Here is a 72,089-nt window from a genome sequence, read left to right on the forward strand (position 1 = left end):
TCTCAAAAGTAGTCCCTTGTGTATTGAAAGCGATCATTAATAAGCGTGAGGCACTGTTTTGGGGTGTGCATTATGACCCTTATTAATATATGAGATGTAGAGACGTGTAACATGGTTATTGTTATAGGGGTTTTCATGAGCGTGTGTAATGGAAAGTGTATTGACGTAGTTGCATGGTGTTGATTTTTGTCTGTTTTATTATCAGTTTATTCTAAACACTAATAAAATATATGCAGATCACTCTTCAAATAAAGTAGAATCACCAATTACACCCTAAAAATTCAGGGCACCCACCTTTCGAATCCAATTCGGTTTTATCTGTAGGGGCTGACTATTTACAACAAAGCACCAGAAACTTCATTTTTTTGTACGGCAGTGGCCTTTCCCATATCACTGTCAGATGACCTAGTCCAGTGATGTGTTCAGACGGTAATGTTACGGTGTATTGAATAATATTCGCTGTTGTTGTCTGAACGTGTCTGGATTCTATATAAAGTCATTGGCGGCTGTTTGCCTTTACACTCATGATACTGCTGTTCTTTAAGTTAATGCAGTAATCGTTAACAATGAAATAAAAAGCTAAAGAAACAACAAAAAAGATAACACGCATGTTACCCTATTAAAAAATCCGGCAAAAACTTCCAGTGACATTCGGTGGAAACGGGTTAATTTCCACTAATTTTCACCAGAAACCAACGTAGTTACCAGGTTTTTGGTGGAAATGTTACCAGCCATTACTTTCATTTACCACATTTCGCTGGATATTTTATAGGAGCCACTTTCGGTTAAAATCAGGCAAAAACTTCCAGTGAGATTCGGTGGAAACGGATTAACTTCTACTCGTTTTCGCCAGAAACCAGCTTAGTTTACCAGTCTTTGGCGGAAATATTACCGGCAACCACTTTCGATTACCCGTCACTGCAATCCTAGCGGAAGCCACTCTCGTTGGCCGGACACCAAACTTTACTGGAATCCGACGTAAGGGGAACGGCTAAAGGCAAGGAAGCCAAGACGAGCAAGAGGGACTGAGTTTGTAATGGTGGCCACCAATGCACTGGCATTCTCGTGAGTGCTTGTTTTCGCTCGAGACAACGTTGCAATCCTGCAAGTGCGTGCAGCGAACTGTTTTGACGATCCGAAAAGGTGGGCAGCGATCACCGGCAACTTGCTATTTGCGACAGGCAAAAGTCTGGGCCAGAGCAGCTACGAGACCACTCGGGCGGTATTCTCGTAAGTGCAACTTTTAGTTCAGGACGACCTTTCAATCCTATATAAGTACGTGCAGCGAACCGTTTTGTCGATCCAAAAAGGTGGGTAGCTTCACCCGTTTTCATTCGAAACCACTTTGCCAATCTTTACTAGATCATATGCCGGCAAACAGATTTCGCTGGAATTTCACCGGCATCGGGTTTCCAGATTTCGCTGGAATATCACCGGAAGCCGCTTTCGTTCACCAGACGACCCGGTTTTGCTAGAAATCTTACCCGAAACGGGTAACTCGCTTCCCTGTTTACCGAACTTCACTCGAAGCCGACGTGAGGGGAGCGGGAAGCCGAGACGAGCCGTCGTCTGTTCGCGCCCTCTCTCCCTCGCATTGGGTTCGTGGGGAAAATGCAAGAGGGTCGTTTTGCTGACTTTTTGTTTTAAAGAAAACGGGTGTTTTGCTCGTCTACGAGCAACGGCCGGCCAGGGACGGACGCTCAGTCTCATCTTCTCGTTCAGTGTGAGCAACCTGTATCTTTGAAAGCAGCTGGGTGTGCAGATGAAAAGAAAATATTTTTCAGTGACCTGTTTTTTACGCCTCTTTGTCCGTCCGGCTTCAGAAGCATCCAGCGAGCGAAAAATACTGTGGCCAAGATTTCTCAACGTCTGCGGATGTTCGTTTCGCGCGTTCGTGGATTTCGCTAAGCGTGCTACTGACAGTGTGCATCTGCCCGCCTTGTGCGCCCGCGGCGACGACATCAGGGACGACATCGTGATCTGTGCCCGTGATTTCTCAACGGCGGCGGATGTTGGTTCCGCGCGTTCGTGGTTTCCGCTAAACGTGCTGCTGACAATGTGAGTGTGTGTCCGTGTGATGCACCTTCTCGGTTTTATTAGTTAAACTACCATGGGAGTTTAGGAATTTACCCAGCGGCATTGTGAGTACCTTGAAAGATATATTTTGCGACAAAGAACTCGGTTTTTCCTATTTGGTCTAATTTGTCTAATGCTGTGCCAATTGTTTCACTGGTATCGTCCCTCTTATATAAATACATGGAACCTCAGGTCTATATGAACTAACCACTTTCATTGTTACCGAATCGTCTAGCATCTGGTAAATATGTACACCTTTCCAAAAAACACTCGACCCCAGGGGCAACAGACCGTTTTCGAGCCCAGTCACTGAGTGTGAGGCTAGACTTTCACCGGCGTCCCTCCTAATCCTAACCGAGTGGACTGTGATTACAATAGGCGCAGCCTGCGTAGGTTCAGTTTCAAACGCTGCTGACGGCTAAATTCTTGTCTTTTCCCGCTATATTTTGTGGTTCATGGCACATTATTTTCCCGAGGAGATTGAGAAAGCATTGTGCCACATTAAGAAATAGAAAAAAAAAAACTAAATTGTTTTTGTTTTGTACGCGCGCCACAAGAACGAATGTGACTGGAATGTATAGTTCTAGTTATTTGTTCTTTTCTTACGATCAGTTTGGACGGCGCCGCGGGATTCGCCGCATGTGAAACGACAAAGCGCTTTGCTGTCAAAAATAAATTGCAACAGAAAAGGGCCGAAAGGCATGCATTTTTCAGGCTCACACACAACGTATTTTCCGATGGACCGGACACGGACATACAATTGAGGAAGCGGTAAGATTCGAACAATATATCGTACGTACCACACGATGCAGCGTTATCCGAAAAAGAATATATTTGAGAAAGATCGCAAATAACGCAGTCACAGTCGACGAGAGTTCCATCTTGACAATCGGACGGAATCCGAGATGACTTCGTTTTGGGGCACGTTTCGGGGAGGGCTTCCTTTTTTCACAACCGCACCAAGGCAAAGAAACAAACGCGTCTGTCCCGTTCCTCCCCCCCCCCCCCCCCCCCCGAACACGGACAACTATTATGGAGATAACTGAGGATTCTACGCGGATTATCTCTGGGAGGGGGGAGAACAATGTTCGCAAAATCGCGTCAAGGGTCGTTCGCCGTCCTTCACCTGCTTCGTTTCCCGTGAATGTCGAGCAGAAAAGCTTAAATGGCAGCCACTTATCAGCCTTATTTCTCACAATGGAAGATAACACAAAGAGGGTACACAGCACGCATAAAAAAATTAAGAGGAAACTTTCAAGAGGGGCGAGAAAACGTCGAATGCAAAACCGCAAAAACGTAGGTAGAGAACCGCGCTGAGCGGGTCTTCACAGTCCCAGAGAGTGGTAGAAAATTTTTAGCTGATAGAAGGCGCGAGAGCCGCACCAGCCGCATCAACATCAGCGACATGGCGGCGGCCTAGGAGCGTTTTTTGGAAAGGTGTATACCACCCACGATTTGCAGGCTTCTTCCTAAGTGCCTTCCGCTGACGCCCGAAAGGCAAATAAAAACACGGTGAGTTTCGGTGAATTGCAGTATTACTGGAAGTGAAAAAGTCCCATAATCCAGTAAATTTGACTTTTTACGGGTAATGCACTTTGGGTAAAAAACTGGTGAAATTCCGGTAAAAAAGTTCGGTGACATTCTGATAAGAAATCTGGTGACATTCCGGTAACTTTCGGCTTTACCGGAAGTGAAAAGAGTCCCATAATCCAGCAAAAAAAATAGTTTACCGGAAATAGAATTCTGGTAAAAAGTCTTTTTCTAATAGGGTGCATACATGCGTTTATTAACAACTGAAAGTTTAATAGGACTTCAAAGAACAAAAACAAAGAATAACCCTTCCCTGGTTGCACACGCGCCATTTAATAATCCTGCCCTCCCCCCCCCCCCCCCCCCCCCCATCCCGATTTTCATCTGAAAGCGAAAAGATGCGCGTGGCATTTGTTATGCATGATTCCTCAGTATCTGTCAAAGCAAATGAAGGGTTAGAGCCCCAAAACACCTGTTGTTGTAGACTGCTAAATGGAGAGACGTCCCGTTTGGTCCAGGTAAGCATTCCAACAGGTCATTGGCATTTAGTACACAACGTCGACAAGGAAGTGGGCCAAATATCTACATGTTTTTTCCTACATGAACAAAGCCCCATACCTTTCTTGGCAAGCGGACCTTCTTGCATGGCCGTAGCGATATGCTACGAGCGCTGAAAACAACTGGCACATAATACTGCAAAGTGAAGCTTTTAACAGTATGGGAAACACTTTAGGGGTTCGAGGGACTACGGACATTGCATATTTTTTCGAGTCACCCGACTAACTGGCTCCTTCACATTTTTTTTAGTAAATAACCATACACCTCCTTCAGCCACCGTGAATGAAGTCCTGCCTCTTTGTTTTCACATGTAAATTAAAACTTTTTTCCACGCCGTAAGTGCATGACGTGCTCAATGCGAATCCGAGGCAAGACACCTTTTTGGACTATCAGTGCGGCGGAAGGTATCACGCAGTGGCTGTGTCAGAGGAGAAGTCTTCTCCTTCCTTAGAAGAAACGACTGTTTTTGGCTGACCTGTGACCACTTTGGGTGAGCCTTCAGTGCTTCTATACAACATGGATCAGGCTCTAAAAAAAGGACGCATGTTCGCATTCAAGCCTTCTTTGAAGCCTTCTGAGTTACGGCAAATTCTACTCGTCGTCTTGGAGTGCGCCGGGATCGACGTTGCTGGAGAAAATCGAGAAACACTTGAACACCGTTGACAAGTATTCTGAGGTAGGGGCAAGTGCGCTACGAGAAGCCGTTTATCCAGCAAACCTCATGATAACAGTCGGTGAGACCATATGCAAACACCTGAGTCGAGCTATGCCGGACAACGAAGAGCTAGGCAGACCCTGCAAGAAGATCGCTGTTCCACCATTACATCCACGGGATCACGTACAAGTAAAAAAAAAAAAGCTGCATGAAACATCGTTCAAGTTGTCTGGTTTGCTTCTAACAAAGCTTACTCAATGTGCAACCTAGTAAACAGGAAACATCCAAGAAATATCTCAGAACACTGCCCACCGGTTACAGTATGTGCCATGCGCAACAAGGGTGATATACAGTCTCCCTCTCCTGCGGAAAGTGTTACATCGGGCAAACTGGCCGATCCATAAACACTAGAGCTCAAGAACATGCAGCGTCTCTGAGGGGAACGGTAGCGGTTAACTTCGTTTTCCACTGCAGAAATTGCCAGTGCAGCGCAGCTTGCGAGGACCATGCTAGCTAGACGCCGGAATCCTCAATCGCACCAGGTGCTCGAGGCGCTTGCCATTAAGGACGACGCCGAAGATGATGTCGGTTCACCGTCGATCTGTCTACACCATTCAGAGATGCGACTTCTTCTGTGTGCCCCACCCAACGTTCGAGCAGCATGTGCTGGAATGGGACAGTGCAGACGACGCGCTTTCCTCTTCAATTCCTAAAAAAAAAATTATTTCTACATATTTTTTTAACAAAGGCCTTTGCTGGAGGACGCCACAACACGACGAAGAAGTTTTCACGAAAACTCGTTCGTAGTCAGCCGTCTCGTCTCATCTCTTCTGTTTTATCTCGACGTTTCTTTCCCAAGTCAAGGCTGTTTTTTTCCAAGATTCCCTTTCAGTAACTATACTACAAAAGGACGAGCCACTTTCTGGGTATTTACGAAAAAACACATCTCAATGCTCTTTTTTGCATTTTTATATTATAATTTCCCAACTTGATGAGCTCCAGGTAATTGCGCATCCTTAGCGCTTAAGCGTGAAAGGGAGGGAGTGTGATGCTATTTTGTATCGCGGCACCTGACCTGACATCCAGGATACCCTTTAAAGCAACACAAACCTATCTTCCCTCTCATCCTGAAGCCGGGCAAGGGCATCGTTTTGGAAAAGAAACTGAGCTCTTTCAGCCCTCTTCCTATTCATGAAAAACAGTTGTTAGACGTAAATTTGATATGCTTTGAACCGTAGCAAGAAGGTGGTGAGGCCTAGGACGAGGTTCGATACTGAACTTGGATCTTTTTTTCAGCGTCTCAACACCATTCATGAGAAACTGCACGTCTCCTAAAACTGTCAAGCCGCACTTACCGGATTTCTCCTTCTGAGCTTGTTTGCGTAATCCTAATCTAACGCGTTGCCAGAAATATTTTGTAATCTGGTCCACCAGCTAACGGTGTTACCCGTGCTTCCGGTGACCTTTTATGGCTGTACCATCTCCGAGACAAGGCACATTTAGACAGTTGTGAATAAGGCGTGCCTACCTCCAGCTTTTCCACCTGAAAATCCTGCAGATATGCTTGACATGACCTTCGTAAGGGCGGAAGCCGCTGAAGAGACCTTCAGCTTCGATCGGCACCCAGTCGTTCCTAATGCATAAAGGGAGATAGCGGGCGCGATACGACAAAACGGCGATGAGCTTGACACACACGGTGTCTTGGCTGCGGTTGCTAGTAAAACCCATAACACGGCCCGGAGTATGGGAAATGAACTGTATTATGGTGGCGGTGCAGGCGAGTTGGTTCACGACTAAATCAAAATACAGCGGGAAACCACAAAGAAGACTAGAAGCGGAGGGGACGAGAGCCTACTGGACAACTGACTGGTTTTATGCTTTTCTTCAATACATTTTCAGTTTATTGAAGCTGGTTTTATGTGTTTCTTCGATAAACTTTCAGTTGTCACTCAGCACTCGCCCTATTTACTTCTTGTGCTCGTCTTTCTGTTTTTCCGCTGTTTTTCGACTTAGTCATGTACCAACTCGCCTGCTTCAACACCTTAATACGGTTAGCCTACGTTTACCACCAAGTTATTTGGTTGACTTTGATGTCATGGCCACTGCACAGCAACAGAACAAAATAACCGCGTTGCCATGACATTGGCATGGCAACGCGGTCAAGGCGTCGACACGAAATGTCTACTGAGTCTCTTGGCCAATAAGACAATTATTTTCATGACAATTTTTTCCTGCTAAGTTCCCCGTCTTTTTGCAGAGTCTCGGGTAATTTTCATAATGATTAGAAAACTCAAATACAACTTTCTTGAAGGTAAACAACCGCGTTGCCATAGCAACACCTTCGCAGCGCGGTTGTTTGCCCTATATTATACACGAAGGCGCCAACGAAATCGGTGTCAAACTAATGACATTTGGAGCCTAACACTTACTTGGGCCTGTTCAGCAAGTGTCACCCGACACGGCTCTGGGAGCGTCGTCTAGAGCGACTCGTCATCGCGCGTGCAGCTTCGTAAAGCGAGAATATCAGGCGTGGCCAGCGTACCGGGTTGAGAAAGACCGAACAAGTCCTGCTCCAGAAAGTGTTTGCTTGCCTCCGCCGTGTAGAAAATGCGCGTTCGCTCTGAAACTCCTCTTGGTGCTCCGATTGTATCCGAAACCTGCCGTGAGAGAGGGCAGATGAAGCAGACTGCAAGCACAGAGCAGACGGAGCCTAAGACTAACGTAGTCGACCAAGTGTCTACCAGGGTGCTTAGATGAGATCACGTCGGTGCGCAAGGCAGTCTGCGTCCGAGTTATTTTTTCGTTCGGGTTCTGCCCTGTTCAAACGTCCTCGCGTCAATGAGACACCCATTTAGCGAAGAAAAAATCCGCATTTTGTTTGGCCAATATTTGAGACAGCAAATTTATTTTTCAAGTTTATTTGACGTGTGATTTGCACTTGTATTGCTTCAGCCTTTAATGAAAATCTAATTGACAAATTTTTTTTTTTTTACTCTCTCGATCACTTCAAGAAATTATCGACAAAAATAACTTCGCGGAAACTCATTCCACTTTTTGTTCATTTCGTGAATATATACATATTGGCGCAAATAACTTTATAAAAGCAAACTATTCATTACTCAGTCGATAACTTTGAATTAATGACGTGAAGTGTGATTTCCTATATGTTCAGCTTACATTATTATGACTCGTTTGCTTGCTTGGTGTTACTACACCCAAATAGGTTTTAAAAAACTCAGTATACTTATTGGGCACATTTTATCTTTCCCCCCATATTAGTCACACAACTGAGTTTCTGTAAGCTTTAATGACAAAGTGATTACTTTGAGTTACTAGTGACCCCTTTAACTTTATATGGGTTCAATAGATACATATTTTTGCTCGTTTTATTACTTTGAGTTTTTATAAAAATAAGCGATATTTTGATACCAGTTACCATTATGTTCAGTCTTTTGATTTCTTTGATGTATGATATCCCCAATAGAGTTTTATTCGGTCTAAGTGACGCCATAATTACTTTGTAATTACTTTGAGATGATAATTTACTAACTATACTATTATCCCGTCGTCACATTATATTTACCTTATGAATACTTCGAGTTACTACTGATCCAATATATTTTATTTCCTTCTAATTAACATGTTTGTAACTCTTGATTTTTTGGGCTAATATTCAACCAAATTATTTTTTATTACCTGAGTTGATAATATGATAAATATATATATTTTTTATTTTCTTCTAGCCTTTATTAACTTTATAAAATTTATATCAGCATAATTTAAGTATTGCCGACTTTCTTGATAACAATACTATAAAACCCGACACTTAGGACAAAAAAAGGGGACAATACAGACACTGCTCTGTATTCTTCCTGGAGACCTGTGTCTGTATTCTCCCCTTTTTGTCCTTTTTTTTTCCTAAATATCCGGTTTTATAATGTTGAAAGTTCACCAGCTTGCTTGCATTGTCTCTGTAATTTCTCTCTTGATAACTTGAATTTATTGCACCACTGTGATGGTCTTCTTGGTTGGATGTCATAAATAAAATAGAGGTCGTTCCTAAAAGTAAGCACCGTGTTTTTAAGCCCAGGTAAATAAACCATGGATCACAGAATGCTCTAACTCCTTGAGAATGTGATGCTAGCGGTACGGATAGAACGCGAAAGTTTGAGACACAACATTACCTGGATTATGGTGCCTGGAGCGCGTCTTCGACTAGTGTGTTTAGCGTCCTCGTTTGCCCATACATCAAAAGTGGTCCCAAAGTGGCAAGAAATGACGTCACAGAAGCCGGAGTGTCATGCTGTTGCCTGTCGCGATCCTGGCGGTCGGCCGTTCAAATGCTGGCGAAAAGCACGCGCGAACGCGAGTGTCGCTGTCGTCGTGGCGTCCCAGTCGTCCCAACTTCCGGCTGCTTCAGCTTCCGTGGACTGTCACAGTGAGAGCGATCTGCAGCAGAACAGGCGTCTGCCATATACACCACAACTGCTGAGACGCCGCCAGGATCGCGATTGGCGGCAGCATTACACTTCTATGGCGTTACCAGGCGGAAATCGAGTTACCCTTTTTTAGAGACGGTAAACACACCAGTCGGCGACGCATTCCAGGCACCATACCTGGATCAAAATAAAATTGAGAAAATGAAGTGAATCTATGAGTGGGCGTCCACCTAAGCTTAACAATTGTCTAAACAAGGAATGGAACTCTAGCCGCCTTTAGCACTTATATTAGTAAAAAAATGCACTTCTAGCTATAAAATATTTAATATCCTCCTTTTTTTTGCTGAGAAGTGTTTCCACTAATTTAAACCCCAAACGCGTCCAAAATGTGATGCTCTATTTTAACGAGATTAGGCTTAGGTAAACGTCGCTTCATAGAGATCTTTCTTTTTTTTTCTCAATTAATAATTGATACAGTTAACGTCATGCCTTAAAATGTTTGTGTTCTATCCGAATCGCTAGCTTCATATTCTCACGTACTTTCAGCTTTCTGCGATGCATAGTTTATTTTCCCAGGCCCAAAAAACACAATTCTCGTTTATTGGGAACTCCCCGTACTTTGGGGGATGTGGTTTCCGTAATTAAGAAACACGAGTTTGTTCGAAACACAAAAATGACACTCTACGCGCCGAGACACTGAGAGAGAGAGAGGAAGAGACGAGAGTTGGATTTTCCTCGTACTCCTTCCAACCAGACCTCGGCTTTTTGACGTCCCCGCGCTCTCTCGGTTCCTCCTCACCCTGAATTTTTCGGTGCATTGACACAAGAAATTTACAAACAGAGCAAGCACTTGCTTGGGAAGGTTGCAAAAATAATGCGAACGCATTTCAGCGAGTGTTAAAAAAAAGTACAGCATTTAGATTTCATTCACAAAAAGATTTAAACTCCCAAGTTCACTTAAACACTTATAAGTTAATTGGTGCTGGATGCGGGAATGACAAGCTGCCGACGAGCCGCCGGCCAGCCTTCAGTACTCCAGACTTGTGGTGGAGCGGCGTCGGTGTTAAGGGCGCCGCGTTCGGGGGTACGGTGCCGCCTTGGTCTTGCGGGGTTGACAGATTGGCTCCAGCCGGAGGTCACGCCAGGTGGGAGTCCTAATAATCACAGGTCCGTCATCCAGCGGACTTTCTCCTCTAAGCCCCGCTGCCTCCGGCGTGGTTCCGCGTTCAGATCTCCTCGAATGCAGCTTTTTCACTGGCGTCGTCCTCGCACCCGCAAGCCCACGCACGAACGCGTGTGACACGTGCACATTCCATGAAGCTGAAGCCGCGTGCAACAAAAAGTCTCGTGTTCCAAAATTTTATTGATATGTGTATATAAACAAAATGGTGGAAAGGTGCATAGAGCATTCACACGCAGAAACCTTCAAGTCAATACTAAAAAAATAACACGTGTTAGCATTTCAGACAAGAATAAAGAAACTACATTTGTGCAACACTTCGCTAACGCGGCTCACTAAATTTGCGTTTGCATTTGTAGTCCCCACTGAAAAATACTTTTTACTGGAATTTTATTTCCAGTAAACTATTACTTAACTAGATCATGCGACTATTTTCACTTCCGGTAAAGCCGAAATTTACCGGAATGTTACCACATTTTTTATCGAAATGTCATCGAACTTTTTTTATAAGATGTCACCACGTTTCTTACCGGAATTGAATGTGTGTGTGTCCACACGGAAACACACACATACTGTCAGCAGCATGATTAGCGAACACCACGAACGCGCGGAACGAACATCCGCCGCCATTAAGAAATCAGGGGCACACTCACGATGTCGTCCCTGATGCCGTCGCTGAGGGTGCACCAGGCGGACACACGCACACTGTCAGTAGCACGCTTAGCGAAAACCATGAACTGGGGACACGAACATCCGCCGCCGTTGACAAATCTTAGGCACAGTTTTTTTCGCTCGCTGGATGCTTCTGAAGCCGGACGAAGAGGCTTAAGAAACAGGTCACTGAAAAATATTTTCTTTTCATCTGCACATCCAGCTGCTCGGGAAAATGCAGGTCGCTCACATGAAACGAGAAGACGAGACTGAGTGTCCGTTCCTGGCCGGCCGTTGCTCGTTGACGGACGAAGAAACCGGTTTTCTTCAAAAGAGTCTGCAAATCGACCCTCTCGCATTTTCCCCACAAACACAATACGAGGGAGAGAGGGTGCGTGGGGACTCATCCTTGGTGCGTTGTATGCTAGGCACCATAATTACACGCTAAGTCCCCGGCTCGTCTCGGCTTCCCCCTCCCCTCGTGTAGGCTTCGAGGGAAGTTCGGTAACCAGAGAAGCGAGTCACCCGTTGCGGGTATGATTTCAAGCAGAACCGGGTTGTCTGGTAAACGAGAGCAGCTGCCGGTGACATTCCAGCGAAATCTAGAAACCCGATGCCGGTGAAATTTCAGCGAAATTTGTTTGCGGGCAAACAATCTAGCAAAGACTGGTAAACTGGTTTCGGATGAAAACAGGTGAAACTGCCCACCTTTTTGAATCGTCAAAACAGTTCCTTGTGCGCACTTCTTGCAGGATTGCAACGTCGTCTCGAGCTAAAACACAGACTCACGAGAATGTCGCAGCAGTGGCGGCCACCTTTACAAACACAGTCCCCCTGCTCTTCTTGGCGTCCTTGCCTTTAGCCGTTCCCCTTGCGTCGGCTTCCAGTGAAGTTCGCTGTCCGTAAAACGAGAGTGGCTTCCGGTAGCATTCCAGCAAAGGGTAATCGAAAGTGGTTCTAGTGAAATTTCCAGCGAAAGTGGCTGCCGGTAATATTTCCACCAAAGACTGGTAAACTAAGCTGGTTTCTGGTGAAAATGAGTGGAAATTAACCCGTTTCCACCGAATGTCACTGGAAGTTTCTACCGGATTTTTCAATAGAGAAAAAAAGGTGTTCCTAAAAAAAAGTCAGCAAAACGACCCTCTCGTATTTTCCCCACGAAGCCAATGCGGGGGAGAGAGGGTGCGTGGAGACTGTGCTAGGCACCATAATTACACACCCAGTCCCCGGCTCGTCTTGGCTTCCCCCTCCCCTCGCGTCGGCTTCGAGTGAAGTTCGGTAAACAGGGAAGCGAGTCAGTCGTTTCGGGTAAGATTTCTAGCAAAACCGGGTCGTCTGGTGAACGAAAGTGGCTGCGGTGACATTCCAGCAAAATCTGGAAACCCGATGTTGATGAAATTCCAGTGAAATTCGTTTGCCCGCAAATAATCTATTAAACACTGGAAACTCGTTTCGGATGAAAACGGGTAAACTGCCCACCTTTTTGGATCCTCAAAACAGTTCGTTGCGCGCACATCTTGAGGATTGCAAAATCTTCACGAGCTAAACTCGCACTCACGAGATTGCTGCCCGAGTGGTTTCGTACCTGCTCTGGCCCAGACTTTTGTCTGTCTCAAATAGCAAGTTGCCGGTGATCGCTGTCCACCTTTTTGGATCGTCAAAACAGTTCGCTGCACGCACTTCTTGCAGGATTGCAACGTTGTCTCGAGCGAAAACAAGCACTCACGAGAATGTCGCAGCATTGGCGGCCACCTTTACAAACTCAGTACCCCTGCTCGTCTTGGCTTCCTTGCCTTCAGCCGTTCCCCTTGCGTCGGCTTCCAATGAAGTTCGGTGTCCGTAAAACGAGAGTGGCTTAACAACCAAGTTCTTTGCCGCAAAAGATATCTTTCTAGGTACTCACAATGCCGCTGGGTAAATTCATAGACGCACGGTAGTTCAACTAATAAAACCGCGCAGGTGCGCCACACGGACACACAAATGTATACTGTCAGCAGCACGTTTAGCGAAAACCACGAACGCGCGGAGCGAACATCCGCCGCCGTTGAGAAATCCCGGGCACACTCACAATGTCGTCCCTGATGCCGTCGCCGCGGGTGCACCAGGCGTCAGTAGCACGCTTGGCAGAAACCACAAATGCGCGAAACGAACATCCGCCGACGTCGAGAAATCCCGGGCACATTCATGATGTCGTCCCTGATGCCGTCGCCGCGGGTGCACCAGGCGTCAATAGCACGCTTCGCAGAAACCACGAACGCTCGAAACGAACATCCGCCGACGTTGAGAAATCTTGGGCAAAGTCTTTTTCGCTCGCCATATGCTTCTGAAGGCGGACGGTCAAAGAGGCGTAAGAAACCGGTCACTGAAGAATATATTCTTTTGATCTGCACACCCAGCTGCTGTGGAAGATGCAGGCCGCACACATGGAACGAGAAGCCAAGACTGAGCGTTCGTTCCTGGCAGGACGCGTTGCTCGTTGGCGGACAAAGAAACCGGTTTTCTTAAAAAAAATAAAGACAGCAAAGCGACCCTCTCGCATTTTCCCCACGAACCCAATGCGAGGGAGAGAGAGTGCGTGGGGACTCGTCCTTGATGCGAGACACACCCAGTCCCCGGCTCGTCTCGGCTTCCCCCTCCCCTCGCGTCGGCTATGAGTGAACAGGGAAGCGAACAGGGAAGCGAGTCGCCCGTTTCGGATAAGATTTCTAGGAAAACCGGGTCGTCTGGTATACTAAAGTGGCTGCCGGTGACATTCCAGCGAAATCTGTTTGCCGGCAAATAATCTACCAAAGACTGGTAAACTGGTTTCGGATGAAAATGGGTGAAAGTGCCCACCTTTTTGGATCGTCAAAACAGTTCACTGCCCGTACTTCTTGAGGATTGCAACGTCATCCCGAGCTAAAACTCGCACTCACGAGAATGCCGCTCGAGCGGTTTCGTACCTGCTGTGGCTCAGACGTTTGCCCGTCGCAAATATCGAGTTGCCGGTGATCGCTGCCCACCTTTTTGGATCGTCAAAAAAGTTCGCTGCACGCACTTCTTGCAGAATTGCAACGTCGTTTCGAGCTAACATACGCACTCACGAGAATACCGCTGCATTGGCGGTCGCCACTACAAACTCAGTCCCCCTGCTTGTTCTGGCTTCCTTGACTTTAGCCGTTCCCCTTGATGAGTGATGTTCGGTGTCCGGCAAACGAGTGTGGCTTCCGGTAGAATTCCAGCGGCGGGTAATCGAAAGTGGTTCTGGTGTAGCTTCCAGCGAAAGTGGCTACGCTGGTTTCTGGTGAAAATCAGTGGAAATTAACTCGTTCCCGCCGAATGTCACTGGACGTTTTTGCAGGATTTTAACCGTAAGTGTCTCCGGTAAAAGGTCCAGCGAAATCTTTTTTACTGGAAGTGGCGGCCGGTAATATTTCCACTAAAAAACTGGTAAACTACGCTGTTTTCTGGTGAAAACTAGTGGAAATGAACCCGTTTACACATAATGTCAATGGAAGTTTTTGCCGGATTTTTCAATAGGGTTCCGGTAGCATTCCAGCGACGGGTCATCGAAAGTGGTTCTGGTGGAATTTCCAGCGAAAGTGGCTGCCGGTAATAATTCCACCAAACACTGGCGAACTACGCTGGTTTCTGGTGAAAATGAGTAAATTAACCCGTTTCCTCCAAATGTCACTGGAAGTGTTTGGCGGGTTTTAACCGAAATTGGCTCCGGTAAAACGTGCAGCGAAATCTGGTAACTAAAAGTGGTGGCCGGTAATATTTCCACGAAAAATCTGGAAAACTACGCAGGTTTCTGGTTAAAATGAGTGAAACTTAATCCGTGTCCACCGAATGTCACTGGAAGATTTGCCGTATTTTTTAATAGGTAAAGCATAGCTAGGTACATTTGGAGTTCATTCAGTTCACGCACGTTGATATGTGCTCCCCGACAAAAAAAAAAAGCTAATGAGGATTAGGGATACATCAACGAACAGAAGTGGCTGAATTTTGTGAAGTGGAATAATGACTCAAGGCTTTGCTTTCTCAGCAAATGTATAGATCCTTCTTGTTACGCGGCAGTCAAGAAAAGCGGTGCTATTTTTTTATTTGCGAACTTGTGTATCCACACACTGACAACAGGTGAAGAACTGGGTAGCCTGAAGGAAGAATATATGTAAGCAAAATACTGAAGATGTTTTTTCATCAAGTTGCATGGCCAAAGAGAGAATAATATGAAGATATTATGTGTCATGTTATGCGGTGGTAAAAAGAGGAAGAAAAGGAGGCTCGAAGATTTTTTACTCAAGCTGGTGATGGATTTGGCGCTTCTCTGAAGAATCTGCATACCTCGGCCATGACCCGCATATGCAGTCAGTCGGCCGCGCACCCGAGAACGTAGATACCTTGGTCGTGACCTGGAGACGCAAGCCGATTTGACCGGGAATCCGACCGGTAGCCCTCTGCAGTGATCTCAAGGTATCCAGGCGACGACTCCTAGTACCCAGCGCCTGATATTTGATCGTAATCTGGAGCACCTCCAACGGAGCTCGAATGTACCCTGGCAGTGACCACCTGGCACTAAGCGACTGCCTCCGTCCAGCAATCATCATCGAAGTCTCAACGAACACATGTGACGGATATCACCAGGCCAAGCGCTTAATGTCCCCAGCCTTGCAAGGCACGTGAAACTTCGAAAACACTTACCTTAGATGTGTAAATATCTAGGGAATAGTGATGGTTTTCGTATACCCATTTGGCGGTATAATAAGAATTGCTTTATACTGTCAGTCGTCCGCTCTCCCACTTCACTCAGACGGTTTATCTGAACAACAACCCACGGGTGGCCACCCGAATCTGAGACAGACTTCTGATGTACGAATCTCATTGCATATATACAAAAGGCAAACCCTGTTTCTTTGTTTTTCAGGTAGATTATGTTATTCAAAACCTCTAATAAGATGAGTCAATTTCTTAAACAAATCCAAGGTTTGTTCGGTACTCTTTTACAAACCTGGACTGTTTACTCGATAATTTGTTCACTTTGGAACATAGCACCACAACGACCTGTTTCCTTAGCATTTGTAGTCTCAATTTGAATGCATGTTTGATATGTAATTACATTTGTTTGAATATCGTAGCTACAAATTGAACTTGGTTCTTTTCGTTGCAAAGTAAGAAAAAACGACGCATTGACGAATTAACACGTTTCTATTGATTACGAAAAATTATATGAAGCATACTTCAAGATGGCTGTTCAATAAATGTCATAACTCTGATACACGAAAAAGACACGCAATTTCTTCGCTAAAAATATTTCTGAAGAAAAATGCATGACCGCTCCTCGCTTTTCTACAACCCTGCTTTATTCAGGGCCGGAGTGACAAGACCAAATCGGTTGAGATCGAAGGCCCTGCAGTCGGCTTGTTGAATATTTTGCATCGCACCTTATGGGGCAGACTAAAATAGGCATCACCGATGTTCCTTGATTGTGATAGTGTTAAGCTTTGTGGGGTTCTCTTCGCTCTCCTTCCGCGTGTAGTTAAGCATGGGGCTGCCGGGACGCAAGTACACTGCAGTGTGCAGGTGGGACACTGCGGCATATTTTGCGAGCGCTTCTGGGCTCGGGAGTTTTCTATAGTCAAAATCGCCTAGTGTATCTGGCTTAACGACTATAATAGCAGGCGACATATTTTTGGGAGCTCAAGAAACTTCAGCTACAACACTCCAACCTTTCTTCCACAAAAACGAGCCCTCAGGCAACATGCAGGTGATATTATTATGATTTCGCAACCTTCAAACTGGGGTTTGGGATAGCATTCTTTACCAACTTAACCCGGATCTCACAATACGGTGCGTGGCCTCGTAAAAGGAAACGAGGTGAATGCCTGCAGTGAATAAGTGAAGCGGCACTACGCGCTTGCGCCCAACCTACGAAGATATCACTCAATTTCAAAGTCGCGCACTGACTGCAATGATTGCGTCGTAAGCTAGTAATACAATAAAACGCTTGCTCAAAGTTAGCGTCTCATGACGAATGCTAACGCAATTTCTAGGTGACCAATATTTGTGGTTTGTGCAGGCATTTTTCGTACGCGACCCCCTTACCACGCCTTGACGGTCCAAACTTGCAGAAACGCCAAATGAAAAAAGTTGGTTTCGTCCAGCGAAAACTTTAAACGTTTGGCAATTGTCTGTCTCAATCAAAGTCGCAAAGCCCTTCTGCCTTTTCCTGGCGTGAAAGTTTTTGCGATTGGCCGGGTTTAAGGAAACTAGCTTCAAGCTGTATCCATATCCGTCCAGAAGGCGGTCGATTGAAGAAGGGCTGATCGTCAGCCCGAGTCGTTTTCGTTGAATCTTGGTTTGGGCTGTTTCAGGGTGTTAATCGGATAGTCGCACAGGAACTGCGTCAATCCGACTAAAACGTCTGCATTGAAAGTTAAGTTTTAGACCTTCTATGGGTCTTTGTTTGGGAGGTTCCTGTCCGTTAGCACGGTATATGTGGCGGTTTCCTTTTGAAGTCCTGTTCAAAATGATATTTTTCTCACATAACGAAAAATGGTATTTTTTTCCCATAACGCCCTCTACGAATCATTTATTTAAATGCTTGTGCCACGGCTGGCTTATACTGAGGTCTAAGTTGGAATTTCAAAATACATTACACCTACAAAAATAAATATTTAAAATTTAATTTTGAATTTGCAGTAGTTTGAATAATTTACCGATTTCGCCTTTTCTATCCGCATCAATGCGAAAATCATGGTATCAGTTTTAAAAACACCAACAAATTATTTCTTTTTCCTTTTTGCATTCTGGAACATTGAAAGTACACCTTGTATGTTAAATGTTTCATAATTTAAAGGATAAACACCGACGGTAGCAAAGTATCCTGCCCTGCTACTGTTGGCGTTTTCAAAAAGAAATACTGACAGTAAAAAGGCAGGATGCCTTCCCTCGAATCATGGGCAAAAGGTGGAGAGGCCCCATCTTTTCAGTAAAAAGGTTTTTCGTTTTGAATCTTTTTTTGTGTTGATTTTCTGGGTATTATGAGTACCACGAAGAGGCTCTTTAGTTCATTTGTTAGGTAAAATTTTATAAAAAAAATACTGAGACTGATACAATATAGAGATCAGTTTATTCGCTGCCGTTCCATCCATTATAATGGCGACCTGAGCACTACTGCATACCTAGCAGTGCATTCCCTTCCTTAAAGAAAAAAAACTTTTTTTCGCCACATAGTAAATTTTATTGGTAAAACTAAAAAAAAAAGTGTGGTCTGTCAGAGCCATATAACTTCTCGGTAAAAAGAGCATACACGCGCAAGCTGTAGCTGTGTAAGTAGAAACACTCATTTGCATCTCAATGCAAATGAGAACTTCGTTTGTAAAGAAGCTTTCTATTGCGCAATTGTTTTACTTGTAGTTGATATTACGAATCTGTCCGCCTTTCACTGCGAGGAGGCAGAAGTATGTGACAGAGGTGTTCAGCAAGACCGTCCATGCATTGCAGCACCACTGCCACTGCTATGCCAGATGATGTCACCCAATCTCATGTCCGGCAGTGACATAAATTATGCCGAAATCGCTGGCCAAGCTCTACCTCCGCCAAACATCTGCGACTATGTAATCTTGGACATCCACATGAACAGCAACAAAGGCTACAACCGTAAGTTCTATTCCTCAACAGCGGAAGCCGTAAAGTTTGAACGAAGGCTGGGAGGGAAATTAATTAATTTTGAAGCTTCAATAATTGAGAGCTTCAGCGAAACTTTCGGAATCACTGCCGAAAATAGTCGCCGCGGCCTTTCTCCTGGTGTATCTTAGAATACCTATACTAATGTGTCAAAAACATTAGTAGCTAAAGTTGTCATGCTCTTCATTGGCTTGAACACAGGCTGCAGCGAATGTGTGGTTCAGCAAATGCTCCAACTGTACTAAGATTCATTCAATTTTTCGCATATTTATGCTAAGGAGTCACTAAATAAGATACTCGTTATAAAACATCTCTGTAACGCTTTGGGAGAGCTTTGTACGCAACCACGCCCGGGGCTGCAGTGAGCAAGGGGGTCAACAGTCGCCAATCTAGACAGCATTATATGAAGCCTCGTAATCAGAAAGTGTGCAGGAATTTCAAACTCCTCTGAGTGAGCAACCCATAGACGGCGAGGTACACCTCATTGCACCCACAGGCTGTCTTGTTAGTGTAAGCCTCTTCCGCTCTGTACAAAACTGAAGTGCATAAACTTCATATCTGCGACGCTCTCCAAAATATTATCGCTTTCATTGTTTCGTCTTTCAAAATATATTTCCAATAACACCAACACAATCAAAATTCAGCGCCACGAGCAGCGCTATCAAGTTTGGCAGCGTGAACCAATAAACTCAATAGACTGGTCTTATTGCCTGCAAAACAATTGTTTGTTTGAAAAAAAAACAGAATAAAAACTTACTTATAACATTTTTTTTTGTTAGAGATCCCAAAAATACTGGTGCTTGCATCAAACAATCCACTACACGCATATAAAAAAACTTTAGTATACAGGAATTTACTTCTATTTACAATATGGTAGCTAAAGAACCCTAAGTATGCGCATCAGCTTTGGTTATTTTTATAGTAATCAATCAATAAATCAATATTCAATTTTTTTGCCGTTACAGTGAAAGATGGTAGCTGGGTCAAAAAGCTGCAACAATTAGAGTTTGACATGGCCCGGCTCCGAAATGGCAGTTCGCGTACAGCACTGATGAATAATTCACCTAGTTTTGTTGATAATATTTTGTGGTACGCCCAATATTGTGGTAATAATATATATATATGTGAATTTATTTTATATCGCGCGGGTTAAAATAGTCATATCTCAAAATCTTTTGCAAATCATATATGCTAGGCAAAGCTTTCACTGGGAAGGTACTGACAACCGTTCTTGAGTAGTATTTTATTTCTCGAGACTTTGACTTCTAAATAACCAAACGCGGATCTTTGGATTTGCGCGATCATCACAGCTGGCGTATTTGAAAGCTTTGCGCGGCTCAAATACATATAACAAATCAAACGAATTTTTTAATTGAATTTTATGCTACATTTGGGACGATCGCCCGGGATCGCAGATTGGGGGGGGGGGGGGGAGGGGGTCGAGGCATCTACTGAGAGACGAGACGACCTGCAGGCCGGTTGTGGTGAACAACGACTGACCGAGTGCACCTGCGCTCGTTGACGTTTGATACATAGATGGATGTTAATGACTATACTCTTTGTAACGAGCCTAAATATGAAAAGACAAACATGATTACTCGCACCCTTCTAAGCCAATTGTCTCCCCCACCTATAACCAGGCAGTGTGGGATATCATAAGGATAATCTTTGGAAAGGGGGGGGGGGGGAACCAAGTGAAAACAAAAACACGCAAAAAAAAAAAACAGTCCAGCCTGTTCCCTCCGGCGAAGGAGTCGTCGACTCCCTCTGGTCACATCCTTCAACCAGCAACGACGTGAATGAGCTTCAACACACTCCCTTCAGTTCAGGAGCTTGAAGAAAAAGGAGAGAAAGGCAAGCGAGAAGAGAAAAGGCAAAGTATAAATATAAAATTGTAAAGGAGGGAACAAGATCAAAAGTACAGCTGTACAGCGTCTATTCGTGTGCTTAACCGATTTTGAGGCACATCGGCGACAGTGAAAAGAAAACGCCTAAGTACCATTAAGAGAAAGACAGAAAGGATGCATAGCTACACCAGACAACTTTACGACCACCACAGGCAGGAAACTCTTGTGAGGCTCTAGGAGTGACTCCCTGCAATAGCTCTGCACAGACCACAGAACAATATCCGGTCAGAGCTTGCAGCCATAAGGTGCTTCATACCCTAAATTCCAGAAGCTGCTGCAATTGGAAGTAAAGTGCATTTCATTTCTCTGCAAAACGGAGAGTTTAATAGCTAGCACGCATTCATTAGGTGATGATGTCAGGAATGTGCCGACTTTTCAATGCAGCACTATGTCACCAAATGGTTAACTTTGCATTATTCCAAGCTATCTCAGCTTAAAGGTAACCACGGCAGAAGCTTCAAGCCATCCTTGCGAATTCAGCACAGAAAGCAAGCCATGTGCCTTTGTAGTTGGGGGCCATGGTACGTCGAGCTTATAATCACGTGACACGCTCTTTTTGCTGCAATGGCTTGTAGCGTCAAAAGTAGTCCAGCTTAAAGAGATACACAGTATAGACGTTTGTGAGTGGGACCCTGGCCAAGTCTCCAGCCACATATTGAGGTAGGTACTCAGTCATTCTAACCGCGATGTTTGCTGCCTGTATCCACGCGACCAGCTTTTGCCCAGCTATTGTTCGGGTTGAGTATATGAACTCGACAGTGCCGTTATTTGACAAGCAGTTTTACAAATGTTAAAAATGACTGACTCACAGAGAGACAGCGTCTCAACGACTAACGACTTGCGATACCTAACTGAATACTGATATATTAACTAAATGCAAAACAATTATCTGGCAGGCATAATATTTTTCAACAGGCTGGGTCGACTACTCATTCAGTTGAAGGAGCCGATGCGTAATAGGACAGTGCAAACAAAAATATTCCTTAGAATTCGTTTTGCACCCCCCCCCCCCCCCCAAATTATGTGTTTTGAAGGCAATATACACAAGGCACTTGTTTTAGAAAGTGCCTCACTGTACAGTAGCCTATACACTAAGGGCACTTGCCAAGCCTATTCTCCTCAGCTCTGTCCAGGTTAAGCCGAGCCGAGTATAGAAGTACACGCTCAGACTTGTACGTAATCCGTTACAAGTAACGAAATTACTTGTAAAACCTTACATTTAGCAGTAATTTAGTAACGGATTAATTACATATTTTCTAGAGTAATTTTAAAGTAATTCCGTTACATTTTTTACGTAACGGATTCCTTGTAATCCGTTACATTTTTTGTCAGAACCCCCCCCCCCCCCCCAATTCTAAATAAAGTTTTTTTTTTTTTTTTTTTTCATTTTTGTAAAGTCGAGCGCAGTGACACTGTCACGCGAATCGACCAGCGCAAAGAGAGGCTTGGCACTCTTCAGTTCCGCAAACCATTTTTTTGCAAAACCAAGCCCCTGAATCTATCCTTTTATTAGACCCTAACATCAATGTCACAAAAAAAAAAGGAAATGGGGGCAAGTCATTTCCGCTCTTTTTGAGTTCCTTTGTTTTTTCTTTGCGACCGAAGACGGAGAGAGGAGGACACCAAGTGATTGTGCGCCTCTTCGAGAAGCTCGAGGCGGTGAGTGCACTGAAAAGAATGAAACCATTTTTAAAATGTCACAACACGAGGCAACGCTCCGTCTACCCCATAGAGTTATTATAATGTACGCTAGAGGTTCAACTGGCGCTAGTGTGCTGCTGCAAATTGAAGCAGACAGCAACCAGTCTGAAATTGACTTCCGGTAATGCATTTCTATGGAAAAAAGCGAGTGCATTTTCTCGCTGTGCTCGATTTTAAGAGCAAATATCACGAATATTGCGTACGTACTGGCACATTGGAACATTTCTCAGTCACGCAGATGAAATAATTGGTCAGTTACGGCGTTTTTATGTGTAATTCGTGGCATGAAAAACGGTGCTAAAACCGCTTCGTACATGTATTTATGTGCACTGTCGGACACTGTTAGCGCGAACACGGCATCGGCGCTTTCCACCATGGGGGATATACGTGTCAAACGAACGAAGGACATGTGGAAAACCAAGAGAGACGGCAAGAACTACGCAGTAACACTGAATAAGTAACTCGTTGTGCATGCAGGCGATCAAAATAAATTTGCAATAAATAAGTACTGCTTTATTCTTTCTGCTCATGAATATGTGCAAAGATGCATGTTTTGGGTTCAAATCATCAACCGCACGCTCTAAATATTTGCAAATAGGGAAAAGTCGGAAAACAGGTGCCCGATAAAAACTGCCCGGCATAGGAGATAATAAAAAGGCACACCTTTCGCAGTCCACGTACTTTATTTCTTACATTCGAATGTTTTTTAACCGTCGTAAAGATGCACGACGGAGTCATTTTCATAGAGTGACCGGACGGGCATATTTGCTAGCGAACCTTGAACACACTCCACATTCTTTTCGATCGTTAGTTTGCTTAGAATCGTCGCTTGTTTTCACAAACCTGCCATGGAACATAGGTTTGGGCCTGAAATACAGCGAAGCTTAACATCGCTCAGTGATAAGGAAAAATGCTGTAATTAAAGCAATTACACTTTTACAATATTAATAGATGTACATACTATCCGGTACAACCGAAATAATAAAAGTTATTCATGTTATTTTACGGCGAAGAGACAAAATGCACGCGCGTTTTCCCATAGGAATGCACAGGAGCACCGCAAAAGTAGACTGATTGCTGTCTGCTTCAATTTGCCTCCCGGAAGTCGCATAGACACTAGCGTCAGTTGAACCTCTAGCGTACATTATAATAACTCTATGGTCTACCCTACCCTTTTTTTGTGAGTCAGCTTCCTTTCTTTTTCCTGTTTTGCCCCAGCAGGACGCATCTTATATCAAGCAGATATTTTTTACAAATAAAACATAATGGTGGCTGACTAGACTTGATATTCTGGGCTTGAGGAGAGAGTGAAATTCGTGAGTGGGGCCATAGTGCGGCTTACTTATAGTTCGTCTCATCCTACGATGGACTAAAGGCCAAAGCCATGGGCCGCCAGGTCCAATCACGTTCCACGTTAAACTATGACACGCTTAGCGTTGGTTAGGTTTGGACGAAGGATGCTCGGGATCCAAAAACGCTGTCATTTTTATAGCATCGACACTGCAAAGAGCAAGTAAACCGTGGCTTTCTTTGCAATATAAAATTACTGAGTCACTCATTGCTCGATCCGAGCCACTGTCAGCCCATTCCCATCGGTGATCTGAGGCGCGGGCACCGATACGTGCTCCGAAGCAAAATACCTCACAATGTCTAAGTGGATCGTGATTGGATCTGGCGGTTCGTAGCTTCTGCCTTTAGTCCATCGTAGGGTGAGACGAAGTATAGTACTGTACCCTTTGCTGCCCGTGGCATCAGCGGACGTCTGTCTGGAGAACACCGGAGTAAACTGCAGTCGGTCCGTGCTCCGTGCGTTTTTGAACGGCACCAAGAAAAGTACACACGGCAAACGTGCGTTTACATTTCCCTGTTTTAACCGACGCTCTAATTAATTGTTGTTATGAGTGTCCTTTTATTTTTAGTGCTTATATTTATATACTGGAAACTTTTTTTTATTCACCAACGTCTCAAGTGAGGTTCGAACTGGTTCAGAACCAAGGAAAGAAGAATATCGAGCCAAACCTTTATTATTATTTAATTATCACCTTACTGTTACAACTAAGTTTTGCTGTTAATGACTTCTACAGCTTCGCGATTTAGACAATGGAGACTTTTAGTAGATCGGTCCGATGACTCCGATAATGATATCCGATACTTCTCCGCCGTCTTTGCGTATGCATCATATCGTTATCGGGTACCGTTATCGCGGGTATCGGAAGGATCTAGTAAATCTCTCGAATAGCAGGCAACGGCTGCAACGACGAAGCTTTGCTCTACATTCGAGGTAAATAGTACTTCCCTTGCTTCGCTGAAGAAGCTCAATGCAGAGCATGAAGCATTCGTGAGGAACAATATGGCACTCCCATCCAGTGCCTCAGCTCAAATGGTGTTCAGCGTAGCAGTCGACATATTGAGTAAGAAATAACGCAAATTGTCTGACGAGACTTTCGAGAGCCAGCTGTTGCTCAAAATACTCAAGGTCATTAAATGGAACAGGTGGCAAGAATAAGAACTTGAATAACCCTCTTCCCTTTGTTTCTTACTTGAGGACAATAATGTTAAAAGTAACGCACGAAAGTAACGGATTACTTCTTGGGGTAACGGTCAGTTACTTTCATGGGAGGGTAATTGTAATTGTAATAAATTACAATTTAGCCTCGAGTAATTGTAAATGTAATTCCTTACTATTCTTCAGTAACGCGTACAAGTCTGTACACGCTCACTGACAGAATGAGAAAGGCAAGGAGAAGTTTCCGTTTTCCCACCAACAGCCCGCCTGCTACATTCGATGACGTTTCAGCGTCTTGTGAGCCTCGAGTGAGCACATCCGTTCAAAACGAGCTGAAAAGTAGAAGCGCCTGCTGGAGGACGCCCAGCCATTCTCTTTTTGTCATTGGCTATACTACATATCTTTAGTATGATGTATTTTTAAGTGACAAAAAGTATTGCAAATATGCAGTCCACTTTTGACCATAATACAGAATTCTGAAAAGGATAACAACAATGTATGTGCGTTGCCATCCATCATTTTCCAAGTAAGTGCTCCCGCCTATCGGAACATCTACACATGTGGTGCGTGAGTGGGTTCAGGACTGAGAGGCTAGAAAACAAAGCGCTCACAAGGCTTTTCTGGCCCTTTCAACCATGCGGGTACATTCGTCGAAAATTCCTGATTTCTAGCCAAAGTTTTTTTTAGAATGAGCGAATCTCGTCCACGCCCGAGTTCGACCAGTGAATTGTGATTCCCCCAGATTGCGTGAAACCTTCTGATAACTCCGGTACAACCTGCAAATGAACTCTTGTGTTACGGAACTCGTTCATGCTGCCTGCTTCAAGAAAAATACTGTTAGTGTTGAATACGGCATCCCAAAACGTACAGGCGAAAATGTTTAATGAACTAAAGTAAAATGCATATCTTTCAATATATACACAGGTAGGCTCACAAACTGATGACACCACAATTACTGTTGTTGGCTTTACTCTTGCATACGAACAAAAGTGGTCTCCTCTTTTCTCCGATATGCAGTAAAATCCCTTATCTTCGTGGTTCCTACATAATCGCGGTCACTAAATTCCGCAAATTTAAAGGTCACATTAAAACTCTTAGGAACCGAAATTTTCCTGTGCCCTTTTATTTCGCGAACTTCGCGATTCACGAAAATAAAGGGGTTTACAGTACTTCCGTCTGTAACGTGATGTTAACATTTCAAAGGAGGCTAAACGTATTAGTGTAAGAAAAGATTGGCCTATTCAAGAAAATGCGCTTGTTCAGGTTAGGCACGCGAGGATTTTTCGCACGACCTATAAGGTGGCAGATTTGTTTTGGCAGAGCTTTTGGTAAAACGGGGTCTCACTTGGCCTATACTCGGCGTCAACTATTTTGTGCAGCATTGTAACGGCTAAAGTAGCTTCCACAGTGCTTCAGCCAAGCACGGTTACGGGAGCATGTGGTTCAGTGTTGCATCTCGTATGCATGGTCTAGAGAAACTAGCGCTGACAGAGATGGAGCACTGCGGAATAATAACACGCCGACTATACACCAACTCATCTCTGTGACGTCACGGCGCGGTGGTGGCGCGTCGGTCGCACTTCCGGTCTGGGGCTGTGGGCAGAAGTCCCCATGCCAGACGTGTATTCCTGCGTTGTTTTGAAGGGAACCAGACAAAAAACTGCCTTCTCGTCGAAACGCCGGGACTGGGGCCGTGCCAAAAGAGTCGAGAAAGATTTGAAGGCCAGTTTTTACGTGCTGGGTTCGTCCGAGAATCTGGATATGTGCCGTGAAAAGGAAAAAGCAAACGCCGACGGACAACGATTGCTTGGGCGGGAAGCACTTTGAGTTGAATTCACGGATACTTGTGGTCATCAGATTTATTTGTTTTATTCCAACATGGACGCCAGAAAACCATCAAGTTGTGCGGACCATCTGCGGACTACGTTCAGTGCGTCTGCAAGTTCAAACGGCCGCCTGATCGTTCGAACTGTCGTCTGCTCTTTCAAACGTTTCTGCTTGTCGTCTGCTCTCTTAGACGACGCCGGCCTGTAGATTAAATGTTGGCCCGGTACTTGCTATACGAAGTAAGTGCAGGTCTCAAAAGACTTCAGTTTGAAGGTTGGTAAGCAGGCTCGATGTAAACAGTAAATACAAGGAGATGTTGATCATTGTTGCGAATGGCGGTCACTGACTTGCTATGCCTAATTGACTTGGTCCGATTCTGCTTGCGATTTTCAGAATCGACGTCGACTATCTCAACTACGGTTCAAGCTTTTGCAGCCCGAGCGGCGTCGCGACTGAAAATTGCGAACGAAATCTCATCATGCGAATCAGGTTTTAGCGTGCATACTGCGGCGTCCACGCGGAATGAATCGCCACATGTCACATTATTCACGCGAAGTTTCGCGGTGTAGCGAGCCTCGGTAATTTCGCTGACGCCGCTCAAGCAGTCAGACATCGCCAGGAAGACGTAGAATCAACAATTCGAATGCGAAAAAGAGCAGGGGGACTAACACCGACGCCGACAACATCGCATTCCAAAGGTTTGTTTACGGGCGACGGCGAACTTCTTGCCCACACCCCCATCGCGCATGCGCGGCGCCGATGGCGTCCGCTAGGGGCGCTCCGGTTTGTTTGTAAACATGAGTTGGTGTATAGAAGCATCGAGAAATGTGCACATGCAAACTGAGCATTTCTTAAAAGAAGTAGATTCGGGCAAAGGGAAAAGCAATATGAGTACTCATAGCGGCCATACTTGCCTTTCTCAAGCATGATCACTTGTCTCTCGGTACCACTACTCGGTAAGAAGCACCAGCAACACGCCTGTGAGACGCCGCCGACTCCTGGACTGAATGACGACCTGCCTCAGGTCTTGGAAAGAGATGCGAAACACTGCGTTATGCCAGATATTGCATCTGGCGGGGCAGGGGCTAAAATTAAAATTAACAAATTTATCAGAAGCGATAGATTCTTATAACATAAACTCTAGGATGGCAGGATTTTTTAGGCCAGTGATGTGTTTTAAAAAACTATCTGTCTAGCGTTACGTCCGACGGAACCCAAAATAAGAATTGCAGTTACCTTCGACGTAACTTTACCCCAAGGTTTCGAGTTACGTCCGACGTAACCCAATGTGACAATTAAAGTGACGTCCGACAGAACTTGAAATAAAAATTAAATTTGTTACGTCCAAGGTAACTTTACCCTAAGGTTTCTAGTTAATTACGTTTTACGGAACTCGAAATGAAAGAAGGTGGAAAGTTGGGCGAGTTGGTTGATGGTCATATTGAATCGGTTAAAAACAGCGCAGAAAGACGAAGGACCAGTAAAAGAAAACACACAGACACAGCGCTGTGTCTGTGTGTTTTCTTTTACTGGTCCTTCGTCTTTCTGCGCTGTTTTTAACCCACTCGAAATGAAACTGAAAGTTACGTCCGACGGAAATGAAAGTTAAATTACGTCCTGTGTAACCTACGCGACCTTATTGAATGTGACGCTGTACGGCCGATACATGACCTAAACAAAAACATATCGCGAACTATTACTACGTTACGTCCGATGCAGCATTCATTAATTGGTTAAAATCGCGACTCCATCTGTACCTGCAGCTACAGATACCCGTCATATTTTTTTTTTCTTGTGTTTCCTCTTTCTTTAACACAACTTTGTTAATTTTTTTCTCCATTGTTGCGACGCTTTCTGAAAATCGCCGACGTTCAAAGCAATTATTAAGAGATATAGAATGGCAATGTGATACGAACGTGCTGTTTACAGCAGCGGGGTTTCCGGCAGACTTGTTGAAAACTGGCACAGTATTCACGTACCACTCAAGTTCTCACGCGCACTAGCTTTGGCAGTGTTTTCTTCCAGACTGTCTTACATAAAGAGCTGGTTCGATGGCGTCACCCGGATGTGAGAATGTAAATAGAACGTCGGCCTTTAGCCATAGCAACGTTGCTCTCACACCGAGCCAACAAGGTTAACAAGCAGGAGTAAAAACGCGGCAAGGAGGGCAAAAATGTTTTCATATTGGCAAGCAGAGCAAAAAAAATCAATAAATTGTTTTAAAGCGTTGGTGTGCGAGAAATATACTCCAGCACTCTCAAGAAAGCTGATGGTACGGATAGAGTTGAGATTTTAACCGATTCGCGAATGCTGCATCGGATGTAACGCAGTAATAATTCAGAATATTTTTTGTATTTACACCATATATCGGCTGTAAAGCGAAACATAAGCGTAGGTTGCGTAGGTTACAAAGGTAGTGACTTTAACTTTTATATAGAGTTCGGTCTGACGTAACTTTAATTTGCACTTCGAGTTCCGTCAAACGTGACTTTGATTTTCATATCGGGTTGCGTCGGACGTAACTTTAATTTTAATATTGAGTTATACCGGATGTATCTTCAATTTTCATATTGGGTTACGTTGGACGTAACTCGAAACCTTAAGGTAAAGTTACGTCGGACGTAACTTAAATTTTTATTTCGGTTTCCGTCGGACGTAACGCTAGACACTGCGTTTAATTAAACAGTGAAATTGTTGGTCTATATGACGAACCAGCAGGCCCCCGTTTTGCATAAATGTAATCGACAGGGTGAAAGCGATCGCTAGTATGGCTTGTTCAGGAGAACGTTCGCGGAAATAAAAGCTTTGTTCGATATAAATGCACCTCATACACAGGTGCAGAAAAGTGTAGGGCAGTGTACTTCATGTGAGCGATTTGGCGAGCGACGAGACAAGCGACGAGGACCCGCTGTCGCTCAGTCAGCCGCGCGACGAGACACGCGTTACGAAAGCGAAGGGAGCAAGCGACCAAGGCGAGGAGCGACGTTTTCTAGAAATCCAAAAACCGAGCAACCCAACCTGCGACAGTTAGAAATCTTTGTCGCTCGTCGCCGGTACTCGAGGCTTGTCGCCGTCGCTCGTCTCGTTGCTCGATAAACTGCTTACATGCTGTTCAGAAAGGCGCTCTAAGTCCTTACCACTGCATTGGGACCAGTCTTGTATCCAACCATAACCACAGTTTTTTTTGTTTTTTTTTTAAGTTGCCCAGGTAGATGTTAACATCGTACATCGTTTTCAAGCATGGCTCCTCGTTCATCGGCTCGATTTACATTTCCGGTAAATTAAAAACAGTGATTAAGCACAATTATTCAGGCTCAAAATTGTCACCAACACTTGGCACACAAGTTTACATTGAAGCGCACCTAACGTAATTTAAAAGTAGAACGAAAAGGCGACGAGATTCGCTTACCGCTTCACGGAGACAGAGGCGCCTTCAAATCCTAGGCCTACTTTGAAGCCGTCGGCGGTCCGGCGATCGGACGAGGCGAGCCGGCCGCGCTGCGGTGACCCAGGCTGACCACGCCTCGTTGAACTATGAGGCACCGTCGAGTTGAGAGCCAGAATCGTAGAAAGAGCCGGACCGCAAAACATCTGTCCCGTAACACCGTCGAACGACTCGAACCGACGACCCCGCTGCCGCTACGTCTCCGCCCCGCGACGACAAAAGCGGGGAAGCCGAAGTCGGGAAGCTAGTGGAGCCGACCCTGTTGGAAAATATCGATGATGGAAAGATGATGGAAAGATGATGGAAAAGGCTCATACAAGCGTAACCGTAATATGGGACATCCTATACAAGCGAAAAGGCAGCTCCAGTATAGTGGATTACGGCGGAACGATACAAGTAGGCGGAACCATACAAGCGTGTCGTATTATGGGACGTCCTATACCGGCGTAGTGGATTATGGCGGAACCACGTAGGCGGACGGAACCATACATGGATAACGTAATATGGGACATCCTATACCAGCGAAAAGGCGATACCGACATGTTGGAGCCATATGGCTCCAACATGGTGGTTTCGCCTTTTCACTGTTGTACACGGCAATTTAGTTTTAAGCTTTACATATATGTTTAGAAAGGTCGTGAAAGCTAAATTAATGCGATTTGTGCAGGCGAGTTATATGGCCAGGCGTACGTAGTATAGGGACCTAGTCGTAACGATCAATCAGATAATTAAATACAATTTGTTAATTAACTTTTTAATTAGTGAAAATGAAACTATGGTTTCTATTGGAAACTTGCTGAGTCACTGAAAACCACAAAATCAACTCTTTTTAGAAGGATATAATGCAGGGGTAGCATTTTACGCGTTCTGTAAAAATGCTTTATTAGGACGAGTTTCTAGGTTTCAGTTTCTTATCAGAGCTCATCTTTGCGCCCACGGTCCTGTTCCCCAGGGGCTTAGACGCGCAACACACGCGCGCCTTGCTTCCCTCCATCCTACGAGGGAGGCGAGGGGGCGGCTTCGCACTGCGGCCACCGGGCAGCAGGACCGTAGGTGCAAAGATGCGCTCTGGTAAGAAACCGAAGTCTGGAAACGCGTCCAAATTGACCATTTTTTTAGAACACCATAAAATGCTGCTCTTGTCTTATATCTTCACAAAGAAAATTGATTTAGTGTGTTTTGATGATGCTTAGAAGTTTCTAATTGGAACCATGGGTCTATTTTCACTGATTAAAAATTTCAGGAACATACTATACTTAGAGAGAGGCTGAAGCGGTTTTGTATTTGAGAAAACACTTTTAAATCTTCTTCATTTGACCTCCAGAATCTCAAATATCAAAATTATTTGCCAATTTAATTAATCGAGGCTGCATAGAGTCATTTTTAAAGCGCTTTGAAAGCACTTCCCTAGAGAGCGACGTCACAAGAGCAGCTTTCAAAATCTTTGTTCACGCATCTTCAGCGCCTATGAAAGCTATGCACGCACATGCTATTTTTTAAAGGGGCAGAAAAATGTGTCACGATGGTGCCAATGCAGGAGAATATACCTAGAAAACTTGCGACTGGACGCGCGGCCCTTAAGCGACACACACTTGGCGGCTGAAAGGTCTTCTTACGATGTCACTATTGGTAGGATGTTTTTTTTGTGTTTTCTCACGTTTAGTTATATCTTTGTGGAAAACGAACGGGATATTCAGATTCGCGGGATAAAACCACGCGAGAATGAACCTCCATCTAGTTTTCTGAAAGAAGTCTGGCACATCTCTGTAATAAGCCGACTGATCATTACAAATTAGCCTTTTATACCATGCCGCCCTGGCCATATAACTCACATGTACAGACTGCGTAAATGTAGCTTGTACAGCTTTTTTTTTTTTAAATCTGTAAAATATACAAAAAAAACACTCTGTAGAATGTCCCCCAATACAATATGATTGTATGCTTCCTTTCTCGCTTGCATTGTTCAAGAAAGACTTGTGGATATCCAGCGTTTCATTGGAATGCCGGATGTCAATGAGTCTCTACATCAGTGAGTGGTTTCAAACAATTATGATGTTTGCACACCAGTAAGCTCTTATCTGAGGCTCACCAGGAGCACTAAGAGCAGAGGCAAAATGTCGTGACCTGGTAAATTTGGTTGCAGGTATTTATTTTTAGAAGAACTGCATGCAGCAAAGCTTAACTTTGCTCAAAAGAAGATAATTAAAAATTCAATACTGAACAATGGTGTCCCTTGAGCTGTCAGACCAAACTCCCACTCTTGTCACTCAGGAGTTCCTAACTTGTGCGTAGAGGATCAGCACAACCCAGATTTGTGCTGCAAGCGCACCTGCAATATAAAAGTTGAAAAAACATGAGATGAAATATGAGACGTTTACAATTCTCTGTAATGAGAAAATACAGTACAGCTCTCGAAGAGGAAGATGGGAGGGTATGCCCCTCCTTCCCCTCCCCTCCTCCTCTTCTGCTCCCTCCGATTTAGGGGGAAATTTCCCCACTAAATTTAGCGGGTTAAGTTTCCCAATAAATTTAGCGCGGAAATTGATGTCACATAACCTCAACACAAATGCAGTTTTTCCGCTAAAAGTAGCGGGGAAAATGACGTCGCATGACCGTGTCACGTCATCCATAAAAACATTCAGTTTCTCAGCTAGACTTAGCGGAAATATTAACGTCACATCACCACAACATTAATTCAATTTCCTGCCAAGTTTAGTTAAACGGTTACGCCGACAGCGACGCCGCGAAACGCGGAAACGGGTGCTAACAGCTGCGCTAAAAACTAAATGCATCAGGTGAAATAAAGTGAACATTAGATATACTGTAAGAAAAAGAAGAGAATCTAAGATACCGTTCTCAGATCCTTCCTTTTGTCCGTTCTCAAATGTTTTGATATCAAGAAATGTTTATCTCTTTATTCATACCCAGAGAACCCGTCCCAGTTTCAGCATGAATGCAATAAATCAATGCAGACTAGACCTAGTAAACTATAATGCACATAAAAATGAATGTTTGCCACATAGTCATGTATCAGTCAGTGGCTCAGATCTCAAAATACATTTGTATTGAGGAACATTCCTGAATAAAACTTCTGGGCTTCGAATTCAACAGTTTGTACTTCCATAAGGAACACTGTATGGCACTGATTTTTTTTGTTTTTTGTGACACATCAGAAACAGCACAACACTGTCATCCTTGCATACCTAACAAGAATTTGTATTTTTTTTTTTTAGCATGGCATGTGCTATTCTAATGCCCATACAGCCTCCTTTAACAAAATTTCCTTTGTATAGCTTTTTATTGGTTCTTATTTAGCTCGCACCACAGATTCGGTACCTTGAATTCTCACTCGGCATCAACAGTTTTATATATTAATGTAATAGCGAAAGACAAGATGTATGGACTTGAGTACGGTTCAACAAGCACAGATGTTGAGAAAAGTACTGAGGAAAACTCAAATGTCAAAATAAAAATAAGCTGGAATGTGGATACAATTATGGACATGGTCATGAATACAGTTAGCAGATTCAATATAAAGAATATGCGTTAGACGCACGCTCAAAGAAACCTGTTGCATCATTATTCATTCAAATTACTTTGCAGAACCCAGCGCTGCAGTCTCAGGTGGAAGTTCGCTGGATGAGTCTACTGAAAATGAGTGTAGACGGAAAAAGCAGTTTGATCTGCGATAATGAGCATTACATAAGTGACATGTCATTATTACTGTTACAGTGCCGAATGTTCCAAACTGTCAGTCGCATCATTCTGTGAATTCCCTCCGTACATTACAGGGTTTGGCTCTTTCGAATGCTTTGCGAGAAAAATGATGAACTGGAAATATCTAGAGTAGTTCTAGAAAAACTATTTCCAGAATCTTATCTCAGCATCGCAAAGAATATAAAAAGTCTAAAGACAAGGTTAGTGCAGGAGTTGAATAAACTAAATACTTTGTTTTTTGAAACCATCTTGCCGTAGTAAACGTATGAAGTTCCCCTAGGTAGAGCTAGTCATTACGGATGATTGTGCCCATTGCATACCATAAAAATTTAATTTGCGACCTACAATATTTACAAACTCAATTAACTCTGAATAAGTGGACCACTTGGCATTAAAGATTGGCCTCACCATGACTGTCTGCCAACATCTACATAATAATTTTCATGAACCTATGTATTTCAAGAAAATATTTGGTGCGAGCTGCTTAAAACACAATAGCACTTTTTAACGAGTGCTGATTGTTGGGCAAGTTGGTACGGTACGTTAGAAAACATAATTGCGCTTTGAAGACGGGGACATAGGAAGGACAGACACCACCGAGTGCTAACTTTCAACTGATTTAATTCAAGAACCTCAGCGTAAAAACACACTGCGTCACCGCACCACATCTCAACCAATCCGTGGCCCTGCCACGGACCGCAAGTACGCCAACTCCTTATCCGCCAAGTCAATTGACGCCACACTGACACAACACGTGCCAGAACTATTTATAGCATCAGCCTCCATAATCTCTCTAACAGTCATATCTTTGTGCCTAGCAAGAACAGTAGACAAAGCAAATAATGGTTTGCACTCGCAGTGATGATCTGTCGCGTCACTGTCATGACTGAGGGTGCAAACAATTATTTGCTTCGTCTACTGTTCTTGAGAGGCACAAAGATAGGACTGTTAGCGAGATTATGGAGGCTGACACTATAAATAGTTCCGGCACAAGTTGTGTCAGTATGGCATCAATTGAGTTGGCGGATAAGGAGTTGGCATACTTGCGGTCCGTGGCAGAACGGATTGGTTGAGATGTGGTGCGGTGACAAAGTTCGTTTCTACGCTGAGGTTCTTGAATTAAATCAGTTGAATGTTAGCGCTCTGTTGTGTCTGTCCTTCCTATGTCCCCATCTTCCAAGCGCAATCATGTTTTCTATCACACTTTTTAACACTAATAGAAAGCCTGTAGTGGGCCACAACTTAAGCAGTTTTCACTTCATTATGAAGAGCAATTACACATATGTGAACCATGAATATAGGCCTGCACTGAATTTTTTTCTTAAGCTGAACGTGCAAGTTCCTGTTTTTTTATATTTCACATGTCCCGACTGCTGGGTGTGGTAGGGACATAAGATTGATGACACCAACGAAACACAATGATTATTTTAAGAATTTGTTTGGGTAAAGCACGAACAAGGCGATCTGCGGGAAGTTATTTCTGTGACACCGTCGAACCTACATCCGCGGGCTTTAAGTTCACTTGTTAATCATGTCTGCAGACTCCTTTTTGTAATTGGAACTCCATCCAACCCAATATTTGAATATGTTTTTTTGCATTTTAGGCTTAGTAGTGCTTTTGCTGTTCTAGTAATAGGTAAGAAAAATGCTTATTTCAAGTGGCATACCTAACACCTGGTGGCACGAGGACTCCCCTGTCGTGACGCTGATCGAAAGTCAAAGGCAGGGAGATACTGCGATGCTCTTGTTGCTGGGATTATCTCCCCCATGCTCCTGGCCAGACCACAGAAAAAGATTGAGTCCAAGCTTGTGGCCACTAGGATCTCCAGATCTTGAGGCACCCAAGTAGCTGAAAATAAAAACAAATCACAATGAAGTACTTGGCAGAGCTACATTAGAATGGCTAGCATATTCTTTCGTGATCAGCACATAGATCCTCTTATTTTAGTCACAGTCACCCCCCAGGACAAGGCCACGTAGGCGTTAAAATGATGGGCACCGAATTAAGGCGAATGATCAAATGCATTCATTTAACCCTCTTTCGCCCCAACCTGAGAGACTTCTGTCAAATGTTCACATTCAACTGTAAAGACTACAAATAAAACTACTACTGCAATGCAGAGCCGTATAGTCTGTTCTCAAATGTTTTGATTTTAAGAAATGTTTATATCTTTATTCATACCCAAAGAACCCCTCCCAGTTTCAGCATGAATGCAATAAATCAATGCAGACTTGACCTTGTAAACTATAATGCACATGAAAATGAATGTTCGCCACATAGTCATGTATGAGTCAGTGGCTCAGATCTCTAAATACATTTGTATTGAGGAACATTCTTGAATAAAACTTCTGGGCTTTGAATTCGACAGTTTGTACTTCCATAAGGAACACTGTATGGCACTGATTTTTTTTGTGACACATCAGAAACAGCACAGCAGTGTCATCCTTGCATACCTAACAAGAATTTGTATTTTTTTTTTAGCATGGCATGTGCTATTTTAATGCTTATACAGCCTCCTTTAACAAAATTTCCTTTGTAGAGCTTTCTATTGGTTCTTATTTAACTCGCACGACAGATTCGGTACCTTGAATTCTCACTCGGCATCAACAGTTTTATATATTAATGTAACAGGAAAAGACAAGATGTATGGTCTTGAGTACGGCTCAACAAGCACAGATGTTGAGAAAAGTACTGAAGAAAACTCAAACGTCAAAATAAAAATAAGCTGGAATGTGGATACATTTAAGGACACGGTCATAAATACAGTAGCAGATTCAATGTGAAGAATACGTGTTAGACGCACACTCAAAGAAACCTGTTGCATCTATATTCATTCAAATTACTTCGCAGAACCCAGCGCTGCAGTCTCGGGTGCGAGTTCGCTGAATGAGTCCACTGAAAATGAGTGCAGACGGAAAAAGCAGTTTGATCTGCGAAAATGAGCATTACATAGGCAAATGACATGGCATTATTACTGTTACAGTGCCGAATGTTTCAAACTGCCAGTCGCATCATTCTGGAACTCCATCCGTATATTATAGGGTTTGGCTCTCTCGAATGCTTTGCGAGAAAAATTATCAACTGGAAATGTCTAGCGTAGTTCTAGAAAAACTACTTCCAGAATCCTAACTCAGCATCGTAAATATAAAAAGTTTCTAGAGATAAGGTTAGTGCAGGAGTTGAATAAACTAAATACTTAGTTTTGCGAAACCATCTTGCCGTAGTAAACGTATAAAGTTCCCCTAGGTAGAGCTAGTCATTACGTATGATTTTGCCCATTGCATACCATAAAAATTTAATTTGCGACCTACAATATTTACAGACTCAACCAACTCTGAATAAGTGGAACACTTGGCACTAAAGATTGGTCTCACCATGACTGTCTGCAAACATCCACATAATAATTTCCATAAACCTATGCATTTCTAGAAAATATTTGGAGCGAGCTGTTTAAACTGCCATAACACTTTTTAACACTAATAGAAAGCCTGTAGTGGGCCACAACTTCAGCAGTTTTTACTTCATTATGAAGGGCAGTAACAAATATGTGAACCTTAAAACTAGGCCTGCACTGAATTGCTTTCTTAAGTTGAACGTGCTATGCTCGGTTCAATATATTATCTTTGCAGAGCTGACAATGTGCAAGTTCCCATTTTTTTATATTTCAAATCTCCCGACTGCTGGGTGGGGTAGGTACATAAGATTGATGACACCAACGTAACACAATGATTATTTTAAGAATTTGTTTGGGTATAGCACTAGCGAAGCCATCTGCGGGAAGTTATTTCTGTGACTCCGTCGAACCTACATCCGTGGGCTTTAAGTTCACATGTGAATCATGTCTGCAGACGCCTTTTCGTAATTGGAACTCCATCCAACCCGAGATTTGAATGTTTTTTGCATTTTAGGCTTAGCAGTGCTTTTGCTGTTTCACTTCAAGAATAGGTAAGAATGCTTATTTCGAGTAGCATACCTAACACTTGGTGGCATGAGCACGCCCTTGTCGTGATGCTAATCGAAAGTCACAGGCAGGGAGATACTGTGATGCTCTTGTTGCTGGGATTACCTCCCCCATGGTCCTGGCCGGACCACAGAAGAAGATTGAGTCCAAGCTTGTGGCCACTAGGATCCCCAGATCTTGAGGCAACCAAGTAGCTGGAAATAAAAACAAATCACAATCAAGTACTTGGCAGAGCTACATTAGAATGGCTAGCATATTCTTTCGTGATCAGCACATTGATCCTTTTGCTTTTATACTTTGTACTTGTACCTATTAAAAAACTGCTCCTTCACAGCCACAGTCATAGACACACCCCAGGACAAGGCCACACAGGCCTTGAAATGATGGGTACTGAATTAAGGCGAATGATCAAATGCATTCATTTAACCCTCTTTCACCCCAACCTGGGAGATTTCTGTCAAATATTCACATTTAACTCTAAAGACTATAAAAAAAACTACTATTGCAATGCAGAGCCGTATAGTGGGAGAGTTTAGCCAGTGGGTGTGGTGACAAAGGTGGCGGAAAGGAGGAAAGGGAGGAGAGCGCCGAAGGAGGGAGAGAGAAGGCAGCAAAAAGGAGACGACCACTATTTTGACGCAACGCTGTTGGCGCGGAGCACTGTTGAGGCTATGTGTCGTCTGCTACTGGCTTAATTCATTTTTGCCTTTATAAAACTTTGCGTTTAAACATGGAGAAACTTCTTTCTTTAGGTTTTTAAGCCACCGAGGAATAACACTATATTATTTTATTGCCAGAGCCTGCCAAATAAAAGCAAAGGGCAGGTGTCTGGATAGAAAGAGTTTAGTTGGCGCACCAAGAGGCTAACCAATAAAAATGGGTACCACTCTGCGCAAAATGCCTAAAAAGCGTGCATCTCAACTTGACACTAACAGCGGCATACACTATCTATTTTACTGACTAAAGGGTACTAGATCATTATTTCCAGCTAACTAGTCAAACTAGATATTCTTGCCGACTTGCTTTTTAGGAAAATTTTTAAATTTACAAGAACTATTAAGACAACAGCTAAAAAAAAGCAATGGCAAAACCAACAATCGAATTCGCCTGCTCTCCAGTAGCACGACATCTATAGAAGGCAGACCTGCAGAATGAGCAAGTAGTCTAAAAAAGAGTATGTCCCATGTATAATTTGTTTCCATGCTGCAAAGCAAGTGCTGGAAAGAGGTTTCACGACATTAACAAAATTTCTTGCAATCAGTTGAGAACAAGTTAGAGCAGCGAACATGTCCTTGCCCTTGGCATAACGTCTTAGTGTTGCCCATGGAAACTCAAATAAATTTGTAAATAAAAACAAAAAAAACTAACCTTTATAAAAAAAATCTAGCTTTCGCAAAGAAAAGTTATCTTGAACAAAATATGCGGGATACGGTTGTACAGCATCCATTTCTGTGCTGAACCAATTTTGAGGCAAATCTGCGACAATGAAAAGAAAACGCCCGAGTACATTAGGGAAAGACAGAAAGGATGCATACCTACAAGAAAAAAATTTAGAACGACCACGGGCAGGAACCTCTGGTGAGGCTCTCGGAGTGACTCCCTGCAATGGGCCTGCGCAGACCAGAGAACAAGATCGGTCAGAGCTTGCAGCCATAAGGTGCTTCATACCATGAAGTTCCAGAAGTAGCTGCAATTGGAAGCAAAGTGCATTTCATTTCTCTGCAGAATGGAGAGTTTAATAGCTAGTATGCATTCATAAGGTGATACAGTCACGAATGCAGATTTTTCAATGCAGCACTATATCACCAAATTGTTAACCGTGCCGGGCAACACTAAAAACCGAGAGCATTATTCCAAACTATCTCAGTTTAAAGTGAACCACGGCAGAAGCTGCAAGCCATGTGACCTTCAAGTTGGACGCCATAGTACGTCGAGCTTATAATCATGTGTCACACTGTTTTTGCTGCAATGGCTTGTAGTGTAAAAAGTGGTCCAGCTTAAAGAGATGCAAAGTATAGACGTTTGTGAGTGGGGCCCTGACCTAGTCTTGAGCTACATTGCGAGGAAGGACGTTTCAACCGGGATGTTTGCTGCCTGTATCCACACAACCAGCTTGTGGACAGCGATTGCTCGAGCCGAGTACATGTCCTCGACAGTGCCATTATTTGACAAGCAGTTTTATGAATGTTAAACATGACTGACTTACAGAGAGACTGCATCTCAACGACTAATGACTTGGGATACCTAACTGAATACTGATATATTAACTGAATGCAAAACAAATTACCTGGCAGGCATTAAATTTATCAACAAGGTGGGTCGACTCCGCATTAAGTTGGAGTCGATGCGTCAGGCACGTAGCCAGGATTTTGTTTCAGGGGGGGCCCACTCATAACAAAATGCTGTATGAGGGGGAGGGGGGAGAGGAGGACCCATGCAAAATGGAAGATATCGGGGGAGGGGGGGGGGGCCGGGCCTCATAAGCCTCCCCCTGGCTACGTGCCTGCGATACGTAATAGGACAATACAAACAAAGATATGCCTTACAATTCCTCTTGCACCCCCAAAATGATGTGTTTTTGAAGGTAAGATACACAATGTTCTTGATTCAGAAAGTGCCTCAGCTGTACAAATGCATATGCAGTAAGGGCACTCGCCAAGCCTATTCTCCTCAGCTCTGTGCAGGTTAAGCTAAGTTAGAGTATAGAGGTACACGCTCACTGACAGCATGAGGAAGGCAGGGAGAAGTCTCCGTTGTTCCACCACCAGCCCGTCTGCTACCTTCGATGACGTTTCAGCGCCTCATGAGCCTGGAGCGAGCACATCTGTCCAAAGTGGGGTAAAAAGCACAAGCACGTGCTGGAGGACGTCCAGCCATTCTCTTTTTGTCATCGGCTATTCTACATATTTTAGTATGACATATTTTTAAGTGAGAAAAAGTATTGCAAATATGCAGTCCAACTTTGACCATAATACAGAAGTCTGATAAAGATAACAGTTGCCATTCACCATTTTCCAAATAAGTGGTCCCATGTATTGGAACATCTACACATGTGGTGCGTGAGTGGGTTCAGGACTGAGACGCTAGAAAACGAAGCGCTCACAAGGCTTGTCTGGCCCTTCCAACCATGCGGGTACATTCATCGCAAATCCCCGATTTTTAGACAAAATGATTTAGAATGAGCAAATCTTGTCTACGCCCGAGGTAGAACATTGAATTGTGATTCTCCCATATTGTGCCAACCATCCTTCAACCTGCGGTACCACCTGCAAATGAACTATGTTGCGCTGCGGCACGCGTCCATGCTGCCTACTTCAGGGAAAACCACTGCTCGTGTTGAAGACGACATCCCACAGTGTACAGGCAACAATGTTTAACAAACTAAAACAAAATTGATATCATTCAATAGACACAGATAGGCTCACAAAGTGTCGACACCATGATTGTTGTTGTTGGTTTTACTCTTGCATACAAACAAAAGTGACTTCCTCTTTCCTCCGATGTACAGTAAAACCCCCTTATCTTCGTGGCCCCTATTTCTTCTCGAATCGGTCACAGAGCACATAATCGCAGCCACTGAATTCTGCAAAATTAAAGGCCGCGAAAATTAAAGGTTCGCCAACATTAAAGAGTTTACTGTTCTTCCGTGTGTCACATGATGTTAACATTTCAAGGAGGCTGAAGGTATTGGTTTAAGAAAAAATTGACCTATAAAAAAAATGCCCTTCTCCAGGTTAGGCACGCGAGGTTCTTTTGCACTACCTATAAGGCGGCAAGTTTGTTTCGGCAGAGCTTTTGGTTAAACGGAGTCACAAAAGTAGCTATACTTGGAGTCAACTATTTTGTGCTGCATTATAAAGCTAGAGTAAATTCCACTGTGCTTCTGCACAGCACTGCTTGTTGCGAGAGCATATGTGGTTTAGTGTTGCATCCCATTTGCATGATCTAGAGAAACTAGCACTAACAGAGTTGGAGCACTCAAAAAAAAAAAAAAAACACACAGCCGACTGTGGAAACATTGAGAGATGCACACATGCGAACTGTGCATTTCTTAAAAGTGGATTCCAGCAAAGGTAAAGACAATATGTATACTTACGGCGGCCATACTTGGCTTTCCCAAGCATGACCACTTTTCCCTCGGTAGCACCATCCAGTAAGCAACAGCAACACGCCCATGAGACGCCGCCGACTCATGGATTGAATGACGACCCGCCTGAGGTCTTGGAAGGAGATCCGGAACACTGCTTTAGGCCAGATGTGGTATCTGGAGGGGGCAGGGACTAAAAGTAAAAATTAACAAATTTATCTGAAGCGCTACATTCCTATAGCATAAACTCTAGGATAGCAGTATCATTTTTTTTTTGAGGTCAGTGATGCATTTTAATTAAACACAAATGGTTGGTTTATATGATGAACCAGCAGCCCCTATTTTCCTTAAGTGTAACGGAGTGTCTAACGTTACGTCCGACGGAACCCGAAATAAAAATTAAAGTTACGCCCAACGTAACTGTCAAGCATTCGAGTTGCGTCCGACGTAAACCAAAATAAAAATTAAAGTTACCGTATTTACTCGAAAATAGGTCGAACCCTATTTACTGGGTCCATAGAGAATAAAAAAAAAGTAATTCAAATATAGGTCGACTTTTTTTTTATTTTTAAGAACAGGGGAAATTTTGGGCAAAAGAAAGAAACAAACCTTTATTTACATCACTCTCAGCTAAATCACGGGGCGATGCCAAAATCTTCATCACCGTCAGAACTTCTGGACATGTCATCGTCGTCCGAAGCTTCTTCAGCTGGGTAGACATCCTCGCGTATTCGCAGCAATACTTCACTGACACCGTTGTAAAATGACGACAGGAAACGAAAGAAGGTGCGAAGCGACGGAAGACAAACTACAAAGACGCAAGCAAAGCCGCCGTGTCGCCATGAGCAACACGCGAGCCGAGCCGCCTCAAGCAACTAACAAAAGTAACTTTTTTTTTTTTTTTTTTGTGCGCGTTTGCAAGGATGGAGGGTAAAGTGCGTGGCGCATCGCGTTCCTCTCCTTCCCCGTTGCCCAGCAAGGGGAACCCTAGAGGCGCGATGTCGACATCCGACGGCCGAGGAGCGGCACGGGCCACCTCGGGCGGCGAGCCATTTCGGTTACCAAAAGCTTTTTTAAACAAGAAGCGGCGCGGCTCTACGGCAACGCCGGCTCGGTGACTCGATAGCTTCATGCCTCCGGTAGGGTCGCAAAATTTGGTCGCGAATACAGGTGTCGAAATTCTTTAGTCCCAATTTCCGAAAAAAAAAAAAAGAAAAAAAAAAGGTCGACTTATATTCGAATAAACACGGCCGCGCGACGACACACACATTATGAAAGCGATTGGTGCGAGCGACCAAGGCGATGAGCGACGTTTTTTAGAAGCCCAAGAACTGAGCGGCGCAAGCAGCGGGAGTGAGAAATCTTCGTCGCTCGGCGCCGGCACTCGTAGCTTCTCGCCGTCGCTCGTCTCGTTGATCGCTATATTGCTTACATGCCGTTCAGAAAGGCGCTCTAAGTGCTTAACATTGCATTGGGACCAGCCTCGCATCCAACCGTAACCAGTCTTGACTTTCTTTAAAGCCGCACAGGTAGAAGTTAACATCGTACATACATCGTTTTCAAGCATGGCTCCTCGTTCATTGCTCGATTTACTCCTCGTTCATTGCTCGATTTACATTTGCGGTAAATGACAAACCGCAATGAAGCACAATTATTCTAGTTCAAAATTGTCACGAACACTTGGCACGCATGCTTACACAGTAGCGCACCAAACGTAATTTAAAAGTAGAACGAAAACGGGACGAGATTCGCTTACCGTTCCACGGAGACAGACGCCTTCGGATCCCAGGCCTAAAGAACTCGGAAGTCGCCGGCGGTCCGGAGATCGGACGATGCGAGCCGACCGCGCTGACCCAGGCCGACCACACCTGGTTGAACTATGAGAGGCGCCGTCGAGTTTAGAACTAGAGACGCAGTAGAAACGGACCGCAAAACATCTGTCCCGTAACCGTAAACGAGCCAACGAACCATATCGCGCTATCTTCGCCATTGTTCGCCATCTCCGCGACGACCGGAAGTGGAAGCCGCGAACTTAGAAAAGCCGCGGCAGCGGAAGCACCGAAGCCACTGGGCGGAAGCCTTAAGTTTCGGTTTCGGTTTCGGTTTTCTCCAACGCCGGCTACGGTCGCTACGGTTGCGGGCTGGTGAGTTTGTGGCTGGTTGCGAGGACGCGAGGGGCCACGAAAAGACGCCGAGTTTGCCGAGTACGAGCAACGGGCCGTTTGTCGCTGTCGACCGGCGATGCGGTATCCGCGGCTTGGTGTTACGATCGGTTTCTTGCCGTGCACGTTAACTCAAAGCTCGAAGTTCCGCAGTTCCGTTCCGGCACCAGCCGCACCACGTTTTCCGGTGCATCGCACGTGGAGTCCTTTCGACGCATTCAGTGAAAGTAAAGATCGTGTCCGCTGTCTTCGGTGCTGTGGAAGAAGTTGCGAGACGGAAGAAGCATCAAAACCAAGGCGTTTAGGACTCCAGGCCGGGCCGCCGGTTCACTCTGAACGAGAGGCGACGTGTGTGCCCACGCTTTGAGGAAGCCTCCGCGTTTCGCCGCGCCAGACCTCGCCGATCGCGACAGGACCAACCGGACCCCGAGTCCGAGAGGCTCTTGCGCAGCCAGGAACGGCACCGAAGTAGGAGCTGCTCGTTCTGCGCTACCATGCAGTGCTCTACAGTGCTCGGAGCTCTCGGGTGTCATTCGTGCTTGCACTGAAGCCATTGTGACCCCTTCGGACGCGCAAGTCGTACTTCGCAAAGGTTTGGACGGGGCCGCCCTCACCGAGCAGCTCCGCTATATTCCGCTTACTTATGATCGCAACAAAAGCTTGCGTTTGTTCTCGGAAAAAAAAATTGCGGGACCGCTCTCCGCGCCGCTGACGAGGTTGGCCGCCGCCATGTTCTCAGCTGTTCACTCGCTCCTGCAGCGAGCGCCTTGCGATTATCCTTCCCGTTCCAAAATGCGATGCGCTTTGCGCATTATGCCGTTTACATGATCATATATTGAATGCGGCAACTGGATTCAATGCGACTAAGTCGCATTCATGTAAACGCGGCTTATGTTCTTTTTCGACATACCATACATGGTGTATGTACGATACCGGTGGTGAACGATGGACGTTTTTGGTGGAAGATGGCGGTCGTCTTTCTGCATGTATGATTTAGTTATACCGGTGGTCCTGTGGAGTAAGCGTTTTGTTGGAAAGAAGGCGGTCGCCTACGTCATCGGACGCAAAATCATACCAGCCACACGGAATCATATCGGCAAGCAAACTGGCTGCCAGTATAGACAGACCCGGAGCCATAGCGGTGCCGGTATCTCCAGCTATGCAGAACGCCCAACCAAACTAGCTGCATACATAATACCAAGAAATTATGGTGGTGTCATACCAGAATTGTAAAAGCGGCAGGTTTGTTTCTTGTACGTTTTTCCAATAGGGGAGGAGGAGCCGCGGCAGCCGCTGGTAGGAAGCTTTACGTTTCGGTTCCGCTTTTCGCCGAAGCCATCTATCGGTTGCGGGGTGGTGGGTTTGCGGCTGGTTGCGACGGTTGCGATGACGGGTGGAGCCACGAAAAGACGCCGAGTGGGCCGAGTACGAGTGACGGCCCAGGGTACAACGGGCCGTTTGCCGCTGTCGATCGGTCATGCGCGGTATCCTCGGCTGGGTGTCACGATCGGTTTGTTGCCGTGCACGTTGGCTTTGCTATGCGGTACGGCTGGTGCATCCCAAGACGTGGCCGTGAAGAGCTGATCGACGGAGGAATTTATGTGAGCCCAAATCAACCTCAGTCTATATCCCGTGTCGACATGTATGGTATATAGAACGATACCGGTGTTAAATTATGGACGTTTTTGTTCCAAGATTTCGGTCGCCTTTCTGCACGTATGATTTGGTGATACCGGTGTTCCTGTGGTATAAGCGTTTTTGTTGGATAGATGTCGGCCGCCTGCGTTATCGGACGCAAAATCATACTAGCCACACCAAATCATATTGGCAAGCAAACTGGCTGCCAGTATAGACAGACGCGGGGCCATATCGGTGCTGGTATCTCCAGTTATGCCGAACGCCAAAGCAAACAAGATGCATCCACAATAGCATGAAATTATTTTGGTGTCATACCACAACTGTACAAGTAGCAGGCATGTTTCTTGTACGTTTTTCCAATAGGGTAGCCACTAAATGGCGTCTTGCGCCATCGATATCGCTCTACATTTTTTTTTGCATACCTTTTTAACACGCGCGTCCCAATTATGCTCTTTGAAAAAAAAAAACATTTATTTTTCTTTTTAGTGGCCTTTAAGGAATACCTGAAAATAAAAATATTTTTTTTTTCTTAAGCACAAATAGGTTGAGACAAGCTTGTCCAAAAATAAATTTTACAAGAAGAAAATTTCTTTAGCATTATTGAAGCGCGAGACGCGATTTAGTGAGTAGTAACTTCCTTTCCATTTGTTCCCTCTCCCGGAATCTAGGGTGCGTGGAGGAGGGGTGGATCGGCTTCGCATTCACGTTGACGTGGAAAGGGCGAATGGCTATGTTGTTGAGCGAATGACCATTCCACGACGTAATGAAGTTTGCGCGCAGAATTTCGAATAATCTCGCCGTCAATATTGCAATAAGATTTTTTTTTTGCGTTAAAAAAGTTTATTCCTTGACACGCGTGTTCCAACCAGACTGTTAAAAAAATTCCTCTTTCCAGAGACCCTTTAAGTCAAAACTCTGCCGACACTACGAGGTAATAGGACAAATCAAGCAGCGTCATAAGCTCATCTGACGAAGCACTTTTTGTTTATGATGGGTTTAGCTATAATATAGCACATACAAAACAATTTCGAATACCATGATGGCATGCGCTTGATGCTGTATGATTGGTGTCATCAGCTCGTAGCGACGGCTGCGTCTGGACTCGAGGTAAAATCATATACAAATACTGGGGGTTTCTGGGAAACTAAATTTCAGCGAAAATCGCTATTTCAGGACCCTTTGGCTCTCTGATAGTAGTTGTAGACACAGTGTGCAAGGAATTATCATTGTGCCAAGGGCGTCTGAGCCTAGGAAAAGACCCAAATGAGCAGCCTCTTACAATAGTCCAAATGTGAAAAACCGCCTTAAGCTATTTTGCAGTATAAAACTAAGAACGTAACGTTTTCTGCAAATACTTTTTTCATCTTTTTTGAGTAAAGAATTGACCATCTATAAGCAGCTTTCGGACGCGGTTTTGAGCCGTCAATCTTTTTATTGTACTTTTATTATAAATGAACCAAGGTTAATATGTTAGGCTGTCCAAGATTATCATCGACAATAAATTGCATAACACTGAGTTTGTAGTATTGAATACTACTAAATAAAAATGCCGCGTCTTCCACCTAGCAACTTGGAGGGTGTCTTACACCACTCTGGGTAAGTGTGTCCATACGTTCACCCAGTGTTATTTAATATGAACTAATATTCAAAGATTTGAGAGTTTATGACTCCCCTACTGAAAAAACCCATATGAAGTTATACCGGATCATACCGGTCCGGTATATTTAGACCGGAGGCCCGATAGCATTATAGCGGCGGCCCGGAGTAGCTTTACCGGGACCGGTGTCCGTTCTCCGGAGTCCCGGTGACGCCATAGCGGCGGCCCGGAGCGCTTTACCGGGACCGGTTTACTTAGCCCGGAGCCCCGGTAGCCTCATAGCGGTTGCCTTAACTGGTGTACCGGACTGTGGCTCCGGTCATAGCGGCGGCCCGGAGTAGCTTTACCGGGACCGGTGTACGTTGTCCAGAGTCCCGGTGACGCCATAGCGACGGCCCGGAGTGTTTTACCGGGACCGGTTTACTTAGTCTGGAGCCGGTAGCTTCATAGCGGTTGCCCTAACTGGTGTATTGGACTGTGGCTCCGGTCATACCGGGCATTACCGGAACTCCAGGAAAGCAAAGCGGTCGCCCGGTGCGCTAAGCCGGTGAACCGGATAGTCATGGCGGTCACCCGGTAACTCTACTGATAAGCGGGAAAGCTGTGGCCGTTTATCAGTTCGTGATACCGCGGCGAAGAACTGAAGCGAAAAGGCCGGCGACTCGCGAAAAACGGAAATGTTTTAATACACCTGGTTTCTACAAATTTAAAGCAAATTAGGGACAATGAAATAAAAATATCTACATAAAAGTGGAGCACGCATTAAGGATGTCTGCAATTGTAGTCTGTATAAAACAAAAAGATATATATCAGAAGTACAAAAAAGGGAATTTCACCGATCTTTATAAAGAGACACAGAAAAGGTATTTATTGTCGAAATTTTTACTCACCCATCTATTGTTCAATCTGCCCCCACAAGATATTTGTAGCATCAAATCTCCTTTATTTTTAATGCTGCTCAAGAATAAGATACTCAGGTTTGCTGCCAGCTTTCCAGTCATGTCGTTACGCACGAGGTTGTTTTAAGGTTGTAGAGCAGGTGTCGCCAAACTTACACTGTCCAAGAGCCGCAATCAAAATTGTCAATTTTTCGAGAGCAGCACTGGGAAGGGGGGGGGGGGGGGGGGTGACAGGAGGGAATATTGTTCTCTTGGCCTTTGCAATAACTGATTGTTTAGAAAACATACAGGAACTATGTTTCAGGGAGCTTTGGTTTCCTATCTGATCAATGTCTACCTTCATTTTCTGTTAAGTAGAGGGGAATTTCACACAAGTTGCCACACAAAATTGATGCTGCCTCAACCTAGCAGGTGGGAAGGCAGCAAAGTAGCGAATTTTAAAATCGAGATGATGTTTTCATCTAATTTGTTCCCTTCTGAACAGATCTTACTTAGAAAAGCTGATCAACATTGTATTTCATGTCATGTTTGCCGCCTGTTTCTTATTGTAATGTTTTCATCAACAAGCTTAGTGTTTCGTCCCAACTATTTTAATTTGGGAGTCCTCAGATTACGAGATCACTTGGCCAATGAAGAGCCGCATGCGGCGAGCCGAAGATTGGCCACCCCTGTCGTAGAGCATCTAAAGCACATATTCGTAATAGAATTAATCTTTGCAATGCGACTTTCATGACCAATCTGGACACAGAAAAGACGGTACTGATTTCAAGAAACTTTGAGTGAGTATAGTCACGACAATCTTGACTGCAGCAGCACTACGACATCACAGGTCTCTGTTTTGTTTGCCTCAGAGCAACGTTACTAAAACACTCAGTTGGGAAACTCGCAGTCGAAACCTGGGCCGCTGGCGTCCACCGAGACCAAGCTAAATGCGACAACAGCGCCACCCATTATCATTTGTCTGTACTGTGGTCACTCTGAGGTTTTTGAAAGCCTGTTTTTGCGTAAAAACAAACGAAAAAGACTCTTTTTGTATGAAATTTATTGGAGTTTAGTACCAAATGATGGGCGCGTGATGTTTTTATCATCTTTAGTTCGCAAGGTTTTGCGGAACAATTAATATTGTTTTTATAAAACCATGCCTCAGCCGGCCTTTCAGGTAGCGCGTCCCGACCTAGGTGCATTTTAACTTCAGTAGTTCGACGCGGCGCGTCCGCCGGGGGGTCGGGGGTGACTCCTGTCTAAGCCAAAAATAGAAGTCACGCGCAGTTTCTCGAGTGGCCGCTGCGGGAGAAACGGCGTTGTGTTCGTCATTAGCTCGATGCTTGCCTATCTAGGTGGTACTGTCTCGGGATGCTAACCTTTTGTGAACAGGAATTGCATGGCACCCGTATCTGCTGGTTTACGTAGGTCGACCTGTGTCTATAGTCGGGTTGACCTGTGTCTACAGTCAGGTCGACCCGTGTCGTAGGTCGGGTTGACCCGTGTCTACAGTCGGGTCAACCCATGTCTACAGTCAGGTCGACCAGTGTCTACGGTCAGGTCAACCCGTGTCTACGGTCGGGTCGACCCGTGTCTACGGTCGGGTCGACCCGTGTCTACGGTCGGGTCGACCCGTGTCTACGGTCGGGTCGACCCGTGTCTACGGTCGGGTCAACCCAACCACAAACAGCATGGTTCAGTCGGGTTGACCCGACCCGACTGAATACGGGACCTGTATGTCCATAACACCATATGACCCAAACGGGTAGGACCCGTACTAAAAGTATACGGTTTTTTTCAGCAGGGTCACCAAAAATACATGACTTCTAAGCTAAAGCACCCCTACCTTTCAGAAAATATGTAGCCGAAAGTGTGTTTTATAATTGCGGTACCATACCTTAAACTGTTTTCTGAAAAAATTAAGGAACTTTCAGGACAAACTAGAATAAAAGGGTAGGCAAACTTTTCAGACTCCTGGGTGTTCGAGCCGTTCTCTAACTGTTATATTTATTTGACATCAAATTATTCATTCTTGCCGCGGCAGACTCAGGTGGTAAATTATAATTATTTATAACCAGCTCACCTGCACAGTCATTCTTTATTCACTGATTTGATTCACGGTAGAACTACTTTTCGTAACCGTATTAATGAGATGCGTAGAAAGCGTCATCTACTTGTCTGCTTAACCCGTGCCAATACTTCTCCACTTGTTTTTGGTATTATGATGTGATTACAGCGTAAGGATACTGTCCCTTTTACCCTGAGGGTTGCAGAGAGGTGGAAATCCATTTGCGAATCCTTTGCTTTGGTGTAGCTCAATTCACTGCTGTGCGTGAAGGCGTCCAGCCTTGGGTCTCGACGCCCTCACGGCAGCGACGGTTGTTGAGGCTCGCATTTTTCGCCGGCGCTTTGTGAACCCACCACCAGGATTGTCACAATGCGTAGCACTGCAAGCAATTTCTTCAAGGTGTTTTGATACCACTCTGTGGATATTTTGGCAAGCAGAACATCAGAAACATACCAGAAGGAGGTGCCTTCAAATCACCATAGTAGCGCTAATATTTGTAATGCAGTTTTAAGGTTTCAGCACCTGGCAACACTTGCTCTGCCTGTAATCGTTCTTTCGAAGTCACTATTGGCTTGAGCATGAGCTTTTGCACATATCTAGTTGAAGGGCTATATAGAAACATAAATATTGCATTACTTTTGTTCAATGTTTTATCGTTTTGCCGGTTTCTTGCAGGTTTAGATTATGACTTCCTAAGAAGCATGACTCCAACCAGCAAATTCTTGTTTACCATTGGGCCGCAACAAAATCCACAGGATCCTGGTCACCTAAATCAACTGAAAAATGTCATAATGCAATCGGGCTTTAAAAACGCTGCCACGCAGCTTTTCAACGACATGTCTGTGCGCGGATTTGGGATCCTAAACTTCGAGTACAAGATACCTGGTCAAAATCTCGTCGACTTTATCCCCGAAATCATCGATTTCTACAGGGTATGTACCAATCGAGATGATAATTTTACTCGCTCACATTGTACTGTAAGTGGAGATACACGCTAGAGGACAGTAGAATATGCAGGTGGGCTAGATTAACTAAACATCGGGGCGGTGACACCGATATTTAAGGGGGAATTGTTTTGTATGTCTGGTTGATTAAGTCGATCTTCTTGCGATTTTTTAAATTATCAATGCTGTCGCTAATGAGAGAAAAGTTTGAAATTCAAACGGGTTTCAAACTGGTGCGCCCCTTCGGGTCATATGGTAATATGGGATTCGGGTAGATCCTTTTAATACAGTACCTGTTCAATAACAGAAACCGTTTGATATGAGTTCACGAATGGTACAACCCCCTTGATGCTAGTGCCCGTTTATACCGGTACTTCGTTGATACAGGGTACCCGTTTGATCGGTATCCTTTTGAACAGGTAAATCGAGTATTGAGGCAAATCCTTTGTTACAAATATATAAGTACCGTCTGAAATAGGTCTACCGAGCGAAGGCAAGTAACCAGTTGACCGGTCTATTTAGGAGGCTGCTAAGGAGATTGCGCTGCGCGGTTTTATTATGTTAAGCTTGAGAGCCGTGCATAAAAATAAATTAAAAATATGTTAAATGTGAAATGGCATATAGATACGCTACATTTAAAAAGAATACTTAGTGTAGACAGTTTGTCACGAAGAGGAGTGGCGTCGGTTCAGCTGGAATTGTGGAGATCACGTAGACTGCCACGGCGGGATCGAATGCTTGCTTCACCCACTGCCCCAACTATCGAAGGTAAACACATGAAAACACACAAGTGGAGGAATACCTGAGGTGTTTACTGCTCCAATAACCTTCAGTAAATATAACAAACACTATACACCGCTTCACTTTACAAAGGACCGAATCGAACACTACAATCGATCAGGATCAATACAAAGCCGTGCAAGCTTTACGTATGACCCTTGGGAAGGGAACATCAAAGCCTAGGCATGTAAAAAGTTTACAGCGCTCAGTTCAGTCAGACGTCTCGTATCGTACACTTTGTTTCATTGTAAGGGCAAACTGTAAAGGGACCCTAAAGGGAAACAGGGCTGACCGCGTACCACTTTCCAGAGAGCCTGGTGGTGTCATCCATATTCGGCCGAGGTTTTCATTTGGTTGACGACTCAATTAGAGTAAACCTCCAGGTTGGCCAGAACGCATTGCCTTGTCTGAACTTCCAATTTGGCTAAATCTTCAATTCGGCCATAACTCTTTATTTTGGCTCAATCTCTAGTTCGGTTGGATGATTCGGTTTGGTTCAAGCATCCCGATACGAATAAAGGTTTGAGTTATAAGCTATAGAAAATTTAGATCCGTGCCAGATGAGGACCACTAAATAATTTTAATAATTATTACAATAATTGTAATAACCTTGAAGTGAATCGAATGGAATAAGGAGAAGCTGAAGTGCGGTTATGGTGGTGCCCGTGCACACCTGCCTGAAAGCACCTATAACTGTGATTGGCTGAGGCGTCTCTAGAGTGCTCGGGTGACCGAGCTATGCCGTTTGTCAGATTGAGCATGCTGTGCACACACAAATTCATGCTTCAAGGACAATACTTCAACCATTTTCCCACCTAGTGCGTTACACCTTTCCAGACATTCAATTTTCTTTCAGTGTTGACCGCCATTCACTTGAAAAGGGCAGAAAGTCGGGGTTCCTCGTCTGTCCAACGACTGAGGAGCAAAAAAAGGAAGATAGATGAATCAGTGAGACGTCAATAAAACGTTGTAGGGATTCCTTATCGTACTGTCGAGACCGTTCATGATGCAGTCGACGGGAATCATAAATCACGTCTCTTTATTCGCTTCATCGTTATACCTTAACACCATAAGAACAACAAGCAAAAAAAAAATATATATATCCTAACACGATTCGTACCGGGCACATGGTTATCGTGCCTGCAGAAAGTGGTCGATGCTTTCCTGCACGCGCTCTCAGCTAGATCGGAGCGGCTTCTCGCCAACTGTCAGAATCTCAGATCGAAAGGAAATCCTTTGAGCTACGTACAGACCACGACCAAAGCCTCAGAGGCAGCTGCGACGGCGGCCGCGGAGGGCGTCGGGGATCCTTATCGTTTCATCAAAATTCGGTTCCCGGAATTACATTTCGTGGAAAACTTTTCATGGACACGTTCCATGGACACATTTCGTCGACACTCGTTACGCGAATTGAATGTTGTAGAAACATTTCGTCACGCGTGAGTTACAATGTTTGCGTTAACCCCCCCCCCCCCCCCCCTTTTCCGCCTGCTTTCACGCTGCTTCGCGGATACAGTCTGCGGCGGCTTATGACAAAAAAAAATAATGTTAACTCAACAGACCAACTCGTATACGCCGCTTCGAAGCAACAATTTCATGATGCTTATTAAAATAAACATAATAATCTGAGCAGTCGATGAAACGAGTTGTCGATGAAACAATCTGTCGATGAGACATCCCGTGTTGATAAAACGATCTGGCAATGAAACGTCGTTAGATGGAAGCCACCGGGACGCCGGCGGTGGGTGGCCTCTTTTAGGTTGATGCGCACTTCGTCGAGGGTCGCGGCACGCCTTGGTTTCAGAGAGTTTTCCTTCACCTTCCCCGTAGAGGTGCCGGCGGTGCCCGAACTCGCCATCGATGAGTGACAATGAGTCGCAGAATCTTTGCCTGCGCGAAGCTAGACTTTCACGCAGAAAGCAACCCCACCAACTAGAGACACCGACACAGGTCACAAGGAAGCAGAGCGCTCACGGCATCGAGTTTGCGCTCAAGTTCGTGTTTCCTCGGTATAGAGAACCTAGATTTAAGAAAGAGAGCAAATGCTTCGTCGCGGTCACGTGGTCCGTGAGGAGCTGCAGCCGGCAAGGAGTCCAAAGCGTGCACCGTCAGCAAACGTGTCCGCCTCTCCGCCCAGTTTCTTCGTCACGCTGGCCACGAGACAAACAAATGCAGGCGCATTTGAGCTCATCCACACAGAAGGCGTCCGCAAATAAATTGGACTAGCTCCCTCTCTCAAATCTAGGGTCTTGTCATCGTCTCTGTCGCTACGTCATAGGTACGTTTTCGCTAGCGCTCTGAACTTCCCTATTGGTACGCTATTGGTTCCCCTATTGGTTCACATAGCCGCTTGCATCAGTTGCAACACAGCTTCTCGATATTTTACAGCGCCTCATCAAATCAGGGTCCAGATAAACATTAAATTCGTATTAATATCACCTCTTATTTTTATGTCGTCCATTAACAATTTTAGTTTATGCAGAATCACTCGGAGGAACAATCGTAGTGTTCATTCAAAACTAATGACCGATCTGTTAAACCAACTCTTGTCGCTCTCATCGACACCCTTCAACACCCCGCAGCTCGTATTACCGCAATAGAAGAGCATGGCCTTCGCCATAATCATATATCTGCTTTGCGTAAAAACGCAACTTTGTGCAGCACGGCTAGCAGACTGTTCACACTGGATTATTCAAAATCGCCACATCTCATTATCTGGCAACGGAATCGCCATGGGCTCTGCAAAAACGAAACCTGCTCCCCAACCACATTATTTCCGCAGGTACATATCCGGACATCCTTGTCATTCAGGACGCCGGTGTCCATTTTCTCTGAGGCTACGAAATGCTTTCCCAACCGAGTATCACCCATCGTCGCCGGGGCACCTACAATGAAAGCATCACCCCCCTATGACTATCACTTTCGCACGCAAAAGCCTGCCCATTACCCAAGAAGACAACCCGCATGTCAACACCCCGACCCAAGAACAATGTACGACCAACACTAATACGCGACCATCGTCCAACCATTATCAACGCGTATTGTACTTTTAATCAACTTTCAGCGCACTTCCCGCCACTCCAAACCCTCTTCCCGACCTCCATCGTTCGCGACACCATCCTCCTCTAGGAGACATTAGCAGCCTTGATCCCTCTTGGGGCTACAGGCACGTTATGCCACTGGGTCGAAAGCAGACTTCTTTCACAAGTAATCACCATCTCACTCTGCTTACTGCAACGACAACCCGCCCCCCCCCCCCCCCCCCCCCACCGCCTGGAAACGGCTCAAAAGTCGGACGCGTCACCGGACCTCACATGGATTTAAGGACCCGTGCGAGCGACTTTTATTATTTATTTATTTTTTTATTTATTTAGGTATACTGCAGGCCAATTGGGGCCCAAGCAGGATTGGGGGTTACAAAAGTGGAGTAAGAAAAAAAAACGCAACACCAGGTAATTCGTAAAATGGGAGAGGGGAACAGGGGAAAATTATGCAAAAATTGTAATAAAGCACATGTAATAGCTCACAATAAAGTTGGGAGGGGTGGCGGTAGTGGGGAACAGGAAAATAAAACAGAATGCAAAGAGTTGCACATCAAACAATCGCTCAATCGACTCCAAAACATTGTCAGATATAAATATGTGATGAGGTAAGTTGTTCCATCCTTTTATGGTTCTGGGAAAGAAGGAGTATTTAAATGCATTTGTTCGAGAGAATACTGGAGTTATTTTATGCGGATGGTCATGCCTTGTGCGCCTAGTCGAGGATGGGTGAAGAAAGGACGACGATTCAAGCCGGAGTTTTTTAAACCAGAGTTGATAAAGAAATTTTAGTCTAGCTAGCTTCCTTCGTGATTCAAGAGAGATGATGTTGTTACTTTGAATTAAGGCAGCAGGTGAGTCATGCGGGTGGTAGCGATTAAATATAAAACGAGCTGCTTGCTTTTGAACATCTTCCAGTATCTTGATATCTTTTTTTGTGAATGGATCCCAGACTGTACAGGCGTATTCTAACTTCGTTCTGATCAATGTGTTATAGGCTAAAAGTTTCACATGAGAAGGCACGTGCTTAAGCTTGTGCCTTATCATACCTAGTTTTCGACGGGCAGCTGCACAAACGTGTTCAATGTGTGAGGACCAAGATAAGTTGCTAGAAATTGTTATACCAAGATATTTAAAGCTCATCGTCCGAGAGATGTAGTTATCACCTATAAAGTATTCATACTGATGAGAGGACTTTTTGTTAGTGATGCGCATGTACAAGGACTTTTCTTGGTTAAGCTTCATCTCCCAACGATCGCACCAGCTAGAAACTGCTTTAAGACTTTCGTTCAGAACAACTTGGTCCCTAGTAGAGTTAATATCCTTGAACAATAGACAGTCGTCCGCCAATAAACGAATACTCACGCTTTTATCTAAACAAAAAGTGAGGTCATTAATAAAAATTGAAAAAAGAAGAGGGCCAAGGACACTCCCTTGCGGAACACCCGAAATTACAGGAAGAGGATCAGAATGGTGACCGACTACATCGACGAATTGTTTTCGCATTTGAAGATAAGATGAAATCCATTGAACAACTGTGCTGGGAAGGCCAATCTCATTTAGTTTGTATATAAGACCGGAATGAGGAACTCTGTCGAAGGCTTTGCTAAAATCAAGGAAGATGACGTCGACTTGACCAGGCCTATCTACTATAGAAGCAAAAGAATGAATAGTTGAAATGAGCTGAGTAGTAGTAGAAGAGAAAACACCGAGAAAACACTTGAGAAAACACCGAGGATTCACTTGGCAGTGATATTACGTCCTCGAACTGACGCTCCAAATCAGTATCTAAGGAATTCAGAGCTCCAAGCAATATCTACAACTGGATGGTCACTCCTTCTATATAAAACCAATTTTACCAAGTGTACCGCAGGGGAGTATCCCGGGCCCGTTTTTAATTGACATATGCTTGAATGATATAGTAAACATTGGTAACGTCGCAAATTTTGTTATTTTTTCGGGTGATATTATAATGTTGTTTACCGCAAAATATCCCTTTGAACTAATTTCTTGAGGAAATGCTACCCTTGAAAAATTGGCAAGATGAACTTTCAGTAACGCGCTAAATCTTAATAGAAGTAAACGTTAAGGCGTTCTATTTCGCCAAAAAAAATACAACTGAGATATATGTGCATATGATGATATTAATTTTGCGATTCAAAAATAGATTTAGTCAGTGCCTTTCAAACGCTTGGCGTATTCTTCACAGAACGGATGACTTGGGAAGAACATACAAACTACGTTGTGCCGAAACTATGGAGTATCGTAGGTTTAGCCTATATTCATCGACAGATATTCCCTACTAGAGTTGTACTTCTCGTAAACAACACATTATTTTATTCAGATACAAATTATTGTTATCTAGTATGGGGAAACACGACCCTCCAAAATTTGCAGATTTCCTTACTTCAGAACAAAAAAACTAAGAAATATAGATATCGTTTCTTATGATCCCCCTTGTGCACCACTTTTTCGAAAACATGGCATAATGAACATACATAAAATGTATGCATTTCGTTTAATTATAATAAAAAAGATGAAGCAAAAACCACACCAATCTTCATACTCGGTTAGCGTGTTTATATAAAAGAACAGTCACATATTCCACACGTAGCACTGACATATGAAACATTTATTCGTGTAGAACCACTTGTGGGGAGAAATTGAAGAAACGGAAACTTCCAGAATTCCTGGATTTTGTAGTAATTACAAATACAATTTGAATTCAGATGAAAAATATTTGAAGTTTTTTCTTGTTTGTAACACGAGTGTGAAGTCATGAGTATCGAGGTGTTATGATTGAGGAGTGGTTATAGTTAATCTCATGAGAAAAACAATTGTTGGTATGATCTATACAAAGTGTTTTGCGCAACGTGCTGTACTGTCTGCATTTTTTTGTTTTCTACACTGTATAATGTCTGGGGAAGAGAGAGCTCGGCGAAGTGACTTTTTCCGGTTTTTTTTTTTTTCTAACCTCCCATATCACTGATATGAAAAATAAATGCATTATTATCATTATTATTTGATCTCGTGACCTCCGTACTGGCGCCGCCTATATCCGGACCAAGCTCACCAAATGACCCAGGGCCCTATCTGACCTGGGCAACGTTGAAACCAGCCACCAGTCCCCCGAGGTGCGGTGTACCGCAATACTTTCCAGAATAAGCGAGCACAACAAGGACATCGCACGCACAAAGGACTACCCATCTTACCCCCCCCCCCCCCCCCCCCCCGCCGATTGCCACTTCCTTTCTCTGTGGAATGTACATTGCGCTCTCATCAAGCGCTGGCGCCGCTGTAAGCAGAGCACCACCCTCCGCGACCGAATAAACGCTCTCAACCAAGATTGCCCAGACTGTGCTGACGCCCTCGCCACACAGCACTGGCTTGACCTGCACACCAACCTCAGCAGCTAAATCTCACATGCCCCGGCTCTGGAACCTGTTACGCTCCCTTCATGGCGAGGCCGAACCCCAACACACTCTCCAAAAACTACAACTGACCCGACCCGTCGATCCTTTCACCCTCATAGCATAAATCCGGAAACCCAACCCCCCCCCCCTCCCCCTCCTTCTTCTCGCCCCGAACTTAGTGCCCACTTCATTTCGGCCCAGCCTGAAAATCTCGACACAGGTTTCTATTCAGATTTTTCTATCGCCGTATTCTAGTTGCCAACACTTAAACTTAAATGTCTTACGGCTTCGGCACCAGATCACATGCAAACGATGCGCCGCAACCGTCCTTGACACACATCAACCGCGTCTGCACCAGCGGACATTTCCCAACGCAATGGAAATTGGTTCATGTGATCCTGCTCCTCAAACTCGGCAAGCCGGCGACCACTCCGACAAGCCTTAGGCCCACCTTCATGACCTCATGTATCGGTAAATGAATGGAAAATGTGTCACTCAACCACCTCGAGTTGCATTTTGGAGCAGGATACCATCTTCCGCACACCCTCTTCGGGTTCCGTAGGCACGTCAGCACGCAAGATATAGCGCTTCGCATCCAAGGAGACGTCTTCGTACAGCCGATCACTGGCCAACTCCGCACTATCGTCCGTCGGAATAGACATTAGAGAGTTTTAGGGAACCGTTTTTGCACATCCGATACGGTACGATGGGCCCTTCGGTACGAACTGCGCATGCGCCTGTCTTCTGCGATCTTACCGTAATGCGCTGCTCGAACCGTAAGGCACGACCGGCACGACCAATGGCCGACATGGACAGTCTCGCTTGGTTAGCAAAACAGCTATTTCGCTGGCGGAGAGACCGTGCCGTGGCTCCAAACATGAAGAAAATAACTCGTGGCAGTGCCTGGCAAGAGCGCCATGTGTGACCGCAAGTCCAGAAAGTTTGAGTTAGCGAATAAGACAAAGAATAAAGACCAAAACGCAATAGGACTTTTTCAATAGAAATAAATTGGTATTTAGCGCTACAAACAATCATCTGCTCGCTAGCTCTGTGGACTGGAGCGCCGATTTTTTGAGCTCGTAGAGGAGCGGTTGTTCAGAGTTCGAATCCCACTTGCCCAAACTCTTTTTTTTTATTTTTTACATATTATAACTTTTTTTTTATACAAACATTGAATGTGCATTTCGAGCACTTATCACCCGTTTTTTACAGCTGCTGATATGACTGAGGATTATCTGTAGTGGCAACAGAGTTTGCAACAGCCTTCTGCATCTAGGCTCTGGATACTTTTTAGTTCAAAAATGTTGCATGAATTAAAAATTTCTGTACAAATGCTAATCACATATATCCTACAAAACGAGCCCTTTGAATATTGGGTGATAGTTTTAATAACTGCACAGCAGTAAAGTTACAGATTTTCCGTTATATTTTCTTCCCGGTCGTACCGTACACGGCGCAACGATCGGTACGCGGGCGTACGACCGTGATCGTCGGCTATCTGTACCGCAAGAGAGCAACATGAGCGCTGCAACTACCTCCGTCAACTATGCCTCTTCCTCGCAAGCGGTTTACAGCAGAAGACAACATATTTCTAGTTCGGGAGGTGCTAGGCGCTACTCCTTTTTCACTCCAACCCTTTGGAATGACGCAGCGTTGAAAAAGAACTTCTCGTTGCGAGGAGCGAAGGAATGGATTGATCTCCTCGTAAGTAAAAATAGAGATTTGAGACGTACTGAAAGATACGTCATTCCAAAAATATACACACTGTATGGAAAAAAAAAACAGAAATCATTACATTCTTTCCTTATTTAACGAACCCCCAGAGTCCCTTATGAATATAGAATCCACTAGGGTACTAAAAAGGAAACTAAGGAATTGGTGTCAAGCATCTGAGCTGTATATATCGTAGCCTAACCGTTGGAGATCTTTCGTACATTTATTTCATGGTTGCGTGAGTAAACTTGGCTATAAACACCTATATTTCATGCTCTAAAGTGTTCCATTTGTATTTATTTGTGTTGCTAATTTTGTGTTCCTTGATTTTTTTTTTTTTTTTGCTGCGGAGTGTTTTTTTTTTTTCTTTTTTTCTTTGTGACAACATGTATTCTAGTTGGTCGCCTGGCCCCACATACAAGCAGAATGCTGCTTTTGTGGGCCAGCTCTTTATTTTGTATGACTTGATCTGAAAATAAAAATTGAATTAAATTGAAAATTGAATTGAAAATTTGAATTGAATTAACTTTGTACAAGAAAAATGACCGCATCAACTTGAGGAAGTGTGTATATTTTGGTTATTTTTGTATTTTCTTCGAGATTTAATATTTCTAGTTTTATTTGTCCATAGCTTTCTTAATACTAGGTTCTGCATTGGGCCTCGTCGGAAAGAGACAGGATCGCTAGCAGACGACTTCGAATGTTGATGATGAGCGCGCGCGAGCGTGTTCTTGTGCCAAATCGAGTTTGCTTTCGGCACCGTTTCAGCAAATCAGGACGTGGTTGGCGTAAACATCATATGTGGTTGATGTAAAACACCAAAGCTTGCCCGCTGAGAACGCATGATTAATTAGGAAACAAGCTACCATGTACGGTCGAGGCATTATTTTATTCCCTAAGTATATAAATCTGGTAAACTGAAAGAAAAAAAAACCCAAAATACGCTGGCACATCATTCGTGGTATCCGCACATCATTACTGGTATCACACCTTTTTTGTTTACTCAAAAGCTACGCCAAGTTGAACGTCCTATGCCTTGCCGCCAACAAGCGCCTTCTCTTAGTGTATCGGTGCTCGGTGGCACCCGAAAGAAATGCGACTGACTCCGTGTCACGGCAAATCAAAAATAATGTTTATTCCCTCGTGCCCCTGCACAAGTCACGGGCCCCACGGCACGCACGTGCGTGCCTCGCTTATAGAACGCGGGAAGTTCAGAAGAGGCTCACGCCAAACTTAGTGCGCAGACAGTCGTACAAAATCACTTTTTCTAAATTGCTTTCGCTGAATAGAGCCAACTCCAAGTCATGGTCAAAAAGATCGAGCGCCATTGTTGTCGGAAAGCTCGTCTGCTTCTTTAGGAGACGGACGTTTTAGTACTTGGCTGTGCTAGGGGCGACACGCCGTGGTGTGCCAGGTTCTGTATTACGAAAGCGCTTTCATTCCAGTAAAAAAAACGAGACGAACTATAAGTAGGTATACAATATTTTAGGTTATCTATATATTTAGGGTGCGATCTTTATTTACTTGAGTTTCTGCGATTTGTACAAACACACGCAAATTCGTCTTTTCTCGATGAGGCGGATGCAGGTTTCCGTTGCCAGGGGGCGCGACCTGTACCGATCGTCTGCTATCGTCTGCAAATACGGTTCCCCCAAAGCCGTTTCAGGGCACACGATCGGTCCACACGTCCGATCCAAGGTATCGATCGTTTTTGTTTATCGATCGTATTTTGTTCCGGTTCCCTAAAACTCTCTATTAAGAAGGCTTTTGATAAGTTATCCACTAAAATATCTTTCACAACATCCAAGAAACTCAGCCAGGCACGCGGCTTTTGAACTATATCAAACATTTTCTTTCCGGTCGCACCTCCAAGATCATTGGTCCGGGCGGTTAACTTTCTGCCCCCTTTCCCTTCTCCCACGGAACGCCGCAAGGTTCCGTCCTGCCCCTGCCTTGTTCAATCTCACAAAGAATAACCTTTACTCGAAGTTCCCATCCGTTGTTGATCTCCCCAACGCCATCTATGCCGACGACGTCAAAGCTGTTGCTCCAGTGACAACCCGGGGACTCAAGACTGCACCCTCTAAGACTACCTGGACATTATTTAAGGCCACGCTCATTCTGTTAGTCTCCATGTGCTCCCCCCCGCAAATCAGAACATGTTGTCATCCTTAATCATAACTGAAAACAAGCAGAACTTTATCAATCACTAATCAACTTAAGCGTCAACGACCACCCTCTACCCCGCCGTCCCCACATTTGAATCTTGGGCTTTATATGGCCGCACGATGGAAAGAGCACTCTGTGGACCAGTGCAGAAACTAAACAAATTTACCTGATTCACAACATGCTCAGAAGAATGACTCATGCTCAGAAGAATCACGGCCTAAAAATAACCTAAAAATGACTCTGGATCAGAAGCTACATTCTGCTCCACAGTCATCAATGCTTGGGCTCCCCTACCTTCTCATCAGAAAATCAAAACACAAATAACTTGAATTCGCCCTTCGGAGATGCCTGAGCAGCGAACTCGGCGTGCCCTAACTCCTACACCTCCAACCACCTTAATGCAATCACCAATCTCCACGATGCCCTCGAGAAGAACACAGAAGCACACCTCGCAGCTCAAGACCACCGACTCACAAAATCCAACTAAGGCCGAGCCATTTTGTCTGCTCTCGAATATACGACCAGCCACCTCCCAGTTTTCTCCAAAGGACCCCCACCATGAAACACGATTCACCCTGTCACGGTCAAGCTCATACCGCGATACATGGAACCCGCCTCGGACTCAGAGAGAGACCCGAGCAGAGCCCTTCATCTGCTCACCCCACAGCACGACACTTATTACACGGACATCGCCTTCAGCGACAATATGTTTACTACCGTTACTGTCGTTCCCCAAGCAGAAACAATCCGAGACCATTCGCATGTACCCTCTCCTACAGCAGCGGAAACACAGTCTATACCATCATTTATTCTCCTATAACCTCATTCTATTAACGCCATCGCCATCGGCTTCGACAGAGACTTCACCAACTCTATACGTGCACGCATCAAACACGACCTGACACCTTACATGACAGCTCATTCTCAACTCCACGTCTTTCTCGGGTGGATTCCCGAACACCGCCCTCGATAGCGCGAATCAGCCTCGGAACGACCCTGAACTCTGGCCCTCGGACTACAATCCCAAGAAGCACATCATGAGACTCGACGACAAGGCTTAAAGGACCTTGGAATGTCCCACCGAACTTTTCTCCCTCCTACACCCCCCACCCCCCCCCCCCCTTCCCCACACACACACACCTAACAAGCCGCGAGGGTACATGCGGTCGCAAAAACAGGAACTCTCCCTTGCGATCGATCTCATTAAACACCACGTAATGAATCGCCACGATACCCCTCACTGTCAGGTCTGTGGCGCTTATCCCGACTCGAAGCACACATACTGGTCATGTGCTCGCGCCCGTCAATCGCCCCACTTTTTCCTCCCACATCTCCTCCAGCCAGATATTTCTTTTACCTGGGAGACCCCCTCCGCTCCCCGCACAAAACGTTGCACTATTATTTGGCGTCGCCTTGCGGTACACATGTCCAACATGCGATATCCCCAGGCCTGCGAGACATCCCACCAGGCTCCAGCTGGGACCACCCTGAGACAGCCCTGAGGCATCTGACCCTCTAGTCCCCACTCCCCGGACATGGGCGGTGTAAATAAGCTTTCTCTTTCTCTCTCTCTCTTTCTCTCTCAGTACAGTACCTACATGGGATCCGATGTGTGCTACACGCTGTCACAGGAAGAAGGCAAATAAAACACGGAAAACTAAACAAGGCTGCTGAGCAGTCAATATCGAAATATAATGGTCGCACACTCCCTTTCACTGAATTAAGAAAAAACGCTTCACGACAGCATTTTTTTCCCAGCAGTTACACAGATCTGTGCACACGAAGCCATTTCATGCTTCGTTTTGTACTGAGTGTACGACGCTGCCAAAGTTACTGAAGCTGGTGCCTGGGTTTATTTAGCGTCCCATTTCAGCGGGATTACAGATAATGATCGCAAACCCAGTTCGGAAGTTCGCGTGAGCAGTTTGGACCGTGATGTGCAATCAGTGTGAAACGCAGTATATACTTTTTAATTGGACTCGAGTAGTTTCGCGTTGTATGGCGTTCATATGGAGATCTCAGCGGTGAGTGCTTAGGCTTCTTACGAATCCGAATGACAGATCCGATGTGCCGGTTTCATCGCTGGCAACGAGTTGGTCACTGGCAGCAGTGTCCGAGCGAGCCAGTAGTTAAGTTGCCGGCTTCTGAGAACTGTGCAGGTGAGGGCGAGGCCCAATCAACTTCAAGCGGTCGACGAGACAGCGCCTTAGTTTAGTATCTATAGCCGTTGCTGTGATGAAAAAGACGCGAATTCCTCGCGCTTGTTATTCCAACTGCAAACCCACCTAAGTGGCTACATCGAGACTTTAGAACGTCGTAACATATCATACCCAATTTAGGCGCAAGGGTGCGCTAACCTTAGCGCTGACGTTAACGCACGTTACGCAAGAGAATTTTAGAGTAGCAATGTTTCCCAGCAACACAACACAAAAAAAAAAAAAATCTAGCGCTCGCAGCGTCACCAAGATAAAGATGTGGTCGAAGTCTCAATTCTACTGTACATGCAAGCCAAATGCTCCAACTAATACAACAATTTGCCTGTTAGTAGCATCTTAAAAGCGTTAGCATTCATTGCCCTGGTGCTTGGAGACGTCCTTGGTTTTCACGGTCCTGGTTTCAACTGGACTTTGCTGGACTAGATTCGTGAGGCTTCTGTGCGGTTCCCTCCAAGCTCTTTCGCACACTTCATTCCCTCCTTACGTCCACTTTCCATTCCACCGAAGAGAAAGCGTGTACTCGCAAGCCTGCAATGGCGGGCCGCTGGAGCGGGCGATTAGGGGTCCGCTCAACCGTGGCCATACGTGAAGTCGTAAAACCAAGGAGCAGCAGCGATGCCATTTCCGCAAAACCGCCAACACCTGGTCGAACGTTTAGGTTTCGGAAGACAACAGTATACAGAAGGTGGACGGCCAACGAATGAAACTTTGGTGGCTGCATTCGAAACCGCCGGCACCCGGAACCGCATGCGCTCTGCAAAAATAACCGTATCCGGACACTTGAGAGGTTGGAAATCTCATTCTCTGCTTATTCGAAACCATACCTGGATGAGCATGGTACCGGCGTGCGATCATGTATCACTACTGCGTGATTAACGTTAAAGACCCCAGGCTAGTCGTTGTACTGCATTGGCTGAATTTCTCATGTACAGCTGGAAGTCTCGTCGCCTGTTGAGGAGGCCAAGTTCTAGGCTGTATAAACATACACACAACCCAATTTGTTTTTCGGAACCCTTGCATCATAACTTGGAGCTCCTTCTTGACTGTAGTACCAGATCATGCTAGCTGCACACGCTGTTAAGTATGCTGAGCTTAGTTTCTTTTTTTTTTATATATATATATAGACCGTTATATTGATCGTAATCCCGTGTATACTGTGCCCAGCTCCTTTACGTTAAACTGTCGGGAACTTACCTGAAGTTCTTCTTCCTCTACCAGGAGCCAGACCCGCGGAGATACAAACCACGCGGAGGGCTCTAAAGTATGACCAAAAATTGAGGATGTTCAGTTTTGTAAGATACAAAATTTGGCCACACTAAAAGAAGCCCTGCTTAGGCCAGATGTGATGCGCACAAGCTAGGACGCTGTTCTTGCCGGGAGAAGACCTTTTTTTTAATAGGACTTTGCGGACTCACGCACTCCGATCGGTGGTGGTTCCTGCAACGCACCCGATAGCTGCTCGTAGGCACTGCAGGGGGAGGGGGTCAGTACCTGCAAACAGCTGTGTGAAGGAAAGCCACCGGCCGCATCACACCCGACTAAACCGTGTCACTGCTTTTGGGGCGAAAGGAACTACACATGAAAGTGTAAGCAGAGTTTAACTCCAAGGTAAACTTGAACGAAAACAACCGAATCTCGGCCAATTCGCGCACCTGCCGTCTTATCTTTGCTATTCATGAAGCCATAATTAATTCGTCAACATAGCACGCTACTAAGGAGTGGTAAACCGTTTGGAAACCAAAAATTGCTATAAAATATATAATTTAAGTAACCTACTTGACTTATTGCATGGTAACCAGACAATATCGCGAGGCCTGAATAAAGGTTAAGTCACTCGAAATTAGCTGGCGCGGTTAAGCTTAATATTACAAATAGCTCGGCTAGGTGGCGCTTAGTACAGCATAATTCGTAAGTTACTCAGAATTTTGTTTTCTGACGAGGCTATTGCTCTTCGTGCATCTTAATCATTCCCACACATGCACACTTCGCGTTCCATATTGGAGGATAATATCAGCTGACGACGAGATCGTATACAGCAAGCGCGTGCACGTAGACATTCCATTCAGACGTCAACATGAACGCATAGTACCCCGATGACAAGCTTCGTACACTGCGCTTCCGCCTTTTATACCTTCGTTTTGAAAATACGCGCTTCCTCCATGAGAACCTAGACACTAAGGATTATTCCCAGGATGTTGACTTCATCTCAGTAGGGTCATTCTTGAGGATGTATTTTGAACGGCTTAGGGGATTATTCCAAGTAAAAATTAAACACTTATCTGTATTTATTTGCCGATTCCAACAAAATCAGGCCACTCTATTGCGGTTAAAAGCAGCCAAGTGTTCGCTTCCCGGAAAGCACCTCCTAGAATGGCGCGAGGGTCGTCAGCTTTTAGAGCGCAGTATTTCGTGCGGCTGCAATAGAGGTTTTGAAGTAAGAAAGTTATTTAAATTTTTAGTTACTTCAAAACATCAGTACAGGTATTCAAGTTAGGATACTGGGCATGTAACATTAGAAAACGCCAGAAAATCCATTCAAAATCATGTCTTCCGTCGCCTCTTAACCCATAAGTTTCGATTTGCTAGCGTTTAAACCTTGAAACCGGTACTGGATTTACCTAAACGCTTTAGGTCGCAAATATATTTGTCTGCGCTGCTTCCCTACCATTATTCATTTTAGCCGGACTCTCAAATATCCATTTATTCTTTTCGCAACATACATGTCATATCGCCCCGGTCATCTGGTTAAAGTTGGAACGTGTGCTTGTCATGCTAATATCTTCTTTGACTACTTGATCAAGGAAACAATAAATGACTGAAACAATATCTCTGACTCCATCGCTACCATCTTTGAAGCCACCTGTTTTAAGAAACACGCAGAACATTTCATGTGCCTGAGCCACATATCTCTGTAGTGCGTCGGGACATTGAGATTGCGAAAATAAATATATAAACAATCACTTTCATGAGGGTATTCCCTCATCTAAAAGCCATGCTTCATAAGGGGAGAAATCGCATTCGACCAACATAAATGTAGTCAAAGCCGTGACTTGCGTTCGGTGCTGTGTACGGCTAGCTTCGCTGTGGCGAGCTGGAAAATTTCCAGCGCTCATCGAAGGACAGTTTTATCAGGAACCACAAGTAAACATCTATGTAAAATATTAAATTTCTGTGGATTAAATTTACTGTCCCCAATGTCCATATTTTAAACTTTAAACATAAATACTTTCCGCCATTTCGTCACATCGGCAACATTTCCAGTGTTTGTTCACAACACACAAAACTGCCATGGTAATGTTGGTGCCTGCAGAAATACAGAACCCACGTTTATTGGCGGTTGACGACGAGCAACAAGAAACTGAACCTAACGCAGCACAGAAGACGCGCAGGCACCCGTGAGCAAAATCTGCCTGTTTTTCACGAAAAGGGGTCGTAATTTCACGCGCTTGCGGCGTGCCTTTGTTTGTTCCGGAGACGGCCATCTTAGTCCAGTGTTGGCACTGCTTCTGAGCTACGTTGTTTTACACGGCTTCGTTTACTCGTTTGGCAATATTAGCGGTGGAGGCGTCAGTGCAGCCAACCTGCTCTGCGTGTTTGAACTGGGATACTAAATTACAGGCGGTCTTCGATGCCGTTGATGTTCAACCAACTCAACAGCGTTTCTTAAACAACGCGCGCTACGTGCCCAAAGAATGTAATTGAAAGAGGATGGGGCGGCACGCTGGAACTGTCGGCCTGTCTTCCTGGAGAAGAAGAAAGAAGTTCCGTCCCTCCCTTCTTCTTGCGTCTGCTTGAGGACGTGTCAGATTGAGAAGAAAAATGCGCCGTTGCTGAATTTTCTCTATTTTGTTCTTAGAGTTAGCCTTGTGTTCTGATTACCAATGACGTTCGGTTTCAAAGCTAACAAATGCAGGAGGCACCTCATGCGACATTTTACCCAACACTGGTGCACTCGGCTATTTGTTAGTATATCCAATTTCTATCAAGTGGCGGCCAAGTGGCATAGCCGACACTCTCGAAGTGCACCATGGGCTGCACAGGCGCGAAAGCTTCCTCTGACAACATTTAGGCGGCGCGATTAGAAAAAGTAGCTGTCGCTATGTCGTTCGCGTGTTGTTTTTCTTTTTTGTTTTGTTTGTTTGTTTTTTTGTTCCAGACTGTAATTGTCTAACGAGAGGCTATTTTTACTGAAAGCAAATCTATACTTCTAAAGTGGCTATAGCCACTTGAGGTCTTTATGAGTGCCTGAGAGTGGCCTTTATTATTCATTTTAAAGTGCTTCACAAAAAAAAAAAAAAAGTGTCAGTGCCCGTTTTTTCTGAACATGTGTCTCTTAAGCTATTGCAAACTTCACTAGAGCTTCAATTTACATGTAACTTTGGCGTTTAAATGATCGCAGTTATGAAAAAAAGGATTAATTTACAGCCACGAAGCAATTTTTATATATAAAATATAATTATGCACTTGATATCAAAAGATCTTAAATCGCCGCGTTAGAAACAAACTTGGGAAGTAATCCGTTACAAGTAGCGGATTGCTGGTAATCCGTTACTTTTTCAGGTTATTTTGTAATTTTCACTTTACTTTTCTTCTGAAGTATTTTGTAATGTAATTTCGTTACAAAATATTGGTAACGGATTACATTAAATTCTCGTTACTTTTCAAAGATAGGAGCATAATACGGTAACTTGAAAAATACGAGCAGAACATTCAGCAGCATAAAGAGTGCAAGTTCAACAAGATAACAAATACCAGGAAGGAAAAAATAGCCGAAAAGAAAAAACGACTTTTCGTATGACCGGTTAATAGAACCACTAGAAAAACGAGCAAGGCGTGTACAAATATACGAAAGACAGAAATCAAGTAAGAACACACCGAATAGGCTCTCCCTCGCCTTCCATCGTGCTTTTTCTTCTCCCTGGCAGAAGAGAGCTCTTCGATGTATCTGTTTTTGTCTTCTGCACCGTTTCACCCTTTCGGCCTTCTCCGACCATCTCCCGCCACCTGCACAAACATCAAACGCGGGTCCGTACCCCCTCGATCCGCGGGTTCACAGCTCGCGTAACCGACGATGTAACCTCGCGCGAGGAGTCAAATGTTTTTTGTTGTCTTTGATGTTTATTCTAGCACGCTCTTGAGGCACGGCTGAAAAGCGCCCGGCGCGAGTTTAAGAGCATCGTCTTTGAGGGTACAGGCGATTCTTCGTTTGGTTTAATTGTCTGGGTATGGTGGTCAAGTCCACTCCTAACTTTACAGTCAAGTGTCAACATAAAAGGGGGGCTAGGCATCTAAGAGGTGCTGGTAGAGAGAGAGAGGGAACGCGTTAAAGTGGTGTGATTCTCTATTGTTTTGTGACGCCAATGGCCACCGCTTCCCTTGCTCTCTGTGCCCTCCCCTCTTTTAGCCTCCACGAAAATAGGTATAAAAGTTAGAACCGATGAACCAGCGATTACCCCGTAACCGCCACTTTTTCTCTGACTTGTCGAATTTTCGGTCATGTAGTATTTGTCGTCTCCATGGCGAATTTCTTAGTGAGATGTTCAAAATGTAAGGCATTAATGAGAACGGAATCCTGGAGCTTCAGTGCATTCGTTGCTTGCCAAAAAATACACATTGTCCTCGGCAAGAACAACAAACTCTATTCTGTGCGAACACATCAAGGTAAGCTAGGACACCTGCATGCTGCATTGGCTCTACATTGTAACGTCGAGCCAAGTTTTTCTTTTCTTGTGAATAACGGGCGGAGCACCCGAGTCAAAAGGAAGCTTGCGTAGATCGATTCTTTAGCTCCGCATCTCGTAGCGCAGGTAGACGCTGTTGCTGCGCATGCGCACCGCTAGCTTTGTCTGCACAATTCCAAGGATCATTTCCGGAGGCCGTAAGCTAGTGGGATAGCGGTGACAGCTTTCGGTGCCTTGCCAGCTTACAGGTGAACCGAGTGCACCTACACTCTTTGTCGTGAATACAATATTTTATTTTTAGAATGACTACTATAATACGGATGTATGAGAAATAAAAAGAGGTGTTGTAGAACATTTTTAAAAAAATATGAAAATTATTTTTATTGTTTTTTGAACAAGTGTGCGGCAAAGTAACGTGAAAGTAATTTGTAACGTAACGAGTAAAGTAATCCGTTCCTTTTCAGCGCAAGTAATTTGTAACGGTCATTCATTACATTTCATGCTCGGTAATTTGTAATTGTAATCCAAGACATTTTTCAAATAACGCGCACAAGTTTGGCTAGAAAGAGCTGTCGTTACAATGTGTGGTTCCTTTTTTTTAACATATCTTGTCCTCTCTCATTTTCTCACTTGGAAAAGTGTTTCCTGTGCTGCTCCCTGTCATGGGGAAGGAGCGTTCCTTTTAGTACGATGCGTGGCTCCACTCGCTAGTAACTGTTCTCAAGCCCATTGAGTTACTATAATGTACGCTAGAGGTTCAACTGCCGCTATCGTGCTGACGCAAATTGAAGCAGACAGCAATGAGTCCAAAATTAACTTCCGGTAATGCATTTCTATCGGAAAGAGTGACCGCATTTTCTCCCTGCGCTTGATCATAAGAGCAAACATGCCGAATAATTCATATGTACTAGGTAGTTCGTAACATTTCTCAGTCAGGCAGATAAAATGATTGGTCAGTTACGGCGTTTATCTTTCAAATTCACCGCATTAAAACGGTGCTTTAACGGCTCCGTACCTGTTACTTATGTGCACTGTGGTACACTGTTAGCGCGAACACGACATGGGTGGCGCTTTTCTGCATGAGGGATGTACGCGCCAAACGAACGAAGGACATCTGGAAATTAAGGGAGACGGCAAGAACTACGCACTAACACTGGACCAGTAACTACCCATGCACCCATTCATGTACGATCATAATAAATTGAAGGTCACGTAATATGTTCCGATTACAAATAAGTAAGTACCGCTTTGTTTGTTCTGCTCGTGAAGATGTGTGAAGATGTTTGTTCTGCGTTGAAAACATCACAAGCACGCTCCAAATCTTTCAGAACATGTGCCCGATAAAAGCTGCCCGGCAGAAAAAACGATACAAAGAGACACCTTTCATAGCTCACGTACTTTATTCTTCATTTGAATGTTTTATCCCCTCATGCACGACGGGTTCATTTTCATGTAGTGACAGGGCTGGCATATTATGAATATATAAGCGTCACCGGGATGCTGGCGAGCCTTGAACTCACTCTATATTCCTTTCGATTGTTATTTTGCTTTGAATCGTCGCTTGTTTTTACGCACCTGCTGCGGAACACGCGTTTGGGATTGAAATGTAGCGAAGTTAAGCATCGCTCATGGATGAAGAAAAATGCGCTAACTAAAGCAATTACACTTTTGCAATGCTATTCAAGGTACATACTTCTCGGTACGACACAAATAACCAAAGCGTTCCGTGTTATTATTGGGCAAAGAGACACAATTCACGCGCGTTTTCTCATAGGAATGCGCAGGAACACCGCAAAAGTAGTCTGGTTGCTGTGTGCTTCAGTTTCCGTCGCGGAAGTCGCATAGACACTAGCGCCAGTTGAAACTCTAGCGTTCAT

Source organism: Ixodes scapularis, unplaced genomic scaffold (assembly GCF_016920785.2).
Source record: "Ixodes scapularis isolate PalLabHiFi unplaced genomic scaffold, ASM1692078v2 PGA_scaffold2__306_contigs__length_199485367, whole genome shotgun sequence".
NCBI classification, from domain to species: Eukaryota; Metazoa; Arthropoda; class Arachnida; order Ixodida; family Ixodidae; genus Ixodes; species Ixodes scapularis.